The 72,089-nt window shown below is 33.4% G+C and overlaps 4 protein-coding genes and 1 long non-coding RNA gene across 5 annotated transcripts; 1 reads left to right on the top strand and 4 right to left on the bottom strand.

Annotated features, from left to right (window-relative positions):
- Positions 1-14,062: 14,062 nt before the first annotated feature.
- On the bottom strand, positions 14,063-14,875 carry LOC120579900 (uncharacterized mitochondrial protein AtMg00310-like). Its single transcript, XM_039832648.1, has one exon. The coding sequence runs from the start codon at positions 14,873-14,875 to the stop codon at positions 14,063-14,065; it is 813 nt and encodes a 270-aa protein (XP_039688582.1).
- An 8,064-nt stretch (positions 14,876-22,939) lies between these two features.
- Positions 22,940-26,386, top strand: LOC25491969 (cation/H(+) antiporter 28). Its single transcript, XM_024780475.2, has 4 exons — positions 22,940-23,098; positions 23,356-24,354; positions 24,905-25,498; positions 25,778-26,386. The coding sequence occupies exons 1-4, from the start codon at positions 22,940-22,942 to the stop codon at positions 26,384-26,386; spliced, it is 2,361 nt and encodes a 786-aa protein (XP_024636243.2).
- A 96-nt stretch (positions 26,387-26,482) lies between these two features.
- On the bottom strand, positions 26,483-29,493 carry LOC25491968 (DNA-directed RNA polymerases II, IV and V subunit 11). The gene is made up of 5 exons (XM_013600017.2): positions 29,333-29,493; positions 29,157-29,246; positions 28,974-29,052; positions 28,068-28,163; positions 26,483-26,872 (listed from the first exon to the last, which is right to left on the bottom strand). Exons 1-5 carry the CDS (start codon positions 29,383-29,385, stop codon positions 26,840-26,842), a joined length of 351 nt encoding a protein of 116 aa, XP_013455471.1. The 5' UTR covers positions 29,386-29,493; the 3' UTR covers positions 26,483-26,839.
- Positions 29,494-31,877: 2,384 nt separating this feature from the next.
- Positions 31,878-40,716, bottom strand: LOC25491967 (uncharacterized). Its single transcript, XM_013600016.3, has 13 exons — positions 40,465-40,716; positions 39,971-40,307; positions 38,595-38,772; positions 38,466-38,515; positions 37,573-37,665; positions 37,405-37,493; positions 36,736-36,814; positions 36,191-36,273; positions 34,977-35,055; positions 34,166-34,883; positions 33,648-33,734; positions 32,875-33,520; positions 31,878-32,472 (listed from the first exon to the last, which is right to left on the bottom strand). Exons 1-13 carry the CDS (start codon positions 40,494-40,496, stop codon positions 32,331-32,333), a joined length of 2,613 nt encoding a protein of 870 aa, XP_013455470.1. The 5' UTR covers positions 40,497-40,716; the 3' UTR covers positions 31,878-32,330.
- Positions 40,717-42,054: 1,338 nt separating this feature from the next.
- Positions 42,055-43,542, bottom strand: LOC120580211 (uncharacterized). The gene is made up of 4 exons (XR_005645916.1): positions 43,521-43,542; positions 42,581-43,020; positions 42,419-42,488; positions 42,055-42,311 (listed from the first exon to the last, which is right to left on the bottom strand). It is a non-coding gene; the product is annotated as an uncharacterized lncRNA (long non-coding RNA).
- Between the last annotated feature and the right edge of the window lie 28,547 nt (positions 43,543-72,089).

Here is a 72,089-nt window from a genome sequence, read left to right as displayed (position 1 = left end):
TTTTTCCCGAGAGTACCTGATTTTTACTCGCCTCGAGTTCGCCTTGAACTCGCCATGGCGAGCTAGTGTTTTTGTGAACTCGCCATGGCGAGCAGATGTGCTCGCGAGGCGAGCTACTCAGTTCCTGAATGTTGATTTTCGTGCATGAATGGTAGTACCTTAATGTTGTTGTGTTGAGCATAGTTTCATGTAATTATGCATTATTGTGGTTGATTTGATTGCTGAATTGATGTTTACTGATGATGAATGAAATGTATGCAAAGTAGTGAATCATACATGTTGTTTAAGTGGAGTCACATGGAGTTGCATTGCATGGTCAGTTGTATGTAGATATACACAAGTAGGTCCATTGCATATGCATAAAAACAGCGGTGAGGGCTTCGGTCCTGGAGTACTAGTTGCTCAACAGCGGTGAGGGCTTCGGTCCTGATGAATGCTTTAACCATTCAAAAGCGGTGAGGGCTCCGGTCCTGATTAGTACCACATGCATAATGCATTTCATTAAGAAGTCTAAGATGGTGTCTTAGCAGTGGTCATGTCATTTGCATGAGTCTTGGTTGTTGTTCGGTTTTATCTGATGTTGATGTTGGATATACATTTATTCATATATATTCATTGTGATCTTGATGTGTTGTTGATGTTATTGGTAATATGTACATTGTATACATACTTGCTAAATGAATTATTATGGTGATGTTGTTGTGACTTGTGAATTAAATATCGATATTTACAAGATTAATATGTTTGAAGTAATAGGGTGTTAGATTCATTTGATGATTTTAATATCTATATTTATTGTTGTGAATCTCACCCCTTCTGCTTGAAAACGTTGCCCTTCCTATGGGTAACTTGCAGGTGATCTTGAGTAGTAGGTGGTGGCTCAAAGTCGTGTCTAGGGCTCTGATACGTGGGATGGGAATTATCATTTTGTTATTGTTGCTTTTCCTTTCCATGTATCAAATTTTGGAACTTGTGGTGTGGAGCCTTTTATTGTCTTTTGAACAATGTTGACGAATGATGCTAAGGCCTTTAATGCCGTAGGGTGTTGTTGGATTGAAAACTATTCCGCTGTTATGTTTTCATATTTTATCAAGTGGTTTGATTAAATAGTTTTATTTTCTATTTAAGAATTTTGAAAATGACGTGTAACATGCCCGTTGTGGGATTACTCTGATGTTTATATGCTATTTTACTGTTTTTGGGTAACGGGGTGTTACACTAAAGCACAAGACATGCCAAAACGCCTAGGCACAATGGGTACACAAAACAATCCTGTACAAGCCAATAAGGCGAAGAAACAAAGTGAAACAAAGAAAACTAGCTAGAAAATAAAGTTTAAGCAAGTTAGAGGACTCCGCCGCCATTCTTGATAGTCAAAATCAAAATTAGTGTATTTCGATTTCAACCACCAAAAAGATTGAAGCTTTGCCCTTTCACCTAGCGTTAGCAAGTTATCCTCCTTTCCTTTGAAAATTCTGTTATTCCGTTCTTTCCAAATTGTCCAAGATACCGAAAGCCAAATAATCTGCATGGACTCAATCGATTTTTTAGAGAAGCCACACAGACCACTGAAATGATGAAAATGTTCAAAAAAGTGACAATGGAAAGTTGTTGAGTAACCAAGTCAAACCGCAATGATATGCCATACCCCGTCGAAAAAAACGCACGTGAGAAGTAAATGATCTTTGTCTTCATTAAAACCACAATTAGCAATACACCCCTGTTCTGATGCAAGCAAAACCTTTCGTTGAAAAAGTTTGTCTATAGTAGGAATCCGGTTGAGGAACAGGCGCCAAGTAAAAATTACTACTTTAAGAGGCACCGCTTTCAGCCATAAAAACTTGTAATTATTATTATGCTGATGATGCTCATCAACCTCCCTGTCTGTTAAATAATAATAAGCAGAACTAACAGTGTAACAATTAGAATCATGTAATGTCCAAATCCAACTATCTGCACGGTCACCCTAAAAAGAGAAATTAGATAGACGACTAATACAATCCCCAACAACTCCTCCTCCCACGCGAAAAGTCTCCTACGCCACTTCCACGCTTCCCCGTTAACCCCTACCCTCTCGCAAACAACTCAGCCACTGTGTCTAATTAGTTCTCCGCTAACTCATTCAGACGCGAAAAAGTAATACACAAAGGTTTCTCCTCCAGCCAAGGGTCGACCCAAAACAAAGTGGACAAACCATTCCCTACACTACGAGTAATATTTTCCAACATCCAACCTGAATCAATCTGACCCACACCATCCCTAACATCTAAAATAGTCTGCCACCACACTGATCCACCACCTCTATGAGAGCAACAAAGCCGCCCTCCCTCCTCTCCATAACAGGCACAAAGGACACAATACCAAAGGGTGCCACGCTCTTGTAAAATCCGCCACCACCACTTACCCAAAAGAGCTAAATTAAACTCCCTCAGTCTCTTCACCCCAATCCGCCTTCCTCCTTACGCGAACAAACTGTCTCCCATTTAATCCAAGTAATTTTCCTAATATCCTCACATCCCCCCTAAAAAAATGCATTAAATAAAGATTCAAGGGTAGAAATTATACCTGAGGGGGCTTTGAAGAATAATATAGTCAATTTATGTCAAATTAATAGTATAAATTGTCAACCAGACCATCTTTTTTTTTTGTTGCAAACTCGGTATCTGATCCAATAATCGACTAATTCGAGAGGACCAATCTCACCGCCCACTTGCGGGGTCCTGTTTAAAGCCAGAGCAAGTTCTGTATAGACTTAGCCCACCGAAATCGACACTGGAGGGAATGGAATATGAGACCTCTGGAGGAGCAAACTTCAAGATCTCAAGCCAACCACAAGGTCAACCCCAAATGAGTTCAACCAGACCATCTATTATAGGACGGAGAGAGTAGTATCAAATTTTTATTAAAAAAATCTTAATTTATAGTATCCCAATTTTTTTTCCTCTTTTCAGATTATATAACTTAAATGGAATTCGTAACGGTTAACTTGGACGATTATGAACATCTAGATGTAACAAAAAATCAGATTTTTTAATACATGTGACTAATCAATCCAAAATTGTAACATGCAATTTTCGAAATTTTCATAAAGATGTTTTTACGATACCAGATTAGGAATCTAGAGGTTAAATCCCACTCTTGGAATTTTTTACACAAGTTTTGGTCAATCCAAAATTCTATTTCTTTTTGTGTTGATTCAAACTTCAATGAATAAAATATGTTTTCTAGTGCTGAGAGGGTAGGGTGTGTGAGTGTGAGAGTTGCTGGAGAATATAAAAATAGAAAATTAATTTCAACTACATGAAAATATTGTTATTGGACAATTTTATTTGATCTATAGTATACAATGAAGGTTGAAAAGCAGCTACTTGTACAAATACTCACATATACTCCTAATTTAATCATTCAGATATTCACAACTAAGTTATCAACTATCTTAAGTGATAGATACTTAAGCATAATTTTCAGATCCCTTCGTATATGACAGCGTAAACCACCAAAGCGGTGAGGGCTCCGGTCCTGATTGGTACCACATGCATAATGCATTTCATTAAGAAGTCTAAGATGGTGTCTTAGCAGTGGTCATGTCATTTGCATGAGTCTTGGTTGTTGTTCGGTTTTATCTGATGTTGATGTTGGATATACATTTATTCATATATATTCATTGTGATCTTGATGTGTTGTTGATGTTATTGGTAATATGTACATTGTATACATACTTGCTAAATGAATTATTATGGTGATGTTGTTGTGACTTGTGAATTAAATATCGATATTTACAAGATTAATATGTTTGAAGTAATAGGGTGTTAGATTCATTTGATGATTTTAATATCTATATTTATTGTTGTGAATCTCACCCCTTCTGCTTGAAAACGTTGCCCTTCCTATGGGTAACTTGCAGGTGATCTTGAGTAGTAGGTGGTGGCTCAAAGTCGTGTCTAGGGCTCTGATACGTGGGATGGGAATTATCATTTTGTTATTGTTGCTTTTCCTTTCCATGTATCAAATTTTGGAACTTGTGGTGTGGAGCCTTTTATTGTCTTTTGAACAATGTTGACGAATGATGCTAAGGCCTTTAATGCCGTAGGGTGTTGTTGGATTGAAAACTATTCCGTTGTTATGTTTTCATATTTTATCAAGTGGTTTGATTAAATAGTTTTATTTTCTATTTAAGAATTTTGAAAATGACGTGTAACATGCCCGTTGTGGGATTACTCTGATGTTTATATGCTATTTTACTGTTTTTGGGTAACGGGGTGTTACAATTTGGTATCAGAGCAGGTTGGTCCGTCCGGCCAAGTAGTAGAGTCGTGTTGAGCCACCTAGGATAGAGTGTCAACTTTAATGTTGCTTTTTGTTGTTGTTCTGAGTTGTTGTTTGTCGTGTAGAATCTCGAGATGACTGGAAGTAGTGATGCTGCTCTTGTTGCTGCGCTTGAGGCTGTAGCTCAAGCTGTTCAACAGCAACCTAAGGTTGAGACGGGTGGTGATGGAACCAGGATGCTAGAGACTTTCCTGACGAATCATCCACCGACTTTCAAGGGTAGGTATGATCCTGACGGTGCTCAGAAGTGGCTGAAGGAAATTGAAAGGATATTCAGGGTCATGCAATGTTCCGAGGTTCAAAAGGTGCGGTTTGGGACGCACATGCTAGCTGAAGAGGCCGATGATTGGTGGATTAGTTTGTTGCCTGTTCTGGAGCAGGATGATGCTGTGGTAACCTGGGCCGTGTTCAGGAAAGAGTTTCTGGGCAGGTATTTTCCAGAGGATGTCAGAGGTAAGAAGGAGATTGAATTTCTGGAGTTGAAACAGGGTGACATGTCTGTCACAGAGTATGCTGCAAAGTTTGTGGAGCTTGCCACATTCTACCCTCATTACAGTGCGGAGACGGCTGAGTTCTCCAAGTGTATCAAGTTTGAGAATGGGCTGAGGGCTGACATCAAAAGAGCCATTGGGTATCAACAGATCAAGGTCTTTTCTGAGTTGGTTAACAGGTGTAGGATTTATGAAGAAGACACCAAAGCTCATTATAAGATTATGAGTGAGAGGAGGGGTAAGGGACAACAGAATCGTCCTAAGCCTTACAGTGCTCCTGCTGACAAAGGAAAGCAGAAGATGGGTGTTGATAGGAGGCCCAAGAGGAGAGATGCTCCTGTTGAGATTGTTTGCTACAAGTGTGGTGAGAAAGGCCACAAGAGTAATGTTTGTGGAAGAGATGATAGGAAGTGCTTCAGGTGTGGTCAGAAGGGTCACAGTTTAGCTGAATGCAAGCGTGGGGACATTGTCTGTTACAACTGCAATGGGGAAGGTCATATCAGCTCACAGTGTCCTGAGCCGAAGAAGACTAGAATTGGTGGAAAGGTGTTTGCTTTGACTGGTACGCAGATTCCTAATGAGGACCGACTTATCAGAGGTACTTGTTTCTTTAATAGTACTCCTTTAATTGCTATTATTGATACTGGTGCTACTCATTGTTTTATTGCTATTGAATGTGCATATAAGTTGGGTTTGGATGTGTCTGATATGAAAGGGGAAATGGTTGTTGAAACTCCAGCTAAGGGTTCAGTAACCACTTCTCTTGTTTGTCTGCGGTGTCCTATATCTATGTTTGGTAGAGATTTTGTGATTGATTTAGTTTGTCTACCGTTGACGGGTATGGATGTTATCTTTGGTATGAATTGGTTAGAATATAATCGAGTTCATATCAACTGCTTTAGTAAGACGGTACATTTCTCTTCTGCTGAAGAAGAAGGTGAGGTTGAGCTTCTGTCTACAAAACAGATGAAACAGTTTGAACGTGATGGTATCCTGATGTATTCTCTAATGGCACAATTGTCGTTAGAAAATCAAGCTGTGATTGATGGGTTACCGGTAGTGAATGAATTTCCAGAAGTATTCCCTGATGAGATTCCTGATGTGCCACCAGAGAGGGAGGTTGAATTTTCAATTGATCTTGTTCCAGGAACTAAGCCGGTGTCGATGGCACCGTACCGTATGTCAGCTCCTGAGTTAGCTGAGTTGAAGAAACAGTTGGAGGACCTGTTAGATAAAAAGTTTGTAAGACCCAGTGTTTCACCTTGGGGAGCACCGGTGTTGTTGGTAAAGAAGAAGGATGGTAGTATGAGACTGTGTATAGATTACCGTCAATTGAACAAAGTTACGATCAAGAACAGGTATCCGCTTCCTAGAATTGACGACTTGATGGATCAGTTGGTTGGTGCTAAGATATTTAGTAAGATTGATTTGAGGTCTGGTTATCATCAGATAAAAGTGAAGGATGAGGATATGCAGAAGACGGCCTTTAGGACACGTTATGGTCATTACGAGTACAAAGTGATGCCTTTCGGTGTTACTAATGCGCCTGGTGTTTTCATGGAGTACATGAACCGAATTTTCCATGCTTTTCTGGATAAGTTTGTTGTGGTGTTTATTGATGATATCTTAATCTATTCCAAGAATGAGGAGGAGCATGCAGAGCATCTGAGAATTGTATTGCAAGTGTTGAAGGAAAAGAGGTTGTATGCTAAGTTATCAAAATGTGAGTTCTGGTTAAATGAAGTAAGTTTTCTGGGTCACATTATTTCTGGTAGTGGTATTGCAGTGGATCCTTCAAAGGTTGATGCGGTATCACAATGGGAGACTCCGAAGTCGGTAACTGAGATCAGAAGTTTTCTGGGTTTGGCTGGTTATTACCGCAGGTTCATAGAAGGGTTTTCGAAGTTGGCTCTTCCGTTGACACAGTTGACCTGTAAGGGTAAATCTTTTGTGTGGGATGCTCAGTGTGAGAGTAGTTTCAATGAATTGAAGCGAAGATTGACAACTGCTCCTGTTTTGATTTTGCCTAAACCAGAAGAACCGTTTGTTGTGTACTGTGATGCATCTAAGCTGGGCTTAGGTGGTGTTCTGATGCAAGATGGTAAGGTGGTAGCGTATGCTTCTAGGCAGTTACGTGTTCATGAGAAGAATTATCCTACACATGACCTGGAGTTAGCTGCGGTGGTTTTTGTTTTGAAAATTTGGAGGCATTATTTGTACGGTTCCAGATTTGAGGTGTTCAGTGATCATAAAAGTTTGAAGTATTTATTTGACCAGAAGGAACTGAACATGAGGCAGAGGAGGTGGTTAGAGTTACTGAAGGATTTTGATTTTGGCTTGAATTACCATCCTGGTAAGGCCAATGTGGTTGCTGATGCTTTGAGTAGGAAAACGTTGCACATGTCAGCTTTGATGGTGAAAGAGTTTGAGTTGTTAGAACAGTTCAGAGATATGAGTCTTGTCTGTGAATTGTCACCTCAGAGTATACAGTTGGGAATGTTGAAAATTGATAGTGATTTCTTGAACAGTATCCGAGAAGCTCAGAAAGAAGATTTGAAGTTTGTTGATTTGATGACTTCTGGTAATGACACTGGGGATAGTGATTTCAAAGTTGATGATCAGGGTGTGCTGAGGTTCAGAGGTAGAGTTTGTATTCCTGACAATGAAGGGTTGAAGAAGTTGATTCTGGAGGAGAGTCACAAGAGTAGGTTGAGTATTCACCCAGGGGCTACAAAAATGTATCATGATTTGAAGAAACTGTTTTGGTGGTCCGGTTTGAAAAGGGATGTTGCTCAGTTTGTTTATGCCTGTTTGATTTGTCAGAAGTCCAAGGTTGAGCATCAGAAGCCTGCAGGGTTGTTGACACCGTTGGATGTACCGGAGTGGAAGTGGGACAGTATCTCTATGGATTTTGTGACGAGTTTGCCGAACACTCCGAGGGGGCATGACGCTATTTGGGTTGTTGTCGACCGGTTGACGAAGTCGGCACATTTCATTCCTATTAATATCAGTTATCCGGTAGCGCAGTTGGCAGAGATTTATATTCACAGTGTGGTGAAACTTCATGGTGTTCCGTCTAGCATTGTGTCGGATAGAGATCCGAGGTTCACTTCTAGGTTCTGGAAAAGTTTACAGGACGCCTTGGGTTCGAAAATGAAGTTGAGTTCGGCTTATCATCCTCAGACAGATGGTCAGTCGGAGAGGACAATTCAATCATTGGAAGATTTGTTGAGAGTGTGTGTGCTTGAGCAAGGTGGAGCTTGGGACAGTCACTTGCCTTTGATTGAGTTTACTTATAACAACAGCTATCACTCGAGTATTGGTATGGCACCGTTCGAAGCTTTGTATGGTCGGAGGTGTAGGACTCCTTTATGCTGGTTTGAGTCGGGTGAAAGTGTTGTGTTGGGACCGGATTTAGTTCATGAGACTACGGAGAAAGTCAGGTTGATAAGAGAAAAGATGAAAGCTTCGCAGAGTCGACAGAAGAGTTACCATGACAAGCGAAGGAAGGATCTTGAGTTTCAGGAGGGTGATCATGTTTTTCTGAGGGTCACTCCTTTGACGGGTGTTGGACGTGCTTTGAAGTCGAGGAAGTTGACTCCTAAGTTTATTGGTCCGTATCAGATTTCAGAGAGAGTTGGTACAGTGGCATATAGAGTTGGTTTGCCACCACATCTTTCGAACTTGCACGATGTGTTTCATGTTTCTCAGCTTCGGAAGTATGTTGCGGATCCTTCTCATGTGATTCCAAGGGATGATGTACAGGTTAGAGACAACCTGACAGTTGAGACTATGCCATTGAGGATTGATGACAGAAAGGTGAAGTCTTTGAGAGGTAAAGAGATTCCTCTTGTGAGAGTCGTTTGAGGTGGAGCGGCTGGTGAAAGTTTGACTTGGGAGCTGGAGAGTAAGATGCGGGAGTCGTATCCGGAGTTGTTTGCTTGAGGTAAGATTTCGAGGACGAAATTCTGTGATTTGGGGAGAGTTGTAACGCTCTAGTTATTTATTTAATTAATTTTAAATTATGTGGAGTATATATATATTATTATATATGATGTTGGGTGATTTATGTAGTGTATTATTTTATTATATGGTTTAGTTAATAATAATTAAAATAAGAATGAAATGGTAATTATTTTGGTGTTTGGGGAAATAATAGGAGTTATTAGAAGTTATGGGGAGTTAATGAAAATAGAAGGGAGTTACAAGTAATGGGAAGTTAGGAAAAGAGAGGTTAGAAAAGCTTTGTACGTAAAACTGACAAGTTGGGAGAAAAAGAGGAGAAGACCAAGTTAGAGCCAAGAGTGAATTTGTGCTGCATTTCTTCTGCAAAATTAAGGTAAGGGTGAGGTTTTCTTCAGTAATATAGTTATTGATTTCTGATTTTGTGTTTAACAGAGTTTTGGTGAGAATTTGGGAAATTGGGTTTTATGATGAAATTGTAGTTTTGAAGTTGTAAGCATGAATTTGATGTTAGAAATAGGTTCTGAGTGCATACAGAAAGTTAATTTGCATCTGTAAACTGATTTGGGGAGTGATTGGAAGAAAAATGGGATTTTTGGATAAAACCAGTTTTCTGCCCGTACAGAAGTTCATCGCTCGCCTCGCGAGTAGCTGTGCTCGCCATGGCGAGTGAGCAACTTCATAGCTCGCCTCGCGAGCAATCCAACTCGCCATGGCGAGTAGCCCAGATTAAAACTTGATTTTTGAAAAGTTGTTATAAGATGTTTTGGGGATGGTTTAAGGTACCTAGATGATTTTAATGATGAATGGTGGAAGTTTTAGGTTAAAAAGATGAATAGGGAACTTAGAATTGGAGTTTGAGTGAGAAAATGTCACTTTTTCCCGAGAGTACCTGATTTTTACTCGCCTCGAGTTCGCCTTGAACTCGCCATGGCGAGCTAGTGTTTTTGTGAACTCGCCATGGCGAGCAGATGTGCTCGCGAGGCGAGCTACTCAGTTCCTGAATGTTGATTTTCGTGCATGAATGGTAGTACCTTAAGGTTGTTGTGTTGAGTATAGTTTCATGTAATTATGCATTATTGTGGTTGATTTGATTGCTGAATTGATGTTTACTGATGATGAATGAAATGTATGCAAAGTAGTGAATCATACATGTTGTTTAAGTGGAGTCACATGGAGTTGCATTGCATGGTCAGTTGTATGTAGATATACACAAGTAGGTCCATTGCATATGCATAAAAACAGCGGTGAGGGCTTCGGTCCTGGAGTACTAGTTGCTCAACAGCGGTGAGGGCTTCGGTCCTGATGAATGCTTTAACCATTCAAAAGCGGTGAGGGCTCCGGTCCTGATTGGTACCACATGCATAATGCATTTCATTAAGAAGTCTAAGATGGTGTCTTAGCAGTGGTCATGTCATTTGCATGAGTCTTGGTTGTTGTTCGGTTTTATCTGATGTTGATGTTGGATATACATTTATTCATATATATTCATTGTGATCTTGATGTGTTGTTGATGTTATTGGTAATATGTACATTGTATACATACTTGCTAAATGAATTATTATGGTGATGTTGTTGTGACTTGTGAATTAAATATCGATATTTACAAGATTAATATGTTTGAAGTAATAGGGTGTTAGATTCATTTGATGATTTTAATATCTATATTTATTGTTGTGAATCTCACCCCTTCTGCTTGAAAACGTTGCCCTTCCTATGGGTAACTTGCAGGTGATCTTGAGTAGTAGGTGGTGGCTCAAAGTCGTGTCTAGGGCTCTGATACGTGGGATGGGAATTATCATTTTGTTATTGTTGCTTTTCCTTTCCATGTATCAAATTTTGGAACTTGTGGTGTGGAGCCTTTTATTGTCTTTTGAACAATGTTGACGAATGATGCTAAGGCCTTTAATGCCGTAGGGTGTTGTTGGATTGAAAACTATTCCGCTGTTATGTTTTCATATTTTATCAAGTGGTTTGATTAAATAGTTTTATTTTCTATTTAAGAATTTTGAAAATGACGTGTAACATGCCCGTTGTGGGATTACTCTGATGTTTATATGCTATTTTACTGTTTTTGGGTAACGGGGTGTTACACTAAAGCACAAGACATGCCAAAACGCCTAGGCACAATGGGTACACAAAACAATCCTGTACAAGCCAATAAGGCGAAGAAACAAAGTGAAACAAAGAAAACTAGCTAGAAAATAAAGTTTAAGCAAGTTAGAGGACTCCGCCGCCATTCTTGATAGTCAAAATCAAAATTAGTGTATTTCGATTTCAACCACCAAAAAGATTGAAGCTTTGCCCTTTCACCTAGCGTTAGCAAGTTATCCTCCTTTCCTTTGAAAATTCTGTTATTCCGTTCTTTCCAAATTGTCCAAGATACCGAAAGCCAAATAATCTGCATGGACTCAATCGATTTTTTAGAGAAGCCACACAGACCACTGAAATGATGAAAATGTTCAAAAAAGTGACAATGGAAAGTTGTTGAGTAACCAAGTCAAACCGCAATGATATGCCATACCCCGTCGAAAAAAACGCACGTGAGAAGTAAATGATCTTTGTCTTCATTAAAACCACAATTAGCAATACACCCCTGTTCTGATGCAAGCAAAACCTTTCGTTGAAAAAGTTTGTCTATAGTAGGAATCCGGTTGAGGAACAGGCGCCAAGTAAAAATTACTACTTTAAGAGGCACCGCTTTCAGCCATAAAAACTTGTAATTATTATTATGCTGATGATGCTCATCAACCTCCCTGTCTGTTAAATAATAATAAGCAGAACTAACAGTGTAACAATTAGAATCATGTAATGTCCAAATCCAACTATCTGCACGGTCACCCTAAAAAGAGAAATTAGATAGACGACTAATACAATCCCCCAACAACTCCTCCTCCCACGCGAAAAGTCTCCTACGCCACTTCCACGCTTCCCCGTTAACCCCTACCCTCTCGCAAACAACTCAGCCACTGTGTCTAATTAGTTCTCCGCTAACTCATTCAGACGCGAAAAAGTAATACACAAAGGTTTCTCCTCCAGCCAAGGGTCGACCCAAAACAAAGTGGACAAACCATTCCCTACACTACGAGTAATATTTTCCAACATCCAACCTGAATCAATCTGACCCACACCATCCCTAACATCTAAAATAGTCTGCCACCACACTGATCCACCACCTCTATGAGAGCAACAAAGCCGCCCTCCCTCCTCTCCATAACAGGCACAAAGGACACAATACCAAAGGGTGCCACGCTCTTGTAAAATCCGCCACCACCACTTACCCAAAAGAGCTAAATTAAACTCCCTCAGTCTCTTCACCCCAATCCGCCTTCCTCCTTACGCGAACAAACTGTCTCCCATTTAACCCAAGTAATTTTCCTAATATCCTCACATCCCCCCTAAAAAAATGCATTAAATAAAGATTCAAGGGTAGAAATTATACCTGAGGGGGCTTTGAAGAATAATATAGTCAATTTATGTCAAATTAATAGTATAAATTGTCAACCAGACCATCTTTTTTTTTTGTTGCAAACTCGGTATCTGATCCAATAATCGACTAATTCGAGAGGACCAATCTCACCGCCCACTTGCGGGGTCCTGTTTAAAGCCAGAGCAAGTTCTGTATAGACTTAGCCCACCGAAATCGACACTGGAGGGAATGGAATATGAGACCTCTGGAGGAGCAAACTTCAAGATCTCAAGCCAACCACAAGGTCAACCCCAAATGAGTTCAACCAGACCATCTATTATAGGACGGAGAGAGTAGTATCAAATTTTTATTAAAAAAATCTTAATTTATAGTATCCCAATTTTTTTTCCTCTTTTCAGATTATATAACTTAAATGGAATTCGTAACGGTTAACTTGGACGATTATGAACATGATTATGAACATCTAGATGTAACAAAAAATCAGATTTTTTAATACATGTGACTAATCAATCCAAAATTGTAACATGCAATTTTCGAAATTTTCATAAAGATGTTTTTACGATACCAGATTAGGAATCTAGAGGTTAAATCCCACTCTTGGAATTTTTTACACAAGTTTTGGTCAATCCAAAATTCTATTTCTTTTTGTGTTGATTCAAACTTCAATGAATAAAATATGTTTTCTAGTGCTGAGAGGGTAGGGTGTGTGAGTGTGAGAGTTGCTGGAGAATATAAAAATAGAAAATTAATTTCAACTACATGAAAATATTGTTATTGGACAATTTTATTTGATCTATAGTATACAATGAAGGTTGAAAAGCAGCTACTTGTACAAATACTCACATATACTCCTAATTTAATCATTCAGATATTCACAACTAAGTTATCAACTATCTTAAGTGATAGATACTTAAGCATAATTTTCAGATCCCTTCGTATATGACAGCGTAAACCACCAAATTTTTCTCTAACATTTTGTCGGGTGATTTTGAATAGGTCATTAATATTATATCTATTCTCTTAATTATGAAATTTTGCCGCATCTTAATCTTTTGACACCTCAACATATATTTACTCTTTAATATTATATCTACTTCAAGTCGTTCGGGGTAGAGGGATGTTGAGGGATGTGATGACGAATAGACTGAGCATTCCTCCAACCAGTAAAAAGAGATCATGCATGAGCACAAATAGCTTGAGTTGTTTCAGTAACATTGTTTCATACTTAATTGTTTCGATGCTTCCATATACTTCAGAGGATCACACTAAAAACTTGATGTTATTGCTGGTCCAGGTGTTGTAAGATAGCAAACACATTGGTTGGAAAACTTGCATCAATATCAAAAACATCCATCAAAAGACTTCATAATCCACTCTGCTGCCAACAAATCTTGCTTTTATCACACATAAAAAACAAATGGGTATTATCCTCACCAAAATCATCACACACTACACACCTATCAGTATAGTGAACTCCTTTTGATTGCAATTGGATTCTTGTGGCAAACAATTACGACAAGATCTTCATAGGAAATTCTTGACCTTCGGGTGCAATTTTAAACTCCAAATACAATTCCAGTTACCCGACAAACGGTGATGTACAACTGCCACGTCATGATTCATAAGAGCAACTCCAGCAGTAGTATATTGACCCAGTCCACTAGCATGTCACAACCCAAATATCAGTTTTTCATGGGTTCATTTGTTGGAGTCCGCCAAGTTGGAGTTGTATATTTAATAGTATTGTTGTTTTGAGGATATTGGAGAGAGGAAGTTAATTTTGTTTCTTGCTTTATCTTCCATTCATTTTTGCCTAGAGATGAAACTGAACGGTGACAAACTCCCAACCACTTTAGTATAAAATAGATGAGTTAAATTTGTGGGCCCAATATAATTTTTTAAGAGTTACATCATTGGAGTATAAAATAGATGAGTTACTTTGAAATGATGTGGCATTGTGGACCTCACCTATAATACTAATGTTGGGTTGCACCATTGGAGGTGCTCTAATATCCTTGTAAACACTTTTAACTAAATAGGCACCATCCCTCTCAAACTTCCAAGCAGGCACATCATGAGTTATCGATGGGAATAACGGAGTATTAAAAATATTTCTAGCAATAGCATTGTCAATAAAAGCATTAATTAGCTCCACATTCCATTGTTTTTGGGATATAACCAACAAGTTAGAAACAGTGATAGATGGCCACTCCAAATGAAGACGAGTCAACGGTAAAATTCGTGTAGCATTACTAAGCCATGGGTGATCCCAAACTGGAATGTACTCTCCTGTACCTATACTCCACTGAAAACCACGGCGAATCACGTCTTTGGCACTGCATATGCTACGCCAAACATAACTAGGATTATGGCCTATGCTAGCTCCAAAATAGTAACTTTGAGGGAAATAGTTAGCTTTGAGTAAACGAGTGATTAGAGACTCTAGAGAAGAAACCAACTTCCAAACCTTCTTGCCAACCATAGCCATATTGAAAGCCTTAAGGCCCTTAAAACCCATACCTCCAAACACCTTAGGAACTGAAAGGCGTTCCCAAGATAGCCAGTGTAATCCTTGATAATTCGCTGAATTATGACCCCACCAGAAAGAGTATAACATTTTCTCTATCTCATTAATGAGGGATCCCGGAAGAAGAAAAACATTCATCACGTAGGAAGGGATAGATTGCAAAACAGACTTAATGAGAACCTCCCTTCCAGCCTGCGAGAGACATCTACTACTCCAGGAGTTGATTTTATTCCATATATGATCCTTAATAAATTTAGAAGTTGCATGTTTACTACGTCCAATCATAGATGGTAGCCCAATATATTTACCTGTTCCCAACACTTGACGAACACCGAGAGTAGTAGCAATGAGATTCTTCAAATCATCTGGAGTATTGTGACTACAAAATAATTATGACTTCTGGAGATTAATGGCATGCCCTGAAGCTTCTTCATAAGTAGCCAAAATATTCTTCATACAAACAGCCTCACGTTCAAAAGCTTTAAAGAAAAGAAAGCAATTGTCTGCAAAAAGAAGATGATAAATAACTAGTGCATTTGTGCATATCATAGTACCTCTAATGTCATTACGACGTTCAACTTCACGAATAACGGAGGAAAGAACTTCAACACCAATGATGAACAAATAAGGTGAAAGGGGATCACCCTAACGAAGGCCGCGCCCTGGCACAATAGGACCCATTGATGCTCCATTAACCAAGACCGAGTGTTTTATCTAAACAATTGAAACTATTTTTTATAAAAATGATTTTATTGTGATAAACAAACACAAAATATTTTCTTTTTTAAAGAACAAAATAAATTCTTTTTTTTTTTTTTTGTAAAATCTCTAAAGAAAATCTATACATTATTCTTTAAATCCATGGTCAACAAAAAAATCTAAAAATTACTTCATATTATAAAATAACATAACATTAAGAAAATTACAAAATATTTTCCACTTACGGGATTAATATTTATTACAACCATACAACTATTTTTCATAAAATTTCACATTTTTAAGATTGATTGTTGAGTTTTTCTAATTACACCCTGTTTAATCCTAGTTGCACCCCAAAATGACAAAATTACCTTTCCATAAAATTAATTTTCAAAAAGCATCCTCCTTTTTTCTTGGTTACACCCTAAAATCCCTCTTCAGTTTAAGTAAGTCATGTAAACTTAGTTTCAGTAGGTCATGTAAACTGAGTTTAAATGTAGATACTTTAACTCAGTTTAAGTAGGTCATGTAAACCGAGTTTAGGTGTACATTTAAAAGTTCAACCTTGTTTAATGATTCTAAGTAATCTCAGTTTAAGTATGTACATGTAAACTTATTTTAAGTAGGTCATGTAAACTAAGTTTAAGTGTACATACTTAAACTCGGTTTAAGTAGATCATGTAAACTTAGTTTAAGTAGCTCATGTAAATTGAGTTTATGTATACATACTTAAACTCAGTTTAAGTAGGTCATGTAAACTCAGTTTAAGTATGTCATGTAAACTGAGCTTAAGTGTACATCTAAAAATTCAACCTTGTTCAATGATTATACGTAATATCAGTTTAAGTATGTACATGTAAACTTAGTTTAAGTATGTCATGTAAACTGAGTTTTAAGTGTACAAACTTAAACTCAGTTTAAGTAGGTTATGTAAACTAAGTTTAAGTAGATTATGTAAACTAAGTTTACATGAACCTACTTAAACTGAATTTAAGTTAACCTCAACAATGTAAAACTGAGACTGTCGTACAGTGCAATTGAACAAGAAGAAGAAAATTGAAACCAGCGTTATTGAAAAAGAAGAAAAAATTCATTTATTTATATGCAATCGAGTATGAATGAAAGATGTTTTGATTCACTCTTTAATCTTCCATAGAGATTAATTGAACATCAGGATTGTTTGATCGTTGGTGGGTGAAAGAGAGTGGAATTTTAGAGTGACAATAAATGAAATCAAGATTGTAAGAAAATTTATATAAAAGGACAATTTTGGTATTATCAAAACTTTTTAAAAAAATTGGGTGTAACCAGAAATATTTAGGGTGTGAATAGAAAAACTCTTAGATTGTTTTGTATAGATAATTTATCTTGCTTTTTGTTTATCTTAATATCATATTATAAAATAATATTTTTCATTGTACCAAAAAAAAAAAAACATTGTTGTTGATTGTTAATTATTATAGACTTTAGAAGTATAACTATAAAAAAATATTGGATAAATTATTAATGAGTCCATTAAATAATATAGTAGTACGATTCACCCCTTCTATTTTACTAATAAAACACCCGTCTCTCTTATTTAGTTATCAAAATGACAACCACTGCCGTTATAATTTAACATGGTTTAAGTTTTGTTAATTCCATTTTTTTTACCATTAACTTCTTTATACGAGTATGAACTCCTTTAATTTTCAACCATTTTTTATTCCCATTTTTTCTCAAAAAGGATGAGTAGCAAAGAGCTACAACCTCAAAATGTAACCTAGATAAGAGACTGAACAAAAAAAAGGAAGGGTACTAAGCCGAAACTTCCCCAAACTAGACAAAATCCACAATTAGGCAACCCCTTAAGTTTCCTCACAAAGGCTCTCTAATAAACGAGGGTAAATCTAACCAAACTATATAAGTGTTCCAAGCGAGTCCTATATTAGCCATTATGTCAGCACCATGGTTTCCTTTTCTATAGATATGAGTGATCATTATGTTCATTTGTCTAATTAGAATGTTGCAATTATCTCGTCTATTCTTTAAGGTACATAACATCAAAGAAGATTTATGTAGTGACTGTGACACAAAGTTTTCATCTCCACAAGCTTTAGCAGTGCATGCTATTGAACAACATTGTCCAAATTAAATATTAAAATCGAGTGCAAAACCTCGACCATCATCAATAATAAAATGCACAACCTCAGCCACAAAATGCACCACATCCACATGTGAAGCCATTTGACTTGAACTAGCCTCTTAATGTTTGAGCTTCCGACCTTAATCTCCCTTCTACGCCAATGAAAGCTTGAAAAAGAAAAATTAGAGAATTAAAAATTATTATTAACAATGATGGTGCAAATATAATGATTAGATCTATATTATTAAGAATATGATATTGGGTAGAACTCTAAGCATTCATAATTGTTTTTGGTTCTTAATTTTAAATAAAAGGGTTAATAGTGTTTTCCCTCCTGTAAAATAAGCCATTTTCGGCTTACCACCCTAAGAAATTTAAAGTTTGGAATTCGTCCTTGTAAATTTATTTTTTTTCGGAATACTCCCGTTATAGGAATTTTTAGAATTTTTTTTACCTGAATTTTTATTTTTAAATGACCTATTAGAGGATATTTTGGAAAAAAAATAAATTTACAAGGACGAATTTCAAACCGAAAACTTTTTAGGGAGGTAAATCGGAAATGATCTATTTTACAGGGGGGGAAAAGCACTATTAACCCTAAATAAAATATCTGAATTGTCTTTTGTCAATTCAACTTAAAATATACTTAAGATTATAATTTGTTGTTTGTAGGTTCATGTTATGATTGCTTAAACTTCAAAAAAAAATTTGATCAATAGTGAATAAGTATGTGTGTGAAGGTGTGTGTGCGCGCGCAATCGCTGGAAGTAAATGGTACTTTGATTTAATAATTAAAGTTATAATTTAAATTGAGAGTGTATGTCGCGCAATTGCTATAAGTTAAATGTGTTTCTTTTATATAAGTAAAATGTGTTGTCTACTTTGATTTGACAATAAATTTATAAATCAAATTGAGAGTGTGTGCACATAATTGCTTGAAGTTAAATGTGTTATGTGCTTTCTCAATTGAAGTTATAAATCAAATAGGAAGTGTTGAGTGTGTAGACATGTGTTGACTACATTTTGTTAAAACAATAGCTCTAGCAAGATGTCAGACAAGATGTCTTAATATGTTGGTACGAATCATAGCGTGCCTTGTTCCGCTTTCTTGGAGATCAAAATAAAACGTGAAGATTCCTGAATATTCTCTGAAGATTTACTTCGCGTGAAGAGTTGACCAAGAAGCGTGTTTCTATAAGCAAATATAGGCGGTTTATACTTAACTTAGTCCTTAAGAATGTTGTTGCAACATTTAAGGAAACATCGAATTTGCATTAGAATATCTTGTGCTGAAATCTCGTGATTCGGCTGATGATTAGCCGAACTTGCTCATCAAGTTCATTTCACAATCAGGCTATCTAAAGGAAGACTCAAGACCTAAATTACTCACTGAAGCCGTCATTTAGGGTTTTAGTCTGTTCTTCTTATTTGTAAGCCATTCTTGTATCATGTTGATACATTGAGCTGGACTTTGTAGTTGAGTTGTAATTCTTAGAGATCACTCAAAGCTTGTAAGAACGAGTTGATTCTTAGGATTAGGAGAGTGTCTCCATCTTGTTGTTTTTAAAAGGACGATCACTGGATCTGTGATTAAGAGGAAGTGGGCGGAGGTTCTCGTATCTAGGACTAGGGAGAGTCTTAGGTAGAAATTGCATGGGTAGTGATTAAGTGAGAAGCCGTAGATCGACGATTTTTATGTATGCTTTGATTTGATACTACTTAATGAATTTCCTTCCTGGCTTGGTAGCCCTAGTCGTAGGTGAAGTTCATTGAACCGGGTCAACAAACAACTTGTGTCTTTTACTTCTTGCCCTTTTATAATTATTTGTTTACTGTGTTATTACGAAGTCTTGACATCGTTCTTGACATTTCACTTATCACGACATCGTATAAAACATCTTTACTGCGTGTCAGAATTTCATGAAGTGTGCGCGCAATTGTTGCAAATTAAATACGTTGTCAACTTTGATTTAACAATTAAAGTTATAAATTAAATTAAGAGTGTGTGCGCATGCAATGTGAGAAGTTAAACGTGTTGTCTGCTTTGATTTAACAATTAAAGTTATAATTCAAATTGAGAGTGTGTGTGTGCGCGCGTGATTGTTAAAAGTTAAATTTATCGTCGAGTTTGATTTAACAATTAAGTTATCGAAAATGCTAGTTATAGCGAGTGGCTAAATCGTGATGGGTTCATAAATAATTTGGCATATTAATGTCCCTTAGATTTCCTCTTTCAAAAAAAATGTCCCTTAGATTTCCAATTTAATTCACTTTCGAATCATAAAAATAAATGTATAAAACCAGCAAACCGTAATTTCCGACCAGGCCAAATTTTTATTGGCTAACTTGCTTTCTGTTACCATTTTGTGATAAATTCTTTCTAGATATATATCAATACTCTTAAGTTATAGATCGAATTAAGAGTGAATGTGCACAATTGCGGAAAACTAAATGTATTGTCTATTTTGATTCAATAATTAAAGTTTTAAGTCAAATTTACTCCTTGTCTATTGTATGTATAGATGAACAAATATGAACTCATATGATATAAAGAAATTACTTTCTGCACCATGATTGTGTACTGTTATAGACCACAAAGGCGTATAAAGATGAACAAATATGAACTCTCATTACAGATCAATATTTCTTTAAACTATATAATGAATGAATTTTTTGTTATTTTATTTTTCTACTCGTTAATTTCATCTATTAATGTAGTCTTTATTCTTATGAGATTATCATATCCTATTATATGCATTTGTTGAAGCTTTTCAAAGGCAGTATGATAATTATATGGAAACTTTAATAATAGGGTCTTAGGCATAATATAATAAAAGGGTCCCTTATATAATACATCATACAATTTGTTAGCTTATTGTTATGATTTTTTTAAATCTCCATTTTATTTTTTTCCGCTTTCCACTACCAAATTAATGTTTTTTTAGGCAACATATGAAAATAAATCAAATACTCTAAAGACCAAAACAAAATAAAATATCGTAGAAGTATAGAACAATAGCACGTGCAAAGTAGACTGAAATTTGAGCACCTAAGAATAATAATACCAAAATAGTAAAAGTATATCAACACGTAATTAACTAAATTTTAAACTTTTGGATGCAAAATTCTTCAATGTTAAACTCATAACAATGATAATACATGATACAAAATTAGTGTTAGAGTTTTTAGATAAATCATAGATACAAGAAGTCATTTGTATACTAGAAGTACATCATTCCTCTTTTTATATGCTATAAGTATCTCTAACAAGTTCATTATGATGATACATGAATGTGTCTCGCATGATCTTGCATTATCAAATTCAAATATGCAATTCTTCCAATCAATTCAAGAAAGTTGACATTACTATATTGATGTAATTTATTTGAAAGACAAGATTAAGATTAGTTTCTCTAGTAGGTCTATTTTCAACTAAAATATAATTTGTTTTGTTACGAAAATTATCCCAATTTATTGGATAATAAATATCACTAATATTTTTCATATTAGTGAAGCACATTATTAGGAACAAAGGGCCCAAAAAATATCACTAATTTCTTCGATAATAATTTTTCTAGCACATTATTAAGAACAACCAATTTTTTTTAGGGATGGTGTATATAAAAATCTTTATACAATACGGGGGTAATAATAGCAAATTGCACCAAATGGGCTAAATACATTAGCAGACTTTAGCCCAGTCTTTTATTATGTCAATGTTTGGGACCTTTACGTAAACTTTGCTATATATACCTGCATAAACAAAATATTTTTATATACACCCTCTCCATAAAAAACAATTTGGGCCCCCTAACGGCAAGGGCCCTAGGCCTCCGCACCCCTGCCTATGGCGTAGAGCCGGCCTTGGGTAAAACCAACTTCTACCCCAACCACCTAAACACATGATACCACACCTGACTTAAAAAAAGGACATCTAACAAAAAGGTGACAAACTGACTATGGAATCATTACAGAAAACACAAGAAATACCACCAGGATCAACTATAATTCTCCTTGAAAAGAGATTCTGGCGAGTCGGAATCGTATCCTGAATCAGCTGGCAAGAGAAAACATTCACCTTGCGAGGAGACCACGACTCTCACACTCTTGCAAGAAGCTGCACAAATTCTTCTGACTTCACATCCCCCACACTAGCTCTTATATGAAGGAATTTATAAGTTGATATCACTAAATAAATGTTTGATGAATCATTGCTCCAGACCCAAAAATCTACACCTTCAAAGAAGGTCGGAATCTCTAAAGTTTGGTGCAGCTCTTCCAAAATCATAAGTTCCCATTCAAAAATATTCATCCTCCCCTTAAAATCCTACCCATAGAGACCCCTCTCTCGCAATCAAATCAATCACATTAGCTTTTTTCTGGATAGAAACTTGAAACAGCCTGGGGAAACGAATTCTCAAAGGAATAGCTCCCAACCAGGGATCTTTTAGTAAATTTGTAGATCGACCATCTCTAACATTTTTGAGTATACTATCAGAGAACCAATCAATAGACTGAGACTGACATGTTCCCAATAAGGAGATCTCCTTGCACCAGTTTGACACCTCTTAAACCCACCGTGTGCCCCCCATGATGATCTCACATAAGCCCTTTCAAATATCTTGCTCCAATAATATATTTTCATAAAGTCTACCCTCTTGTGATCAACCTCCAACGCCACTTCCTCAAAAGGGAAAGATTAACTAATCTTAAATCTCTGATACTCATTGCTCCGTCACTACAATGGATACCCTATTTTCTCTTCTAGGAATGTGATAATGAGGAGTATTATATATTTGTAAATAAATTGTGTTTAAAATATTTTTGAAAAATTGTATAAAATAAGTAAGAAATGTGTCATGCATAAAAAAAGTATGAAATTTATAAAATCATACACTCCAAAGGAAATCATACACACTTCAAAAAGTAAAGGGCACATAGTTTTTTTTTTTTTTTTTTTACGGCGGGTATATAGCTTATAAAACAATGGAGATATAAGATAGGGCCTCGTGGCATTTTCAAGTAATGCTGTATTGTATAGTATAGATACAAAAAGTGATTAGTGATGGATATTGCATACAACATTTGTGATTAATCCATATTTTACGGTTTATTACCTTCCTCTTGCTTTCTCTATTCTCCAATTCAAAAACTACATGTCTTATACTTATGACTATGTTCCTCCATTGTCTCCTTAAAGTAAGCTATGATTCACAACCACTAGCTTAATTCTTGCAAAAGATTCACCCAAAAATTGGTAACATTTGATCATCAAAACAAAAATGAGAAGAAAAAAATTGTGTACTTGGTGATATGACATTGTAAAGAGATAACAAAACCAAGATATTTTGTTATATCTAATCAAATTAATCTCTAGCATGGCAATAGCTTTAACACAATGCTCAGAAAAGCTAGGATACCTCATTGTTCAATTAGCAAAAAATTTCGTTGTGTTTATGGTGATGGTGATTGTATGCAATGGTTTACATTTTCTTCTAAAGCCTTATAAACAACCTCGCATTACTTCCGACATAATCGTAAGCTTCCTTCTCAAAATGAACCATAGTTGTATCATCTCAAAGAAACGTGTATTTGACTCCGTCATGTAATCTAGATCATCAAGGCAACCCATGTTTTGACTATAGTAAAATCGGCCCATATCATCTATAGTCAAAATATGAGTCGTCTGATCTTGATGGAATAGTCAAGATACCCATGAATGTAGGGTTTGGACTAAAAATTGAAAATGAATTTTTGAAATACAAGTTGTTATTCGTGTTTATTATTTATGCAGGTTGGATTAGTAATGGGAAATGCGCCATTTTTACGCGATTTATATGGACAATTCAACCATACATTTGGATTTATCATTGATTTTGGAATGATGTGTTACATGTTTGCTTTGGGTGTAGAAATGGATCCTTATGTACTCTTAAAGAAACCAAGTAGGGATGTTCAAGTTGCTTATGCAGGAATATTCACCACATTCATCATCGCATGTTTAACAACATCACTTATCCAATTCTTCCCAAACCAACAACATGTAATAGGATATACTCTCACCCTCGCAACACTTCTCTCTAGCACGGCATCACCCGTCCTAACTCGTCTCATAACCAGTCTCAACATAGGAAAGTCGGATATTGGGAAGCTCGTCATAACAGCCGGGATGTACTCCGATTTTATCTGCTCTTTGCTTCTTTCAGTCGGCTACATTTTAATGCCGCTGGACACATATTGCTCCGGTATCGAACAAAAAGGGCAAATTAAAAGGGCAATTGTAATGAATACTGTTGTTCTTGGCCAAGCATTGTTCACAGCAACGTTTGCACCGGTTTTCATGAAATGGGTTGACAATGAAAACCCTGAAGGGAAACCTATGAAAGGATCACATTTGGTATTATCACTTGCATTCATGGTTATGATTTGTGCTTCATCAATAGTATATAACTATAATCCAATTCTAAGTGCATTTATAACTGGAATATGTTTTCCTAGGGAAGGAAGAGTTTCAAAATGGGTTATTAGCAAAATCAACTACATGTTGACAATGATATTTTTTCCCATTTTTTTCTTGTGGATGGGTTATGCAGCTGATATTAGGCATTTTCATCCTGGAGCTTTAGAAACATGGTTAAAATTGTTTATATCTATCATAATAGCAATGGTTGGTAAAGTTGCTGGAACAGTTGTTTCTGGTGTAATTCTTGGCTTTCATTGGCCTGAATCAGTTGCTATTGGATTGCTACTTGCTACCAAGGGACATTTGCATATCTACATGGCTATCAAAGTGGCAAGTATTCTCCTAATTTCTCTCTTCACTATCTCAAATAGAAATGTTGTGTTCTGTGGGACACCGACACAAAACTGACATACGCATTAACATTCAAATATTTCAATTTTTCAAATTATTACCAGTGCCAACGAGTCACTACCAATGTCAATGTTTGGTGTTCGTATCAATATCAATGCTTCATAGGTCAAAACACAACTTAAAAAGTCGCTATTTTATGTGTGTGAATTGAAATATGAACATGCTTCTAATGACAGAATAAATGATAAGACAGTGATACAAAATGCAGCATTTGAATCTTGCTTGTGTATGTCAACAGAAAAATCCAAGATAAGAGCATTGTGCAGGCAAAAGGCCGAAGTTAGCCCCTGCAGAGTTTTGCTTTGAATCTATCACTATCTTTAAGAGACATTTCGATATCTTGAGAATCTATAAAGGGTTTATGATCAATCTAAATATGCATAGCTACACGTTTTCATTTATTAAAAAAAATTAACAGATATCATTTTTACCATTAAATGAATCTCATGGCTTATCCTTTTACAACCAGATGGGTTGCGGCTCCAATACTTCGACCGGCATTGCGTTGATAATTGCAATATTTTTCACAGTGGTGCACACCCCCGCAGTCGTTGCACATATCATAAAACGTGCAAAGCGAAAAGTACCTACTCGTCGCATGTCCCTCCAATTACTTGATCGAACAAGTGAGCTAAGGATTCTGCTGTGCCTTCATGGACCTGACAACATTTCTGCTTCCATCAACTTCATGGAGATCTCAAGAGGGAAATCAGATCCCGGCCTTCTGGTATACGTCACAGAAATGATTGAACTAACTGATCAAATAGCAGTCACAGTAGAAAGAGGCGAAGGAGTAGAAACAACAAATGTGAAAGATAAAGATGTCATGGCAATGAGAGATCAAATAACCAGATCTTTTCAAGCTTATATAGAAGATGATGATGATGGCGTCACACTCAAAAGAACAATGGCTGTGTCAACAATAAATAATATGGCACAAGATATTTGCACTTTGGCAGAGGATTTGATGACTGCCCTCATCATACTACCATTCCACAGGACTCAATTGAAGAATGGAAAATTGGATGGTGGCAATCAAGGATTCAGATATGTGAACCGAAAGGTAATGTCTGAAACTTCAATCATATATACCTTCTCCAAGTATATTCAACAATGTTATTTGATGTGAAAATACTGTTAAAATGGTAACTGCCAGAAGATGAAAAACACGTAACAATTTATGGCGAGGTCAAAAGAAAATGATTTAAAAGTAACTACACATCCACTCATTTAAATTCATTCAAATATGAAAACCTACTCATTTGTAATCAGTCGATCATTTTCATGTAAAAAAACTTTTCTGCTGAAATGTATTTTTCCTAATAGATAATTTGATACTCAGTTATTGAAGAGTGCTCCTTGTTCCGTGGGGATTCTAGTGAACAGAGGCTTGGGGTCCCTTGGAAAGATATCAAAGACTGAAGCATCACTCAATGTGGCAACATTGTTCATTGGTGGAAAAGACGATAGAGAAGCACTGGCCTACACTGGTAGAGTAGCAGGACATCCAGGAATAAAACTCACAGTTATAAGATTTTTAGTAGATACCAGTGCTGAATCCTCAAGAATAGCAGCATACAGGGTAAGCCTTCCAGAGAAAGGCGAAGAGATAGCGCTAGACGATGAATGCTTTGCCCACTTTTACGATAAACATATTTCCGGAGGAAAAATTTCTTATATGGAGAGGCATCTAACCAATGCTGCAGAGACTTTCTCTACTCTCAAATCGTTTGAAGGAAAGTACTCACTGGTCATTGTGGGAAGAGAAAGTGGATTGAACTCAATATTGACAAAGGGGATGAATGACTGGCAACAGTGTCCGGAAATGGGGCCAATAGGGGATGTTCTTTCAGGACCAGACTTTTCAACAACAGTGTCTGTATTAGTAATCCAACAACACAGACATAAAGGAGAAATAGATGGACTTGATGAGGAATTCAACATCATGTAGGTGTAGATGGATAGGTAGAGTAGAGATAGATGCTAGTTGTACAGCAAGGAAATAGAAAAATTGGTAGGAACAACCACTTTGTGAAAATTGTAAAGATAAATGTAAATGTGGCATCATCATAGATTAACACTGCTTTCATTACTAGTAGCCTGTGTTTGGTTCGGCTTTTTTAACGGGCAAACAAACACATGCATAACCAGTTACATACCACCAGATGCTCTTCACAGAGTTAACTTAACATGGTACGAAAGAGTAAGACATGAAATCCATGATCCACAAGATCCATGTGACACGACTAAACTAATATTTGGTAGTTTAAACTTAACATGGTACGAAAGAGTTAGACATTTTTGTTGATACAACTTTGAATTCCATACAAAATATTCTATTTAAATTCCATTTAACTGGAGTGATCTGCTTCTAACTCGCAATTTCCATCTTGACTGTTGCAAGTCAATAGTCCTTCGAAAACTTCAACAACTCCGCCTGCAATTAAAGTTTTTAATTTGTTAGTAATAGTACTAAAAAAATTAATTTAAATACTAATTAGAATCCATGAAGGATTTATCCCCTTCCACCAATCGATAAATAACCAGAATGTATGTACATTTCAAAAGAATTATATATAATCAAGAAAGAAAAGCCAACACAAAAATACAGTCATAGAAGAACATATGACAACAAAAGGCAAAGCGCGCTTCTTATTCTTTTGAAAAGGCAAAGAAGATTACTATTAATAAACAAGGGTCGAACGCACTAGTTGAGAGACTAGCCCAGACTGAGCATATATACTCGTCATGATTAGATAATAATTAACACCCACCCATACAAATGACACATAAGAACTGAACACAGTACATCACAGACTATATATACCAACATTGTCATTGATGCGTGTCCACTTACTACCTGGCTCCAATGTGGAGTATCAGATTAAAGCTCCAAAGAGAACACAACTCACAGATTCAGTGTCATCTCTCCTATTTCTCACATACTATCACAGCAATGAGAAACATTTCACTTCCACCTTAAAAAACTCGCTCCCCTCTTTCCTATCGAAGCTCAAGTTCTCAACTACTTCTTAGTTCTTACAAGTTACAGTACATTTCAAACTTTACCCATAACGACTTACTGCATTATACCAAAGCATGCCAATGGATTTATGCTCGTGTGAAATGGAGCAGTTAAATCCCTTTGATTTTACATTCAACCAATTCCTCCACAAATATTAACTTCTTACTTTGTAATATCCTTCTATTCCTCTCCTAAATCATCCAAACACATCCAATCCAAACTATCAACTTGATGTTCTAAACTACCTGTCCTCCACAAACTATTCCCAAATGCAGGCAAATAAGTGATAACGCTTCTAATCAATAAAATGAGTTATATAAGCTGAAACTTGGTCAACTCCAAATTTTTCTATGACCACTGGGTCAAATGACAAATCTAATAGTGAAGTTAAAATCTGCTACTACTTTCAAGGTTATGCAAGTAAAGATATTGAAAAGGGACAAGTGTAACCACTAGCGAGCCTAGCCTGGGTCTGGCAGTAATGGCGCTAATACTTTATTTAACATGTATAAGAATTGCTAAGGAGAGTAAATAAATATGGGCAATGTAAATAGAAGCGGCATTGTGGACGCATTGCACAAAGAACAAAAAAGCAGAAACACTGTACCTCAAAACCACTCTTCAAGGTATCAAGTTCCTTATCCAGATCATTAATAGACTGGTTATATGCTTGCATTGGTGAAGACTGGCTGGTTGTGTGTATCTGCAAAAATAACAACAGAACAGTTGGTGCTTAGCTCCCACTTCACATACAGATAAAAATAAATATTCACTTTAAACTCCTAGTTAGTTTAAGTTAAGAAAAGGAAAAAGAAAAAAGAAACATAAATAGGTCATGTTTGAATAAACAACTTAACTAAACGCTAAGAACATAGTCACATCATTTATGTGTTAATGTATGAACTAACTCTATAACAAGATAAAATAAAGTCAAATTGTTTTCATATAAGCTATAAGTTGTTTGTATAAGCTACTCTGGAGACCATATATAAACTGAAAACTTATGGACATGTGACAAGCACTCTTAAACATGTCACAAGTGCTTATGTAAGTAGATACACTCAAATAAATCCAATTTGCTATAAGAAAGTGCGCTAATGTCAGACGATAAAAAAGGACCCAGTTGGACTGAAACGAATTCCTTTCATTTGACATGATTTATCTGTCTTATCCAAGGATTAATAAGCTCAATGCAATCCATTTTTTCCAAATAAATATATTGCCTGTTTGGATTGACTTATTTGAGCACATATGCTCAAATAACAACTTGTGACACTGTTTGTAAGAACTTACGAAAATAGCTTATACCCTCTTCATAAGCTGTTTACAGTTTATTTCTATAAAGCTCTCTAAGATAAGTTATAAAAATGGCATACATTTTATACGAAAATAGTTGGCCTTTAGTCTCTATATTCGTTCAATTATACATGATTATAGTTAACTATGTCTTCTTTTTTTTTGTCGGCGTGTCAGTGTCTGTGTCGGGACTTCAAATGGGAAGTAACAAACTAACCCTGATGATAATTTTGTACTGAAGAGGATGAGGAAGTTTGTATCCAGCGAATAACACATTAGGGTCTTTGTGAAGCTGCCTGAAAAGTTTAAACATTAAACATTAAAAATTAAAAATTAAAAAACATAAAATAAAAAAAGTTAGGGTTTTGATTAAAATGAAAGTGGGTAGTACAGTACATACATGCGAAGGATGTTGCCGATAGTGTGATCTTCTCTTTCAATGGTGAAAGATGCTGCGTTGATGATCTTCGTGTCCCTCTCGTACGCAACCCTTTAAAAATATATAAAAAAAATGAGGAAAAAAGAGAATAGGGAGAGAAAGTGAAAGAAGAAGAAGAGTTGAAAGAATAGAGATACTTTTTGGTGCCTTCGGGAACGACGAAACGCTCGTAACGATCGGGTGCATTCATGGTTTCTTCTTCACTTTGCTCTCTGTTTTCTACCACTCTTCTTCAAACCAAATGACACAGTATCTGAGAGAAACTACAATAGAATCGTAGTTTTTATGTGCTTTTCTCTTTTCTTATTCCATGGTGAAATAATATATATTTTTTTTTATACAACATTTTTCTGTTATTCGAGATTAAATTAGATTATTAATAACCCAAGAACTCTTAGATGGGAATGAATAGGTCTCTTCTATATTAACCAAGGGTTCGAATCCAGCCTTGGGTATGCAGCAGTGTTAAAACTCTTAGGGAGAGTCTACCGTCCATTTGAATCTCACAATGCTCGAGGGATTAGTCTCTGCAGTTGCGCGCGGAATATCCAATTTACACCAAAAAAAAATTGATTATTAATACAGTTCACCCTAAATTTTTATTAAATTTTTTTTTTTTTAGGGAAGAAAAAAATATTAATATGGTTTAAATATGTTATTAATCAAAAGTGATGAAGTGAAATTCTGAATCAAGTGTATATTTTTTTTAAGGTCTGAACCGAGTATATTGTTCGCTTGATTTTTGTCCAAAGTGAAAAAAAAAAATTCTAAGTTCGTATTGGTTTGACAAGCTCACGGAGAGCAGGATTGCTCGTAACACATTGGTTCGTCCGCGAGGCACTTCTGTTCGCCATAGGAATGCTCGAGATGAATTTAGCAGCGAGTACTCGTCCAACTAGGTCGTTGGTGACATGATCATATGATTCCCCAATCAGATATTTGGTGTTTGTCCTCTCAACATTTAATGTGAATGTCTCGAGGACGAGACTGGGGGGACATGACCCTTAGTTGGTTTTCGAGGTTTCATCATCGTCGTTGAACTAATCTTGACATTTGGAAACCTTACAACTTCCCTGCAAGACGCTGGATGCACGACAATCTGAACCATTGCTTCATGCCACTTAAACAAATTCCATGTGAAACGCCATATTGGATTGCACTTCTGAATTTCGAAGCATTTTGAAGGGAAGTATAAGTAATCTCAAGTGTTTTTCGGAAACACTTTTTACTCTTCCTCCAAACTCTCAAGTTAAAAGTATAATTGATTTGTGTTCTGAAACACTTATTACTTTGGTGTAAAATTGATTTTGACATGTTTGGTTTCTCTAGAATATAATTGATTTTTGGTTCCAAAATTGATTTTACTTGAAGATAAAAATTGTATGTAATTCTAGAATTGATTTTTGCAATCAAAATGGACATGGTAAGTACTAAGGAGTTTGCTTTCAGAGAAGGTAGTCCCTAAGCCTTTGTTTTGCCAAAAGTGTTGAGTTGGTCAATCTGTGGACCGAATAGAAGTCCCACTTTTGAGGAGGCTTGGAGTTGAATCAAGACTATTGTGCATTATTTCATGGTATTGGAGAGTATTGCACCTGTTCAAGTACTTGGCAATCAGAAGAAGAAAAAAATTGGATGACGGAAGCATCAAGTGTTTCTAAAGTTATGTAGGTGCTATGACGGGGGAATCAAATGATCATTTGATTCCCCCGTCATATATTCCCCCGTCATATGTTACCACTAACTAGACATTTAGGCTCCAAAATATAGTATTCGGAGGAAGGCCACGGACAGGGATTCGAGTTATTGAAAAATGGAAACATGGGAGCTGACATCCCTTCGTAATGGGATTTAAAAATGCAGAAACACAAGGTTTTGCTTGCAGTTGCCATATATTCGTGTGCGGACCGGAAGTGCTTTTTGCACCCCTTTTTTTCTCTGTTTGCTCCCTCACCTCGACTGTTTATGTGAATGGTTAACGCAAAGAGAATCATTTCTCACAACATTGTTCAGCCAAGGATCATTTTGGTTTCCTTCTTTTCCCTTAGATCATAATTTGTCTTGCAGTTGGATATTCTTGGAGACAAAAAGAACATATTCTAATACCATGGTTATCGGTTATTGTAGATCATGTTCCTTGTACAAAATTCACCAAGAAAGAACATTTTCATGATGATTTTTTAAATACTAGCATTTTTCAGGCTAGAAACTTAATCAGAAAGTCTGGTTGATACTTCAAAAAAGAAGTGATCTAACTTGTTACCAATTATGTTATAACGACATCAACGATTCACTAACCTTCTCTACCAAAAAAATACTCCATGTGTTATTCTGCAAAAAATTTAAAATGCTATAACTCGATCATCAGGAACAAAGTTTATGACCCAATTAACATACGTTTAAAAATTAATAGTGTAATTTAACTTTGTAACTTAATAATTCTTTCAAATTAACCCTTCAAAGAACCACTACACTTACCCTGAGTACACACGATGTGGTCATAACTCATAACCATGGTAAAGGTGCAGAGTCACATGTGGCTAATTAAAAAATTTCTTCAATGCATTATCGTGCATTGGGACCACAGTTACCACAACCAAGCATTTTTTTCAATTGTGTTGGAAGGGAAGATTTGCAAGTATTGAGAGTGAGAGAAAAATAAACTATCATTTCCTTTTAACAAAATGACAATAATCAATAATGTCAACATTCAAGAAAATATCTCAACTCATAAAAACTGCAATTCACAAACAAACAAAAATAAACTGCTAGCAGCATTTAATCATACATCTAACACCTAGGGCACATCCCTCCCTATTCTACAGTAATGGTGACCTGTGCATCACAGGCAGAAATCTACTTTGTGAAATCGGATACATGTAGAAAAACAATAAAAGAAAAAAATATTCTAGTATGCAATAAAGATCCTGCAGTTCAGAAAAGGGCTTCGGTAGGATACAGTTAATCCTTCGAAGAAAACTGAAATTGCTCCAATAGAGAATGCTTACCCAAAAACCAGCAGCAATCTGGGTGGCTAAGAATATAAATTTCACTAAAGAGGCCTCAGATGAATAATCTTCAAGTCAATGAATAAAAAGACTCCACATAAAACGATCCCAAGGGTTGGATAACTTGAGTTCATGTTTTCGATCTCTTTTGCTTTTGAGGAACAAAACGAACTCCCTGCTTCCTGAGTTCCAAGATACTCACTTTTCCATCCTCGTAAGTAACATGTAGATTTGAGGTGCCTTCAACTACACCAGTCACCTCTCCCTTGTGCCTGGACAAAAATGTAAAAAAAAAATGTAAACTGTAATCCATTACAAGTCTATAATGATTTTGCAACAACAGCCTTTAAATTTATTGATCAAATAATTACCAATGCTGTAAAATAATTTTTTTTTTCTTCTTAAGATTCATGCATTCCAAACTTTATAAAGTTTTCAAGTTTGAAAATAAGTCTTGTAAAGAGTTTTAAAATAAGTAAACATAAAATGTAACATGCACTAATCCACCAGATTATTACTACGGAAATGGAGTATCTGGGGGAAACATAAAATGATGGACAAAACATATAATAAATTATTGGCTGGGTATAACGTTATTTATTATTTAATAATATTTAATGCTCAACGTTTTTCCATTGCCTAAAAAAAATTAATAAAAAGCTGAAGGCACTAACCAAGAATCATCGGATATCTGATGAACTTCAACTCTCTTTCCAATTGCATCACTTCCCAATTTCATCAAAATCCAGTTTGCATCCATGTTCTCATGATTTATATTCTCTCCAGGAGATTGACTTGCACCTTCAGAGTCATTAACCAATGATCTTTCTTTACCTTCAGAGTCATTAAACAATGATCTTTCTTTAAAAGGTGAAGGCCTCTTCCTTTTTGACCTCTGGCCCTTGATTGTGGTCTTCTCCTCTTCCTGATGAGAATTTTGACTTTCGATAGGCTTTTTTATTTTAAATTTCAGTAAAGGTTTAGAATCTTTTGGCAAAGAATGTGAAGGCATGTGATTATGGTCATGTGTCTCATCATATACATCAGAGCTACCTTCTGACTGCTTCGCCAAATATGTCCTTTCACCTCTTGACGTTGCACCTAATCCAACTTGGTTGATCATTCCATGAGTACTACGTTTTCCCCGCATGATGTGAGATCCCTCTAAAGGACCAACTTCACCCCCATCCGACATATTGCCTCTACCAGAGGTGAAGTTGAATTCAGAAACACTTGGCTTTACTTTTCCGAACTTGATTGTGTTTCCTTCTCTTCCGTAAACCTTTAAATGTTTTGATTGGCCTGAATCAACCCTACTTCCTGAAAATTAAATAAACCTATGTTACTTTTCAGAGACAACTCATATGGACATCAATAACTCATACTTAATGCTCAGAAAGGTGAAAAAAAGTCACAGATCCAAGAAAGGGAAAAATAACAACCCTACCTTTACCATCAATATGTCCAGCTGCTCCATCGTGTCTATCTAATGCAAACTTGTTTCCCTTCGTCAAATGGGCTGGATTTTCATTTCCTGATAAATTTGAATAGAAAAAGGTCACAAAAAAGAGAGATAGTAGAAAAAAAGCTATCAAACCATTCAAGATCATGTACACACATGCAAGATGAAGACACAGATTATACAATAACCGTATTTGTTGTTGCATAGTGATGATTATTTTAAATGCTATTTATTTTACCTAACATGTATAAAATATGCCACTGATTTGATGGGGACAAAACAAGCGATATTAACTGAAAAATAGTTGTAACCCATTTTCACATAATCAAATCCCACCCCGTTTCTCAAGCTAAAATATGGCAACATAGGAAACAAATAACCCACCCCGTTTCTCAAGCTAAAATATGGCAACATAGGAAACAAATAACCCACCCCATTTCTCAAGCTAAAATATGGCAACATAGGAAACAAAGAAATAAATGAAACTTAATGTAGACGCATACCATTGGCAGTAACCAGATCTTGATCTCTTTGGAAGCTTGCATTATCAGACAGCGGAGAACTAGCTACATTAATTTTCCGTGCTCCCAAATTTATAACCAACTTATTCTTTTTCACATTCTGAGACTTATCACCATGTTTTCCACTCTCTTCACTATCCAAAATATTTGCCTTATTCCTTTTAATTCGAACAACTCTGGGTTTCCTTTCTTCATCACTGACCATCACCTCATCAACAGACTTACGTTTCAAAATCCCTGTCTGATTGATAGGACAAGATACTTCAGTTTGAGTCAAGCTTCCAGTAGCAGGTGATGAATAAATATCAGGACCTTCATTTCTCTGGGATTGCATATCATCCAAGCTATGTAAAGATCTAATATCACTATGTCCTTCAAAACTATGGCGTGCATCAATTTTACCCGTCATGAATGACAGAGAGTCCTTTTTCTTAGCAGACTTTTTGTTCGAAGATTTCTTTCCATAATCATTCATCTTGGTAGGTGAATTATTGGGAAAATTCTTAAAAGAGAACTTAAAACCAGAATCACTCTTTAACTTCAAAGGCCCACTATCCTCATCGTCAGAATATGGTGAAATGGAAAATATTTCTTCTTGTGTTGGTAAACCAGCTGAAGCCCTCAAGCTGGTAATTAAATCTTTATCAGCAACATTCTTTCTCCTCCAAAGCTCTTGAACAGCATCCTCAAGATTCTTGACCTGGAACATACAGATAGATATAAAGTGGGTTCAGGAAATAACATTTCTTCCAATTGAGAAACAAGTAATTATATATTGAAGGCATGTGCATACCTGATAACATTCCCCACGACAAGTAGGACATGTATACTGCAGATTCCCATCCACTTGAAATTGGTGATATCTTTCATCACTGCAAAACATTGTTTCATAAAATAAGCATATCAAATTGGTCTAATAACTGCACAGCCAAAACAAACAGCATAGCATAATTTACAAGACAAGGTCAGGAATCAGCAAGCACGATCATTCAAGTAAAAAAAGATAGAAGCAGAAACATGTTGCAAGAAAATTATCTACCAACAGCAAGCATTATGTACCTCGAGAAAGAAAAAAGGTGCAGTTAACTATTTTAAAGCACTAATTTTCAATTTTTAATACTGTATACCGTAACAGGTAAAATTGACAATACCTTGAATCAGGATATACATTTGCAACTCACTAGACATTAAGAAATAGGACTGAGAAGTAAATAGCAAAATGTTATCAATGGTTCGTATTAAAATAATAACAGAGCATCCTTTACATATATGTTCTGGAGTTGCAAATGAAAGCAGTAAATATGGTACAGCAAAAGCAATGCATCTTCACCAGTGTTATTACTAGCCGATCACGGAAAAATAGCGGATCACCAAAAATCCGATGAGAAATAGTGGATAGCGTAGCGGGCAAATATTAGAAACCACAAAGCGGTTGAAATATATAATTCTATATTGTTATCCAAAAAAATAATGCTGCACATACATAAAAGCTACATAAACAGAAATTAAAAAAGTGACCGACAGAAATTAATAAAGCATGATGCATAGTTGCATGCATTGCTGCAGAAAGCCAGAAACATAAATTAAAAGTGACCTAAAACTCATTATAAATATGAAGTATGAAGTAAAGAGAGAAAATGGAGAGGCAGAGGCGGTTTAGTGATGAGACGTTACCTAGGTCGCGGGGTTTAGGGATTAAATAAAACCCCATCTCGTCACCCACTCAGCATTATTTTAGTTTGAATGTTTTTAAAAATGTCATGTGCAGCTTGCATGATATTTTCAATGTTATCAATAGGGAAATAAACATAAAACAATAACTTCCGATATGTAAACAATAACTGCTATCGCCGATGCAAAAAGCCACCATTATTTTAGTAGTAGCTGAATCGCAATAGCACATCAGCTTTTGTCGTGGTTGCTCCAAACTCGATATGTAATAGTGGTAAATCGGCACTATACCAGTTATTTAACAACACTGATCTACACAAATACAAGCAAACTAACCTAATATCATCACACTGGCAATGCACCCAGCGTTGGCAATGATCACAGCAAACCATTGGTGTTGACTCTGAATCTCTGTAAACCTGCAAAATAACCCAAAAACAGTATGATCAGTCAGAATTCCTTTCCTGACACACATTGTGTATGTGTGAGCACAAGTGTATAACATAGTATTTAGGCTGCACAAAGCAAGATGCATGTGAAGCCAAAATGAAATTAAGTGACGGTAATATAGTATTTGCACAACAACTACAGTATATTATTTCAGATGCTGTCTGAATGTTAATGGGACCTAATTCAAACCTGTCATACTTCTAGACAATATTTCATAAAACATGCACATGTTTCATCTCCTACATTTAGACTCACAGACCAAAAGGATAATATACAGAATATAAGGAATAAATTCCTTCCAAAATTAGAAAATATATCAAAGAAATTCCTTTGATATTGTTCTATGTACTTCCCCAAAAGAGAGCTGATAGTGATTTATTAACAACATGCTAAAAGAAAATTAAGAAGAGATCTAGAGAAAAAACCAGTACCTTCAGACAAACAGGACAGTAATTCCCTTTCACAAACAATCTTCCACATGCATCACAGCACGTGTATCCCAGAAACCACCTGTGAATTTCAATAAAAGAGAAGAGTCATAAGTTAATCTGCAGAATCCGCAAAGTGAGAAAGAATCAACTGCCATGGTGGCTCATAAAAACTAAAGACGGAAAATTTCAAAATGATACTGGGAAGATACTGCAGAAAGAATCAACTGCCATGGTGGCTCGAAGATGATACTGCAGTACTGCTGGTCATAAACAGAAATTCATTTACATGCTTCAAAATTGCGAAAAGATAAACTATTCTGAAGTGTTAATAATTAAAAAATAACCTGCCTGTTCAAAACAACATTAATAAATTAGTTTACCATTTCCAAAATCCTCAGTAGCAGGCAGTAAAGTCGAGTAAAAGCTAAAAAATAAAAAATAAACATGGGTGATAATTGAATACACATTCAGCAAAAGAATTTGGCTTTCTTCCAACTGGGAAGATAAACTTCAACTATAAAACTAACATAGCTTTCATCTTCCAATCATGTGGCCATAAAGACAATTATAAGGGGCATAACATAATGTATCATGGGAATGGAAAAAACATTCAGGATACCAAAACCACACATCTGAGTAAAAAAAACACAAATTATTCTGGATTCATACCTCACACTTAGTCCATTCCCAGGGACATTGGATGCGCAACTGTGACACTTTGTGTGTTTCGGGCACAAATAGGGCCCAGTACTAACATTCTGCATTATACATAATCATATATGAAATGGTGTGTATGAAATCAATACTAAGCACACTAGTAAGGGATACAGACTCTACCTTATGAGGAGGTTGCAGACAGTAACAATGGTAAGCACCATCACATCTTTTACAGAACATGAACTTACTGGGATCACCAGTCCTTCTGCAAGCCTAGATGAAGCAAACAAAACATAAGCCAAACAGTACTCTAATGAAACAATAGCTGGTATAAGCAACTTCTATAACAACAACCAGACATTCAATTTATGTGTAAAAGTTGTCTATGAATAATATATATATATATATATATATATATATATATATATATATATGGGTGTGTATCGGTAAGACGGTGACTGCATCAACGCCAATGGCACCTAAATGAAGCACATGAGAAGAAACTACACGTCACAAGGAAATAAGTGGAATGAGATATTTTGAACGCAATGTAAAAAGGAGATTACGAAATCCCCAAAGCCACTAAAACCAACTGGTTTCCCCCCAATAACACGGCATGGAAGGTTATTACTTATTACCAGTTCGTAAATAAACGGTTAATAAATGGTTTAATCATATTGCCATGTAGGATACAAAATAAATTTAGTTTCCAAATAAAAATAAACAGCGCATAGGAAACCGAATGACAGCATGACACCGGAATATGATATATAATACGACTTTTGTGAAAATTTTAAAAGACAGACAGAGAAAAGGATTAAAACATAAATAAATTTGGTTCATGCAAATAACATGAAATATCCCCAGTGTTAGAACACTTTCATTATTTAAGCGCGGGCAATATGAAGATAATTTTGCAAAATAGACGAGCAACATTGACATTACAACTATAATCGGTTACAAATGCAGCAAGTAACCGTTGTAACATTAATATTTAGAAAGAATAGAACCTTAAAACAGACAATACATGAAAAAACACTAGCTCGCTAGCACTGTACATCACCCGTTATTACCTCACAAATTCGGCAAGCACGGCAGGTCCACGAACTCCAATGAAATAAATCTGCCAAAAAGTCGACACAGAATGAAAACACATGGCATTTAGAACATAATAGTATATATGGAAAAATATACCTTCTCACCTCTATTATTAGACCAACTTTTCAAGCAGCTCCTATGGTACTTCTTACTACAACTTTTACAGGACAGCATCTTTTTCGCTTTCTCACTTCCTTCGTTCTCGACACGATTGCACATTCGACAAAAGACCTTTACATTGGATTGCCCCTGTTCTTCTCCATTAAGATTGCCCGATGTATCCTGCTCATAAAACCACCGGTCAGTAATAAAAAAACAAAAATCAGCATCTTGTAAACCTAATTCCCAAAAAATACAAGAAATCCACAAGACAAAAAAAATTACTCACACATCAAATTGCGCACCACGCACACACAAACATAACAATGATAATAACAAAAAATACAAAATGAATGCTAAATAACAATTTCATACCAAATCAATCAGTGTTGTTAAATAACGGCTATATGAGATTCGAACATATCGCGATACGCTATTCAATGTTGTCGATGGCGGACCACGGCGAAAGGCCAAAAAACCAACATACCGGTCTACATATGGCGCCGTGGCACCAGCATCCTTCACAAATCTTGCATATCAATTTTAAAAAAATCTGCACCGATATCTGCTTGGCACCGCCATGGCCAATATTTGACAACACTGACACTATTTACTACAAAATATTGTGAAACACCAGCGTTATAGCACTGTTGCATAGCGGAATTAGAACAATTTTCTATTTTCCGCAATCCGCAATTGACAATACTGAAGTCAACAAACAATATTAAACCATAACTCCAGCTCAATTTTCACAAATTTTGCATATCGGTTTTCAAATTCGTCGTGGCACCACCTTGACCAATACTCCTTCCGGTCTCAAATGTAAGAAACAAAAAAATAAAATTGGTGGTCTCAAATATAAGAAAAAGTATAGTAAAATGAACCTATTAAATGCCACTATCCCAAGTTTACCCTCATTAAACCCACTTCATCGTTAATGTCTCTACTACTACAAGACAAGGGTAAAATTGGAAAAATATCACTTTATAATTACTTAAATGTGGTCAATCCATTTTCTTATTACGTGTGCTTTTGTTTTTTTGTTTCTTACATATGAGACTGGGGAGAGTATCTGACAATACTGACACTATTTAGTACAGTTTTGTAAAACACCGGCGTTATAGCGGAATTAAACAAACTTCTATTTTCCGCAATTCGCAACTGACAAAACTGAAATCAACAACATTAATCCATGACTCCACAGCTCAATTTTCAAACACAAATACATCTATTCCACCAACACACATCACAATTTCACCATTGCACAGAGAAATTAGAACAAACTGCCGCAATTGACAACACTAAAATCAACAACAACATTAAGCATAACTCAACAAATCACACATCAAAAATTTCACAAAACTAGGGTTCCAAAACTAACCACAACATCGCCAGATTCAAGCCTCCTAGCATACTCCTCAGCAGCAATCATAGCAGCAGCACCTTTTCTCTGAAGAGCATCACGCTTAGCTTTCATGGATGCAGATTCATCAACCACATCACCACCACCACCACCACCACCGCTAACAGCAACAATTTCCTGCGGCGGCGGTGGCACCACTTTCGGCACCGCAACTTGAATCGTTCCACCATCTTCCTTCCGTGAATCACCGAGAAAATCACTCAGCAAATTTACCTCATCGAGAAAATCCTTCGTTGCGTTCTTCGTTCCGTTCAGAGAACGCGGAAACCCTAACGAACAGAAACAGATTCTTCGACTGAACCAAAAAATGAAAATAATAATAAGAGAAATAATCACATATAGCGTATATATAACAATAAGATTAGAATAATTGAAATTGAAAAGAAGAGGGTAAAAGAAGAGAAAGAAAAGAGAGGGAAAGAAAAGATAAGAGTAAGAAAATGAAGCATTACCATGTAATTGGACAAGCAACGTGAAATGCCATAAGTTGTTTTGAGATTTAGATTTCAATTTTTTTTTTGGTGTAGTTTAGGGGATCGTTGTTCCCTCTTCTTTTCTCTAAAATTATTAGTGTGCTAATAAGTTTTATTTTTATTTTACATAATATATAAAAAGGGGAATTGAATTTTAATATATATGGGAATTAAAAAAAAAGGGGTAGAGATGAGGGAAAGTGCTGTAAGTAGTCGTCGAGATGAGGAAGGAGGAAATAGAAGCGATAGAGAGGATTTTGTATTGTAACGCTCAAACGAACGGGCCTCTATTATTCGACCCGCTTTTCATGTGGTTAAGGCCCATTACTAAATATTCTCTCTTTTTTTTGTTTAGTGTTGGGGTGTGCCACTTTACTTTACAAAAAAAACTTGTATATATTTACCGGGTGTTGTCTGTGTTAGACATATAATTAAGGATGATCAAAATTTTGTGTGCACGGTATTGACAAATAAAATTCACTACTGACCGATATAGGACGAATATCTTAATGGATACATATAAATATAATAAAAGAAATCATATTTTAAATACTCGTAAATTAATAAATACATATGCAAATGAAATTGATTGTATTTAGTAAAATTATTAACACATATAGAATAAAATAAATATATTTTAAGTACACCTTCTTCCATTGATTTTTGCTCACTCTTATAGGATCAGCCTAAAATGTCCCTGCGTGACTTTAGTCACGTTGAGGTATAACCTGCGTGACTTAAGTCATATTGCGTGATGTTATAGAACAACAAAGTCATAAACATAAACCATTCACTTTCAAAACTTCTCAAATACGATGTTGGTGAATTCATGATTATATGTCGTGAATGTTGTTGGGTATATGTGGGTGGTGATAATTCATGCATTGGGTGTTGATAAATGTGTTGCTGTGGTTAAGTTGTTGTGTTTTTATCATTTTTGTGAAAGTGGGCTAAAATTGGAGAAGTTTGATTTTGATGAATTTGAATGGATTAATGGGATTGTTATGATGAATTAGGATGATTAGAATTTCTGTTTTTGATCAAAGGTTTTGGGTGAGAAGTGGTTTAGGAGAAAATCGAGTTTTTGTGTCAAAAGTTGTTTTAAGCACTTTTGCGAAATAAGCCATTTTGGGGTGAATTGAATAAGTTGTTTTGAGTTTTAAAATAATGTTTTCAAGTATAGTTTGAATTAGGGGTGGACAGTCGGTCGGTTAGGTTCGAAATCGGTTTCAAAACTTGAAACCGTTTAAACCAGCGGTTGCATATTCGTAAACCATTTCCGACCAACTTAGGCATCGGTTTAGTCGGTTCGGTGTAAACGGTTAAGCCGGTCAAATGTGCGGCTTAGTTCGGTTAATTCGGTTTTGTATATATCAATCCCTCCTTAATATATTTTAAAAGTTTAACATAACCAAATTATAAGCTGAAATTTGGGTTTTCAATAAAACCAAAAATAATAATTTGGCTATTCATATTAATCTTTATGGCCTGTCAGTTTTCAATTTAAGTAAACATCAAGAGCAATTTTTATGCCATAATATATTAGATAGAACTTGTTTGCACCAACACCATTTGTAAACTTGTTCCAAATATAAATTATATAACTTGTTTGCATTGACTAACAACAAACATGCACAACACAGCAAATATTAGTAAATATTACAGTTGTCCAACAGTATCAACAGCATAAGTATTATAATATATTACAGTCATCCAATATTTGAGTAAAAGATGAAATAAATTCCACTAGCTTTAAAAGCACAGGCTGCTTGCAATTGCCGATGCTACAACATGGCGAATCATGGAGAATGATGTTGTAGTTGATGCTGCACAACAAAGGAATGAATATAACTGTTTAAAAAAAAAATCTAAACAACAATATGTTTAATGTTCTAAATTTACAAATATGCATGAATGATATTTGAAAACAAACCTGAACTGGAGCCCTAGAAGTCTATAACATCTAGTATCCCACTTAAATTGCAGCAACCATTTATGATAAACTGTAAATTACAATCAGTTAGTAAATCATAATAATTTCACTAGATTAAAGAAAATTTCATTATAACAAAGAAAACAAGTTTTATCAGATTACCTGCAAAGGGACATGCCATAGATAATACTTCATAACTCTGCATTCTCTACTTCTCTAATGGCATGGGCATGTTCGTCAAGGATAACAAAGTTGGTTACGACATCACTATAATCTTTTGCATTGTACCTTTGGCTAGCTGAAACTAGAAAACCACCCTTCCCATTTATAAGATTTGTTTGCCTAGGGTCATTTAGCATGTTCTCTGGTTTCTTAAGGCAGACTCTAGAGTGTGCTAACATGTTGGACGTTCCATTTAATTTAGAATCACAATGGTATCTTTTATGGCAGTGTTTACACGCGGCTGTAGGTTCTGGTTCATTGGGTAATGGATTAAAATCAAGCCAAACGGGAGAGGTTCTCCTATTACCATTGGCATTAGGTCTCCTACACCCAGTAGTGGGTAAGGGGGAGCTCAGCAGCTGCTTGGTGAGTAGATTCAGCTGAAAAGATTAGTAAAGTAATTCAGATATGCATTTAGCTAAGTTTTTTGCATTATGAAATATTAAGTGTTTCAATAATTATAAAGTATTAAGCTTTAAATAAAAGCATCTCTAATCGCCAATCATTAATTAACCAAAAATATATTTAAACCAGTAGGCAATAGAACATATTTTGCACATATATGGATAACTTATACACAGTGCACAAATACCATATATTTTCGTGAAATAATTATAGCTACAATTAGCCTTTTTCATTCATAGAAATATAATTACTAAACACAACAAATTATATTCATAGAAATATAATTATTAACACACACAAAAAAAACAGCACATTTACAAGTTTCAACTCACTAAGAGCCAATGAACCCTAAGCAGAAACAAGTAAAAAAAAATAAAGATTTAATTAGAAACAATTATGTTATCTTAAGGGTGAAAAATATATAAAAAACAAAAAAGTATAAAAGTATGAACAAATGTGATTAGATCTTACAAACCTTTCAGAGATCTTATAAATTTTATCGAGATTCAGATTTATGTAATAAAAAAAGAAAGAAAGGTTGAAAATCTTGATTAACATAGTTGATTTGTGATTTTTGTTTCAAGTTTTTTTGTGAAAAATGGAAGAAAATGAACGATTTTGTGATCTATGATATGTGATTTGTGGGTTTTTTTTTATGATGTTTTGATATGAAGGAAAAAACGAATCTGGTGTATGTGGAAGGAAAGCGGCCGCAGACGCAAATGAGAGAACTAGGTTTCAATGTTCTCACACTAACTATATATATGTGGGCTTATTGGGATGGATCTTATTATGGGCTGTATAATGGTTCGAAACGGTTTATCGTGGGTTGTAATATACAAACTGTGACCGACCATGTATAGCCATAGCAAACCATTGAAGCTGAACCGAACTAACCATTTAACTGACCGACCCGACCAGTTACGCTTCGGCCCACTCGGTTCGGCCGGTTTTTAAAATCATGTCCAGCGCTAGTTTGAATGGTCTAAGTGTTTGGGACGCGTTGGTGAGAACAAAACTGAAAACGGATCGAAAATCGCAATTTTAAGCGCGAAAACAAAAAAAATTCACTTCCCCACCTGTCACGGAAGCACGACCGTGCACTCTCTTGGCACGGGTCGTGCGTGAGGTTCTGCCTAGGGTGGCACGACCGTGCCACTTGTTGGCGCGACTGTGCCAACCACCCTGTGCACGAAAACGTCGATATTCCACTTTTTGTAGGGTTTTTAAGCATGCTAACGGATCCCAAACACCTAAACCTAGTCAAATGAAGTTTAATTGGACTTTTAAGTGTGATTAAACATAGGTTTATATTAGGATTGAATGGTTTTTGAAACGTGAAGAAAAAGAGACGAACTTTGCAATTTTTGAGAACTAGTTGAACTTTGTGAAGTGAATTTGTTATGATTGATTAACTAATATTTAGATGATATGTAGGGGTGTTTTTGATGAAGTGCAAGAACATGGAACTCTTATTTTGTTGAGAAAATTGAAAATAGACGTTTTTGTGAAAATAGACGAACTTTGTCGAAAGAGGTTTTATGATCGGATAACTTGCAAATGGCTTTGTAAACATGATAATATGATGAAATAAGAATGAAACCATGATTGTTGGGTGTTTGATATGTCGGTTATCATGATGTGATTGTTTGTCGTCTTTTATGCGGATTGTGCTTTGTGAAACGATGTTGTTTCCCTGTGATGATAATTATTGATATTGAATATGATGATGACTCTTTGTTGATTATGACTTGTTGATTGTGTGAATGTAAATACTTGATAATGCAAATGGTGGTGTTCAGTGAATATATTATATGATGGTGTAAATTGTATAATATAGTTGGTGATTTGTGCATTGCTGAGTCTTTGCTTGTAAGTCCATGCATTCATAGTCATGTTGAGTCTTTGGTGAAGAACGTAATTGGTGGTGTTTGTTACGTTAGTGGATTCAATACGGTAAAATTATCTTTGGAATCCAATTAGTATCACATGCATGTAGAAGTGTCTGGAACATTGCATGCATTTGAAGTTAGTGAAATGTGTCATACTTGAATATGTGACTTCGTGAATATGTGTATTTATGAAATTCGATGAATGTTGTGATGATGTGAATTTTGTGGACTTGCGTATGTTGCTTGATATACTATGATGGTGGTGTGATAATATTTATGTGGAGTTAACATTCTAGGAATGTTGAATATGTACATGTGTATTTATTTGAAAATCCTTGAATATTTTATTTGATTATGTTTATTATGTGAAATATTATCTAACCCCCAGTGGTCGTTTGGTTGACCGCCTGCCTATTTGTATGAATAAGTAAATAGCTTGCAGGATTTGGTTGTTTTCCTTTGCTTTGATTAGTGAGTTGCTTGAGGATAGTGTGGAGCTACCACCTTTCTCTTTTGCTCACGTCTAGTTAGGCTATAACTAGGGTGTCAGACATTTATGTTTATCGACTTTATCTAATGTTGAAGCCGAAGTATGGTGTTGAGATTTTATTACTCATGTGTTGAGGATTAATTCATGTTGTGGTGATGTTATGTTAATTGTCTTCCGTTGTGAGTTTTGAAACTGAAATTATGCATGTTTTAAGAAAACGAAGTTGTAGCATCTTTATCTCTATTTTGATTTATTTGAATTTATTGCATGATTATTGCATATGGGGTTTAGGGTGTTACAGACGCCACTCAAGTTGACAAAGATGCATTAATAATGAGTCAATTCCAAACGAAGTGTAGAAAAATATAGAGGTTTTGAACATACAGAACACAAAAGACTTATTGAACAAGTCATGGGGAAAATGGAAAAATTAGATTATAATGCAATTGAAAAACAAAGTATCAAGAACAATATGTCTCAACAGTTAATATGGTAGACAACCAAGTTAATGATTGTTTTCAATTAGTAACTTCTAGGTCAAAGAAGAAGGCCAAAATATATAAATCGGCATCAAGAAGTAACCATGCCACAACGTCAGAGAGTGGTTACACAAAACACTTCATCATGAAGTGCATATTTTGGAATGTAAGGGGTTTATACAACTCCCCAAGATTGGCTCAAAAGAGGCTCATTAATTAGCATAAACCTAATATAATGTTAATTGTTGTGCTTTGGATGTCATATGATTCATTTCCTTCAATGTGGCTTTCTAAGTTAAATCTTAAAGTATTTTCTGTCAATAATAGAAATGACATTCTCCCTAATCTTTGGCGAATTCTCTCTCTTAGCATAGATCATGTTGTCATATAAATGGAAAATCAACAAAGGTCTTTTTATCATTATCGAAAATGGTAAATAGTTGGGTATAACCTTTGTTTATGCCTCAACCAATTACATTTTTAGAAAGTAGTTGTTGCAAGCTCTTACTTTGATCCAAAGTCATAATAGTTACCTTAGTGTTTTATTGGTTACTACAACACAATCATTAGTGCTCAATAGCATAAGAAAACTAATCAACCTGCTAGGGTCCCCATGCACGTCTTTCTTGACTTGTCTGTGACTAACTAGATGTACTTTACTTACTTGGTTAAATTGGAGGATAGACTTTAGATTTACTGATACGAATTAGATAGGTCTATAAGTAATCAAGATTTGATTGATATGTTCTCTTCAATATCTTATTCAACTTTAATCAGAAAATGGATCTGATCATTACCCCTTAATTTTAGATTTTCAATTTCTATATGTTAGACCTGTTTTCTAGTTTAGGATGATGCAGATATGAACCGTTCATCCTAAATGCAAAGATTTGATTGCTAATTGTTGGAGCACGAGAGTGATTGTGTTCATTCTTATTAAGAAATTAGAGATTTTGAATTAGCACCTTATAATTTGGAATAAATAGAAGTTTTGCAATGTTTGTGATCAAGTTAGGCTTAGATAAAACATTTTGTTTCTTATTCAGCAACAAATTGTCAACACTAACTATGATGATGCTTTGATGACTCGAGAAAAAAAAAAGCTTAGAATACTTTTGATGAAGCCTTTAGAATATATGAAGTGTTTTGGTTGGAAAATGCTATAATCAGTTGGGATAGTGAAGGTGACAGGCACACAAGATATTTTTCACAGAGTGGAAAAAATAATAAAAAAAATAAAACTAAGCTTATTTCATCCTTAAGACATTAGGATATAACATCATCACTAACTATATGGAGTTTTTTAACAGTGTAGTGAATCACCAGACATATTTATTTTACATTTTTTGTTGTTTTCAACGTAACGGTCATGTTCAACATGTCATATCGAACTCTACTAATGACGAGGTTATTGGTATGCTAACAATGATCATTTCTTTTGAGGAAATTCACAATGTTGTTCTTACTTTCAAAAAAAAAAAAAATGCACCGGTCCATAATGGCTTTGGTGCTCTAATTTTTGTATTCATCACTAATAAAAAAGAAGTAGATGCAAAGATATTAAAAAGATAATGAACACCTTAAAGTTGATGTACCGCTTGAAAGAATAAAAAAAAATTGTATACGTTCTTTTCTATTGTTGATTTACTTCCTGCAATTCTCATCCAATAGAAATAACAAAATGCAAATGCTTACTTTGTAATGAAAATGATCTTTCTCATTTGTGGATTTGACTCTTATTGTTTTTTTATTCAAATCTAAATTGGCCTTATAATTATTTCTTACGAGTTTATAATTATGGTAATAGTTATTATATATTGCATTTGTCATGTAAAAAATGTTAAGTTTGACATGCTCATATGGTGTGAATTGACAACATTGTTACTATTTATTATAATTTCAACCTAAATTGATAATGTTGCTCGAGGGATATAATGGATTATTTTATCATTTCATTTACATCGGTATCTGAACTAGAGTTGTGTAGGTGAATAAGTGGAATAAGAGTTCCAAATGGTACAGTCAGATTCTATCTTATCATCAAACATGTTAACCCAACTTTTTCATGAATTTCCTTTTCTTAAAGTGTCTTAAAAACTCATAATCTCAAACCATCAATTAAAGTAGCTTTATTAATGAGACTGTAAATTGAATATGCAATTATTAATGAAGGCACTTTACATTTTCAGTTGAATATCAAGATAGCTGATTGGTAAAATAGTCATCAATAACATCACAACTTTTCATTCCTTTGTCAAGCTACTTCTAATACCACATTCAAACTTTCTCTTGCCATAATAATGCACATATGTTATGATGTGTGTTTGATAATGCAACATATTAATTATATTTGGACTTATCATCATACTTTTAGAGTAATTTTTGATATAAAATGGTCACATGCACTGATACATTCTAATAAATATAAAAGAGTTAAATGTTTGTTAGAACGATATTGAAGTACTTAATGTAATTTTTAGAAAACAATGTATTCAAGAATAAACCAACAAGTGTATGTGTTCCCTACAATTAGTAATAGTGAGTGTTGTTTTACACATAATCATTTCATGTTCTCCATTGTTGTTTTTGTTTGTAGCAAATATGAAAGTGAGAAAAACACAAGAAGGGGGTTGAATTGTGTTAACTTTTTAAAAACTTTTCTAAGTGTTATAAAACTAGAACATATTCTGATTAGAAGCTATGATCAGAGTTTGGACTAAAACAGAGTGTGCAACAAAATTGAGATAAACACGAATAAAGGTAGAAGAGAAAAAAGACAACACAAACAAATTATTTTGGTTCCCCTCATAATCCGAAGTAAGTGCACCCTTGCACTTCCAAGAGATTTTTCACTATAACCACATAAGATTACAACTTGCTCAAACACACAAGTAAGAGACTTCATTTCCTTGCAAAAGAGGACTTCTACAATTAGTGTGTATCAAATAAAAAGATTGTGTTTATACTTGATATACAATCAGAGGTGTAAGTAACTTAAAGAGAAAGCGACTTCTGAACACTTAAGAAATTCTAAGATTGAAAAACTGCAAGAACTTTTCCAAGTGTTTATGCGCTAGAGAATTTGATAAAGTATTGCCGCTAGTAAAATAATAAAATTCTCATTTATTTCTTCAATTGCGCATGTCCTTATTTAAGAGAGAATAAAAGAGCCATTGTTGAAGATTTGCCAACTCATCAAATTCGTCCTTGAGAAACTTGATCAGAGTCGTTAACACTTTGCTTCTTATGGATAACGTTGTTGAATAGTCATTCAAAAATGTTTTGTTTCTAATAGAGATTTGTTACATTCTGTTTGTCCTTGAATTTCCTTGTTTGTTTTTGCACGTGGTTTGAAGAAGACAAACTCTACTATTCAGAGTATGATAGTGACATTCCATCAGAAGACAACAAACCAAGCCAGAGTATGATAGTGAATTGCTGATGTCACCTTCATAAGCTTATTTCTTTCTTTTATAATCTGATTCCATTAATAGCTTCTAAGCAAAAATTCTTTTTCTGATCAGAACTTTAACTCTAAGGCTAACCTTTCTTCCGATCCTATTTGAAGATAAAACAATTTCTCTTTTGTAACATATGTTTTCCTATGTGTTTAGAGTCTTGGTACTTCAGAACCAAAACTTAACTTAGAGAGTCATAATTTAATTATATTGTCCTGCATATTTGAACACACGTTATCATATCCAATTGTTATTTTTACATTGTTATTATCAAAACTTCAGAGACATTGTTTAAAAACCTATTTTTGTTTAACGAAATGATGGTCATAAAATCATTGCATTTTTCTTTTCTATAAAGGCACCGATTTAGGTTGGTTGTGTTTCCTCCTTCATGAGTTAATGATACAATGTCCTTAACTTTTAAGCCTATGTTGCGAACAACTTCATCCAAACCAGTTTCTGACCAAACATAGTTGTTCACAATGACCCATTCAATAGACCAACAACTTCGTATTGAGACAAAAATCTTTTTGATGAATGTTCATGAATGTTTAAGAAAATCACTGTTTAACATAAAGTACATATGTCAAAAAGACAAGAACTCATGAAAATCATGAAGTTCATACACATGAACTCAAAAAAAACATTATGAAGTTCAACTAGATTTGAATGAAACAAAAACAACTTTCATAAGGTTCAGAATGTTCAACAAAAATGCAGATGTAAAAAAGGCATGAACCTAGAAAAATATTGTGAAGTTCACATGCAAGAACCCAAAAACATTCTGAAGTTCAAGAAGATTTGAATGAAACTCATAACGATCATCCGGATTTTCATACAAAAATCACTTTGCACAAAACGAGCACTCTGCATAAGGAAAATTGATAAAACATTTTTCATATCTACAAATCTTGTAAAGTATGAATAAGATGTATTCACAAAAGTGAAAAGACAAAAAGACAAAAAGACAAAATAACATTAATAACTCTCCATAAAGGGAAAAGCAATAAACATTGTTCAATGTCATATACTCTTTCAACATGTCAACATACATGAAAGAATATGACAAGACCAGTTTCTATTTTTTTGCACAAAAAAGCAAACGCAAAACCCATGAATATTTTGAAGTCATGCAATTTTATCTAAAACTCATAATATTCATCAAGTCTTCAAGTAAATATGTAGTTTAAGATTACCATGCCTTGGGGAACGCGCCCAACAATCATATTGACCTGAAGAGACGTACAAGTCTCACTCTCATTTATTAAAGTTGAAGTGAAACCACATACCAACATTCATAAGTCATCCAAAATTTTCTGAAGTTATGAATATTGCAGAATAAATTCAAAGGAGGATTTCCCAACATAATTTATGCAGTGGGACATGTGCTCAACAACCATACGAGTCTTCATACACCATTATCAAGTCAAGAACATCTACAAATAAAATGGACATCACAACCTTGATGGTCAAGAGAAAGAGCTCAGAAGAAAATATAAACATCTTATTAAAAGTGTTTACCGTTCACTCTTCAATTTAGTGAATACACTTTAGCATAAATGATTCATTAAATCTTATAGTGTGTATGATTCTTTACTCATCATTAAGAAAAATTTATAAACTCTCAATTCTCTTTATCATTGTAAACATTCTCGTCTCCCTTTTAAGAATGTAAAAGTAAGGTTGAGTAAGATTAATTATTGTAAAGTCGTTGAGGCTATATGATACATTTTTGTCCGACGATGTTAGATAATACAATTTTTTAAGGCTAATGATGCTAAAATAATACAAGAGGTAAAATCCCTAGTGACAGAATCGTTCTATGCAGAAGTTGAGAAGGTTGTTTCAAGCATAATAGTGAAAAATCTCACAATTGTGAGGACTGGACTAGCCCAGATTGGATGAACCAGTATGATTCTCGTCTTTTGAATTCTCCACCCTTACTCATTATCTTCAACATTATAGTTTAAATTCACTTCACACACTATTGTCATTTTATTTGTTATTATCACATTAACACTTCAGAACGTTTATAACTTGTTTTTATTTCTTCCAAGTATCGACTTGAAAATCATTTACCACAAATGAATGTTAATTTTAAAAGGGTCACAATTCAAACCCCATTTCTTGTGAATATCATTTCCACTTCACTTTCATCATTAGTAAGTATCTTCATTGAGTTCAGAATGCGAGTTCGATATATTTGAGTCATTTGGTTGGGTAATTTATATCGATATGTAGGTAAATAAGGCATCATGTATATGATTAAAGTTGTATATAATATATAAATAATTTATTCATTTAGATTTGGTATTAAATTAAATGTTTAAACATTTGTGAAATTATAATATAACATACCAAATTCTCTAGCATTATTTCATTTGAAGTTGATTTTATGAATCCAACGAGTAGATATTTTCTAGATGTTTACGGAAACATTGTCCACATCATTGGAAAATCGTATTGAAATATATTGTAGACATTCTCTTTGTGTTTGTAAAATATAAGATCAAAAGTATTAGAAGATAAGTACTTCGATCTTATTCTCCTCTATCTAAACCCAAATCATATGGCATCGTTGTCTGCTTCGACCCTTACATTGTATTCGATGTTGATTCAAATTTTGATTGTGAGATGTCACATTTGAAATGTCCATGTTTAGATGTTGAACGTTGATTCAATTATTGCTTATAAGAATAATCTTTTTGTGTATACAAATTGGTTGACACTCATCAAATTTGTACTCATATTAATCAAACTATTGAGGTTATCATAACTAACATTAGCAGATTATTACATGTTTATTTTTTTTATTCCACATTATCATGTTCGAAAGCTGAAATTGGCTCATCATATCCTTATTTATAAAGTTCATATTAATACCGGTGTTTAGTTTTAGAGACAAATGAGTGAAATTCTATTTCAAAAGATTTATTATAAACGATTAAATATCAAACATTATAAGAAGTTTCATGTATATATTGTGTTACCTATTTTAATAAAATGGATTGTTTATGAATCTATAAGATCCATTGGTAATATTTAGTACTACATGTACTTATAGTTTTGCATTTTACATAATAAGAACATATTTAAAATATTTTGAATAAGAAATAAGAAATATATTGATTTATGATTGATCGGTTCTCTTTTGAAAGAAATATCATCGTTAATCTCTTGACATTCTGGTATATTTTTCTTCAAAGTGGTTTTTTTGTCTTCTTTAATAAGTTTTCTTTAGTTAGGTGTCTAATAGAAATTATTGAAAATGGATTCTGTGTTGAGTTACCATAACTTATATATACATATAAAGGTGGATTCTAAAGTGAGGGATCAACTAAGTCCCTCACCGGTGGACCACAAAGAAATTACGGTTAGATCTAATCAATGGATCATATTCATTTAGAATAAAATTGAAAGCATTTTTACTTTTTCACACACAATCTCTCCCACCTCTTCTCTTCTTCTTCCTCCTACGTTCCATTACCCCAGTCTTCATTATTTTTTTCTCAATTCTCACCATCTTATGTTTTAAATAACTTCCAAAATCATACCACACTTGGTATACCAATTTATCATTATAGATCAAATCTTTGAAGCATGCCTTAGTTTTATAACTATGAAAATAACCAGACTTCATCGAATTACAATTACATCCATTGCTTGAGGTATGATTCAATCTTCAAGGAAATAAAGTCCACTTTGGCCAACACCTTTTTAATCTCTAAAACGTACCATAATTAAATTCATGGAATAAAACATGTTTGGGTTTTCCTGTTTTGCCTTCTTTTAATAATTTTTTTTTTCCTTTTGGTTGGATCATACGTGCTTAAACTTTTGGTTGAGTTTAGCATCACCATGAAATTTGATCCTATAATAATAACCCTAATTTGTGATTTTCAAAACGATGCAAATTATAGGAAGAATCATTGTACAGTAGAACTATAAGAAATATAATGGAGGATAAATGGTGAGTGAGAAGAACATGTCAAACTTGGAGGAGAAGAGCGTGGATACAAGAGAAATGAAGGGTGGGTGTTGAAACTAACAACATGGATAGGAGAAAAGATGAGACATGTGACAAAATTGTATTTGGAAACATGTAGATGTTCCTAATTTTGTTTCCAACAAATATGATGCATTGATTAAATTCAACCGTACTTTTTTCGTGGTCCACCGGTGAGGGATTTAATTGAGCCCTCACCCTAGAATCCACCACATATAAATAAGTTTTTTTTATCAAATACATATATATTATAAATTTTGGATTTTTTTTTTGTCAAACTAAACCATGTGATTTAAAATTTCATACTGATTTAGATGGTGTTACAATACTATTGTATCATTTTAATGCCATAATTTAATCTCTATCTTTATCTTTATTATATATATTTGCACTATTTTTTTTAAAAGTACACTTGGCATACTATTAGTGAAAGAATTAGTGAAAGAATCATAATTGCATTTAATATTTTCTTTCATCTACACACCAACATTTTAAGGAATATTTTTATAATATTTGATAATCGCAATGATTCATTTTAAGGAATATTTTTTATTTTGAAGGAAGAATTATTTGCCTTAACTATGCATTGAAAAAGAGATAATTAACAATTATTTAGAATTATTTTCCTTAACGTATATTTGCACTATTTTTTTTTTATGGAAACCAAAGGTTTTTTTTATGGTTTTCTTATGATTCTTTTGAGGTTATTAACAATCATGGTTTTTTTTGTGGTTTTTTTTTTCTTTTTAGGGAATATACACACCCTGTGTACGAATCATAAGTTAAGGTTTTCTTATTTTTTTAATAAACATTATGACCTTATTGTGACTATCAATTAAAAAATTTATTGATAATTATAATCAACTTTAAGGATGCATTGAAAAGAAATCAAAAACTTATTTAGAAATCATTGACATGTTTTCTTTGCATTAACTTCGGTGAAAATATATGCCTCAATTCGTGGAAGAAAAAAAAAAATAGCACAATTGTATGGATTCATAAACAGAAAGGACAAAAAGAATAGCATAATTCATTGTTTTTTAAACAGATAAAGTTGGACAGAATTGTCGTAAATAATTAAAATTAATTAATGTCATTTGTAAATATTCGGATGATTATTACGATTAAACCATGATTGCAACTAAAAAAGTTATGGTTTTTTTTTTTTTAGGGAATATACACACACCCTATGTACGAAACATAAGTTAAGGTTTTTTTTTTTAATAAACATTATGACCTTATTGTGACTATCAATTAAAAAATTTATTGACAATTATAATCAACTTTAAGGATGCATTGAAAAGAAATCAAAAACTTATTTAAAAATCATTGATATGTTTTCTTTGCCTTTAACTTCGGTGGAAATATATGCCTCAATTCGTGGAAGAAAAAAAAATTAGCACAATTGTATGGATTCATAAATTCATAAATAAGAAAAAAAAAACATTACAATAATATTTTTTAATTTCAGAAAAAAAAAATATACCATAACTTCGGTCATATTTTTTAATTTCAGATTTCATATTGCTTCCAATAATATTTTATATTCATAAATAAGAAAGCAAAAAAACATTACAATAATATTTTTCAATTTCAGAAAAAATCAATATGCCTTAACATCAGTCATATTTTTTAATTTCATATTTCAGATTGCTTCCTTTATTTATACAATATGACTCATTTGTTTTTCATGAGCCAATCAAAATGGATCATGACTCATTTGTAAATTAATACATGTTTTTTTTTTTCCTATATATAGACAATTTGTTTTTCATCATTTTCATCATTCTCCCATAAAAAATGTATTGTGTATTTTTATTTTCATGGTAATAGATTATGGGGTTGATTTTTTTTATATTTATATTTGTATATTAGTTTCCATTGGAGAAATATGGCTCTATATTCTGAAAATTTATTCAATTTCTCATATAAATCCATTATATATTGTACATCTCCATGTATGTTTTCCAAATACGCAAGATCGTCATATGAAACTCAAGTTCTATATATTGTACATCTCAATGTATGTTGTCCAAATACGCAAGATCGTCATATGAAACTCAAGTTCTAACGAGTTATCGCATAGATCTAATCATGTAATGTAACTTGAAGAAGGTTTATGTACCAAGAGAAAAATTAAGAATGTTTATTTGATAAGTTTATTGTTGGCGTTTTTACATTTAAGCTGATTGTATCGAAGAATTTTATATTCTATTGTAGTTTAAGATTTTTGATCATTCCTCTTTGCATATTCTTTTATGATTTTGCGATGTTTGTGCGTTTTATTCCCGTTTTCACTCATTCTATGAAAAATTTGACTTTTTGTGCTATTGTTTCGTATATATATATATATATATATATATATATATATATATATATATATATATATATGAAGCATGATCCGTTGACACCAGATCTAAGTCTAATGACTTACACCAAATCTCAACCATTAATTTAAATTAATCTAATGGCTCTCATATATCAAATTAAGTGAATCATGTGCAACTCCTCTTATTTTTCTTTCCCGATTCTCTTTATTTGTTTTGGTGTCAATGAAACCTAATTGTCAAAGTAAAGATCTATACAACCTTACCACATACACGAGAGGATTCTTAAAATTGATATGATCTAATTGAGATGTTGTAGCCACAAATTTGCTAGCTTTACTCATCAATTTCCACTAATTGTCTAATTCAATATCATTGATTATAGGGTAAACCAACCAGAATTAATTTAATTTGACTCCAATATATGCATCGTAAAAGCTCATGTGATGTCTAATGGCAGCACTTTAATTTGGATAAATAAGGATTTCAAGAAACAATAAATCGATTCCTTCAAAAAAAAAAAAAAGAACAAAAATTGATGATTATGGCCCATTTGTTAAGGTAAGATATGAAACAGATTTTTGTCTAATTTTGAATTACAAGAGCAATTGACAAGAAGATTACTTAAATCTGCAATTACGGGAGAAGAAAGGAAATGATGCAGACAAAGTTTATGCAAATTTGTGAAGCTTTGAGAGAACAGAAGAACATGGTCAGACACGTAATCACATGTAACTCACTTTTGGTTTCCTTTAATTTGACATATGAGAGCCATTAGATTAATTTAAATTAATGGTTGAGATTTGGTGTATGTCATTAGACTTACATCTGGTGTCAACGGATCCTATATATATATATATATATATAAGTATTGAAGATTATATTTTTTATGGATTTTTTTATGAATTTTGGGGTTTTTAATACATTTTATTGTGTCATTCATGTATTTTTTTGAACATGAGTGGCATTCATGTATTCCTTAACCTGGATATGAAAATGAGATTTATTTTGTTACGAACTATTCTTAGGATCATTATTGTGTAGCTTAGTAATAGCATCCAAATGAAATTTTTATTTTTACAGGATTCACAAGGATTAATAATTATATTATTGAATATTACTTTATTTATGAATCTCTAAATCAACATATGAACTTTTTTTTGTTGCCAACAAACGTATGTAAAATTCTATTTATTCGGCCAAATTATTAACATAAATTACAATAAACTTTTATACATTTGGTAACATGATAAATATGATTAATAACATATAATTAAAAATATTAATTGTCACTTTTGGACAACTAAAGTTTACTCAAATATGCATAAATTATGGAAATTTATACTAAGCAACTAAATAATAAGAAAGTTCAGCCAAATTTGCACTAATCATATGAAAGAATATATTCTTTCAAAAAAAAAATGAAAGAATATATTAAGAAACTTTTATATTGCAAAGAAAGTTAAAAAAATAAGAAAGTTCAACCAAATTTCCCTTAAATAAACGAAATCAAAAATATTAAATTATATTGCAAAGAAAAAACGATTTGCTCTCGAGATTTAAATAATTAATGTTACTTAGAAAAAACTATTGAATATTTTTTTTAAATAAACTAAAAAAAATATATTTTAAGTTTTCTAATATTGTTTCACATCCATTTTTTAAAATGGAATATTTCATGTACTTAAAAAAATTATCGCTAAATTTTCAAAAAAAATATCATTAAATTTCGAATACTTCAATTTGAATAATTTAATATTTTTCTTATTTTTGTGATTTTTTTCATGTTATTATAATCATGATAAAATAAATTAAAAGTCATTAATGTGACCATTTAAATTAAAATGATTCAATTAAATGTCTCATCTATTAGGTCAGATGAAAAAAAATGTTATTTAAATGATGCCATTGTATGATATCATGTTTTGACTCACTATTTTTGCTATTAATACTAATAATAACATTCCTAATCAAGGTTGGCTCGGCTAATAATGAGTTGACTCAACCTCAAGGGCGTGGATACAATCCTTACTATTAGCTTGAGGATCTCTTTGACAGGGAGTAACTTTGTAAGTGCTCATTGAATCATCAGACATATCTTGATCTTGATCTGTCCTCCAGAGTGTAACTCATCTAAAAAAATTATAATAAAAAAAAACAATATTTTTTAAAATTGTAAATTGTAGATTATGATAGCAGTATTTGGAAAGCCTCAATTTTATTTATGAAAAATTAATGGTGTGTTTGTTTTAAGGCAAGAAATTACATTCCTTGAAAGGACATTCATACCCATTTGTTTGGCAAAAATTTAGATTTCCTAAAATATTTTAGAAATTAATTAAATAAAAAAATTAAAATGGAAATAAATGTTAATGGTAGTGAGAAATTATAGCAAGTTGAGTTTTAATTATTACCATGGAAATTTTATATATACATCCTTTAAGCATGAAAATAACAATAGAAGAAACAATGGAAGAAAACATGTGTAAATAACATTTTTGAGAATATAACATTCATGGTAACAAATTTTCAAAACTTGAAACAAACATGAGAATGTTGCATTTCTAATCTCACATTCCTACAAATCATATTACAAATCTTCAAATAAACACACCCTAAAGTCTCTTTGACATATTCTAAAGGAACCTTTTTTAAAAAAAAAAAAAAAAGAAATAATAATAACAAACACAATTTAAAAGGAGAATTGAATGATATCCAAAATTAATTTTTTGCAATAACTCAGTGATTTTGTAAATTTCAATTTTACGAATTTTGAACAATTTTTTTTTTATACAATTTATTTTCTCCACAATGGGGTGTTTATTTATTATGGTGCTAAATAGGTTAAACATCCACCATTGTGGATAGTCTTAGAGATAAAAGAGCACTCACAAATATATTTATGTTTACTTATCTCCAAGGATATTAGCTTGGTTCGAAACTCATAATCTTGAAATTCAAAGTTTGTCCTTCTACTACTAGATTAAACCCTTAAGTTGGAAAATCGCAATGAACAAAGAAAATGAATTTTTAGTTCAAATTAATAATATGACAAATGAAATATCCCTTATACCCAAACCATCTCTCATCTTGATTTTTTAATAAAAAAGTTTGTTGGTTTAATTATTCATGCTAATTGGAATTGCTCGGTCAAACATATTGTCCAAAAGTTGTTGGTAATTTCGTGGATTTTTTGAAGGAGTTGAAAAAATGACACCACATAATGAACCAAAATTTTAAGTCATCAGGTATATTGGTCATCTAACTTATATGTAACATCTACTTTAGCATCCAATATAGAACTTTAATTCACACTTGACACATTGACATCTCTCCGTTAAGTTTGAGACTCATTGTGACCGGGATATAGAGACAAAATAAAATAAAGTTAGACGGATGCACGTCATGCTAAAAAACATGGGTTGATGGCGGCTTTATAAAAAGAGTTTTTATCCCTTTCTTTCATGATAAATAAAGGATTAAGCAAATGAAATCCAAAATCGAAGAAAACAGTTCATCATAATGTTAGGACTTTCGCAGGAGTGTAAACTAGGTTGGATAATCACATTAGACTAAGAGAAACTACTCAAGTGAGATTAACATCACATCTTCATCCAAATCTTAAAGGCATTGGATTTATGGGTCATCTCACTTATATGGTTTAATTGTTAACATCTCTCCTTTTAAGTGTGAGACTCTCCGCATTTTTGATTTGGTAACAAAGCCAAATAAAATTAGACGAAGACATATCATGGTAAAAATGGTGAGTTGGTGGTGATTTAATGGAGGGAGATTTATGTTCCTTTCTTTCATGAGAAGTTACGAAATAATTTAGAAAAGGAAAAAAAATAAAAAAATAATTTGAACATGAGAGAAATGATAAGGAAAAAAGAGTGTGTGCTTTTATGGGAGCGTATAAGGAATAGAGTGAATTGCCGATAACTTTACTGATTCGATTAAGGAGTTTGACATTTTTTAGTAATTATTTAACCAAAATATTAGACTAACTAAAAAATGCCATGTTATTTTAAAAGTTCTAATAAGTATTTATTTTGTCAAATCAACAATACCCATATGCTTTTTTTCATTGTCAAATTTCACCAAAGATTAAAAGTGAAGGAGTTTAAATAACAAAAGAAATATAGCATGAAAGAGAATGACATCCAATAACTAAAGTTTAAGATAAAAAAAATAAACAATTGACAACTGAAAACTAACAAAATAAATTATCATAATTTTAGGATTTTCGGGCGAGCCTTCACCAGGTTGGATGATCGTATTACGTCAGTAACAACCATACAAGTGGATTGACACCACATCTTTACATAAAACCTTAAGACATTATGTATTTCGGTCATCTCAATTATATGTTGTTGAAAATCTACTCTTCCATCCAATGTATAACGTTAACTCACATTTGACACATTAACATATCCTAATGAATTGTGTGACTATCTGCGTCCATAATTATATAACGTAGTCAAATAAGGTCAAAATTAGGTACAACATATTCAACAAGGTTGATTTGTGGTGATTTAATGACGAGAGGTTTATATTCCTTTCATCCATGAGAATAGAGAAAGGAAACTAGATAGAAAAATAAAACAAATATGAAGAAGAAAAAAATTGAACATAGAAGAAACATTAAGGTGAAAAATATGTAGTGTGTGTTTTGTCCATGAGAGTATAAAAAATAGATTGAATTATCGGTAATTATGTGGTTTTGTTGAAGGAGTTGAAGATTTTTGGGTAATTGTTAAAAAAAAAGACTTAATTAAAAACACGTATCATTTTAAAATGTCTAATAAACATGTATTTTGTTAATTCATCATAACACATGTACATTTTCCATTGTCACACCCCATCATGTTACATATGCGAAAGAGTTTGAAAAAATAGAGTTTGAATACAAATATAGAATGAAAGTGAATGACATCCAAAAACTAAGATTTACGGTAAAAAAAAAAGGTTAATTAAGTAAATGTTCCCTATAATTATTAAGAATTTATTTTCAGTCTGTTGAAAAAAAATTGTATATTTGGATTTTGTGCAAATCATAAAGATCTTGGATTTTTTCCAAGAGCGGGGGATACTTTCTCCCACACTGGACGCAGATGAGCACGTAAACGAATTCCTTCTATCATTGGTTCCAGGAGACGAAAAGGAATATATCAGTTTTGATTCGGTTTGCAAATGAGACGATAATAGTGAGGTACAAAGTGTCAAGTTGTGGATTTGATAAAGAGAGCGACAAAACTGTTATGTTCAAAAAAGCAAAATTAATAATATGGGATGAGGTAGAGATAATGCATCGTTATTGTTTTGAGGCGTTTGACCGAACCATGCACGATATAATGTCTTATGATGGTCTCGATAATATAGACAAACCATTTGGGAGTGTTTATGTTGTTTTGGGCGGTGATTTCGGATTTTTTTTGTCAGTCATAAGAAAAGGATGCATACAAGATATACTTGCCATCAAATTTTGGAGTCATTGTAAGGTTCTCACACTTACAACAAATATGTGTTTATGGGCTTCAACCGTTCGTGCCGAGCAAGATGAGATAGAAAGTTTGTCAATTGAATGTTTTCAATTGGAGATTGAATAGGATCCACCGACGAGGGTAGATAAATTAATGTACCCATTTTTGATGAGTTGCTGATAAAAGATTCCTCTGATCCGTTGCATTCTCTGGTTGATTTTGTATATCCGAATGTTTTGCAAAACATGAATATCTCAGATTTTTCCAAGAGCGGGGGATACTTTGCTCCCACACTGGACGTAGTAGAGCATGTAAACAAATTCCTTCTATCATTGGTTCAGAGAGACGAAAAGGAATATAGCAGTTCTGATTCGGTTTGCAAATCAGACGAGCATAGTGAGGTACAAAGCGAATGGTTTACAACAAAATTCTTAAACAATATCATGTTTTTCGGTATTCCAACCACAAGTTTAGATTTAAAGTTGGATGTCCAGTTATGTTGACGAGGAACATTGACCAAGCAACTGAATTGTGCAACGAGACTAAGTTGATTGTAGACAATCTTGGGAAGAACTTTATCGGTGCAACTATTATTACCGAAAAAATGCTGGTGAAAAAATAATTATTCCAAGAATGAACTTAGTTCTGAGTGATCCTGAACTTCCTTTCAAATTTACTACGAGACAGTTTCGGTCGGCTTCGTGTTTTTGCAATGACAATAAATAAAAGTCAGGGTCAGTCGTTGTCTCATGTTGGAATCTATCTTTCCAAACCGGTTTTTACTCCTGGACAGTTGTACGTCACTGTGTCGAGAGTCACTTCCAAAAAGGGATTGAAAATGCTTATACTGGATGAAGAAAATCGTGTGTGTACTGAGACCATTAATGTTGTGTACCGTGATGTTTTTCGGAATGTTTAACTGGTCGTTCCTAATGACGCAGGTGGGTATGATTTTTTTCTCTCTCTTTTAAACTTCCTACTTGAAATCATTCTAATAGTTGCGTAAAGAAAGATTAATGGATTGGTCATGTAGATAAACTACAATTCTGCAACTAACAATTGAGATCACACTTCTTATTTCATTGTATAAAATCTAATGACATTTATTGTTGTGCAAAGAATAGGCTGAGTGATCAATTTGTTATAGGGGCTAATATGTTATATGAAGTAATATTTTTTATCCCTTATTGACAATATTTTTGGTCTCATGTACCTTCAGGTGGTGGTTTTGTGCCTCAGGTGACGTGATATCATTCATATGTACACAGGCTGACGTTAATGGAATTTCTATGGCATTGAAATATCATTGACCAATTGCAATAGGTGCAATACCTTCTCTTAGGCTCTGAAATTAACATTGTTTGATAATAAGGTGTTTATCTACTGAGACTTCAGATTTTCTATTATCTCATAGAGCAACTCCAATATTCTCATACTATGTTTAATTTTATTTATAATGCCAGTATTCATCTGATCTTTCTCATTTTTCCTAATGTAAGCCGTACTCTTTCAGAGACCATATTATCAACTAAATGTTCTGCTTCAGTTTTTATACAATCTGCTATATATCTGTTTTTTTTTTTTATGTTCTTTGGAGTACCTATGTCTATGTCTATGAACAAGACAATTTTGTAGTCCCTTTTTTAAGCCTTTTCTGTTGTTTTTGTTGATGGGTTATTTTATAATATGCTTAGTTAAAAATTAAGCCTTTTCTATTGTGTTTTTGTTGATGGATTATTTTATAATATGCTTAGTTAAAAAAATGTGATAGATAGTTGGTTTCTTTGTCGGTGTTTGTTATATTATTTGCTACATTGATTGAATACTTATTTTATAAGATGAATCAAATGAATGCACGATATTAACTTTGTATATATAAGGGTATCAGCTATATAAATCATGGAATTTGAAAGAAACCATATATAAGGGTATATGGTAGAGACAATTCATTGGATAGGGACAATTAATTGTATATGTAGTGGCAGACCTCGAGACTCCAACACCCCCAATTATATGCAGAACATAAAAAAAAAAGACTCATGTCTCCGTGATTAATTTTAGTCATCCGTGTAAAATATTTCATCATTAAATACTAATATTTCGATATTACATCCATTAAATCATTCCTGTTTAACGATACGAAAATCCAAATAACTATATAAACGTTGATATTTGTATATAATATACAATCGAAAATACGATAATGATGCGTTCTATTTATATAGTGTATAAAATAATGAATTTGTTGTTTAATTAGATTTTATAAAATAAAAAATATAGTCGTAGTTCTAGCCCGTGCTTGGCACGGGTTTCCAAGCTAGTTATAAACATTTGACTTAATTTTTTTGAAAAGTACACATGGCATCTTCAAATTTATCTTCTCATTTAATGCTTTTTCATCAACCAATCAAAATAGATCATGACTCATTTATTTTTTATTAGCCAATCAAAATTGATCATTACATGATTTTTTTTCCTATATATAGACAAATTGTTTTTCATTATTTTCATCTACCTCTTCCTCCCATAAAAAAAACCACTTTCAACCACATTATCTTTTCTTTTATTTGTTTATTTTCTATTTTTTATTGTTTTACTGTTTGATTAACATTTCTTATTCTTATATTACTTTTTATTGTGATTTTGTGTGTGTGTGAAGAATATTGTGATTTCTTATATTGTTGTTTTCTTATTTAAAATTGGTGTTTATATGTTCTTTGTCTTTGATCGGATTCTTATTTTGGACATGGAAGTCTATCAAGAGAAAAGAAGAAATGCATCACATATCAATTAAAATATATATGAAGTATTTATTTTTATGTAGTATTTGTTTTTAGAAATGATGTTTATCAATTTTATTGATTATTGATATTTTGTTGTTATAGAGCTATGATCAAGGTCATGTATAACATAATGTTTTTGCCTTTTTTCCAAACTTCACGCCTTGAACTTGAGGAATCCATGCTTCGTCTATCAATATATGTATGCTTGAACATAGTACCTAAAAAACTAAGCAAGTAGCAAATCTATAACCTTCATTTTTTTTAGATAACTGAGGAGATGAGAGGTCAAATCGAAAACACACTAACTCATGGAGATAGGAGCAAATGAGAAAAAGAGGACCAAAACTTAGACTTGACGGCAGCATGGTCATCACGTGACCACCTTAACTTAATCAATATCATCATTTGATTAAAATCAATCAATGGCTAGAATTTGACATCAAATTAACTTTGACATTTTAATGTCATTTAATCCTAGCTCATTTTTATATATTGATTGAGGGTATTTCCATGTTAAAAAAATTATGTCACTATTCCCTACTTTAAAAAAAAAAAACATGCCACTATTCCCTCAAAAAAAATAAAATTGAACATGCAAGAAATTTGGTTAAGAAATGTCCATTTAATCTTACATTATCATTGCATGAATTTTGTTTTGAATGAAAATGATATGCATTGATTTTAGTTTTTTTTTTTTGAAGAAATGCATTGATTTTAGTTGATTACGTAATATGCATGGTCAAAGATAATTCATAACACATTTACATTCAATTCCTTAATGGTGATCATCATTTACCTTCAATTCCGTTTCCTCTAAAAAATAATTCGTTCAATTCCTTCAACATGATAAATGGATGATTTGCGTTTTTAATACTATGTTTAATGTTCAATAATCTGCTAGCCTTTTTCCTATATATAGTCGATCCATCTTATATCATTTTCACTTGCTTATTCATTTCGTACAATCTTATTACCTTTAAAAAAATTGCAATGGTACCGTACACATGTTCCATTTCCGTTGTTTCTAAATATGAATCAACCATTAACATTAGAAAAAAATTAATCAACAACATGTTTGACTTCTCTGGCTTGAAACGAAAATTTTATAACATCAAATAAAATATTTAATTAAATTAAATGAAGGATTAAATGATAATGAAAATTCATGAATGAGTTTGAATGAAAAATAACCGTTAAAATAAAGCTTATAAAAAATATTCAAATAAGAACATTTACATTGGACAAATCCTTTTTCTTAGTAATATTTGTTTTTTGGTACATTTTAATTAGTATTTTAATCTCAACAAGAGTGCACCAAAAATCTTATGCAAATCTTCTTTCATTTTTAATTTCACTAAGATAATAAAATAAAATAGAAGATAGTTAACCCTTTACCTCCGATTAAGGATCCATTTCCTAAAAAAAAAAAATACCCATTTATTACCAAAAAAAATGGTGAAGAAAGAATCTTTATGAGTTGATTACTGTTAGTACAATATTACTAAGTTCACTCCCAAAAAAGCAAAAATTTACCAAAAATGATAACAATCACATTTGGATTGAATCAGAGTGAGATGCACAAAAAAATAAAGATATTTTTAGATGTTTTTCCTTAAAAAGATTGTAAACAAATAAAAAAAAAATTGCTTCATTTTTTTTCAATTAAATTTTTATATTAAATTGGGAAAGTGTCTTAATGATTTTTTTTTTAAAACTAGGTAACCGACTCAATGACCGATTAATTTCGGTAGCCATTCCATATCCACTAGAGGGGGCCATTTAAAGGCAAAGCAAACTCTTTACACGCTAGCCTACTCAAATTTGCATAAGAGGATTCGAATTTGATACCTTGACATGATCGCATTTCAAGGTGTAAAGCATACACCACTGGTTTAACAAAATTGTTTACAAATTATATTTAGAAAGGAATATACTAGAACATGTCATTGTAAGAATAATATTCTTGCTAAATTGTGCCGTAAAGACATAAGTTAAAAAGGTAAAATTATAATCAAACAAATTAACTTTGTATTGAAAAATAAAATTTTGAACTTTCAAACTAAAAAATAGACAACTTCCAAGATTTCAATTCTATATTTAATTTCTTTATTTGTACTATAAAGACATCTCTATCTCTATTATATACAAATCTCTTCCTAAAAATCAAATGTAGACATTGCATCTTCATATTCTAAGACCATTAAAGTCTAATTCACCTCATAAATTTTTTACAGATGGGATTTATTTGGCAAGGCAATGTGTCTATGTAAACATGCATTAATATTTTTATTAGTTACCTTATTTATAAACGGAAAGTTGTAAAAGTCTTATAATGACAAAAAACTAATTGAATTTATTATCACTTATTAATCATGTTTCAAAGGCAACCATCAAATTATCATCATTGTTTGATTTCTCAACCAATCAAATGGAGCCATGTACTCTTTGCCTTGATTTTCTACCAATTAGAGTAACTAAATCATCATAGGTTTCAATCATACACATATTTGTTAACAAGTAAGTCAAGTATATATATATATATTGGTACAACTAATACAACTTTTTAACAAGCAAAATCTTAAATGTTTTTCCGCTCAACTTTCAACTAGCATGTTGACGTGACATTTTTTCTTGAGCTTTAATTTTTATTTTTTCGTTTCTCAAATATGAAACGTACCATTGATGTCATTACAAGGACTATTGAATTGCTTCTAAAATGCAAGGACCATTGAGTACGAGTATATGATATAACATAATAAGCATGTGTAACATCCCAATTTGAGTATTAAGATTTTAAAACTTTTTCAACCCAAATGGAGTTTTACTTTAAGATTTCAACTTAAAACTTCATATAAATGACTTTTAATAACTTTATTTATAAGATTTACAAAATATTTATATTTACATAAAAGACACCTTTAAAAATACAGCGGATAATGAGACCTTAAACTAGACTCTACTGTGATCTGTCCTCTGATCATACTTTGAAAATAACTTATACCTGAAAAATAGAAATAAACATGTGGTGAGAGTATGAGTATATGTCATTGAAAGGACCGTTGAACTGCTTCTAAAATTGAATTAATTCAAATTATTTCTGGTCAATTTGTTTTGATAAAAGAAAATAGATTCTAAAAATATGTCAGATTATATAGTTGATTTCATTATAATGCTATGAACAATATCATTTTATTTTTCTACAAAAGATGCAAAATCATCTTAGAATTTAATGAAATATCAATTGTCTAATTCAATGTATTTATTGGTTTTCTTTGATTGTGTTTTTCGCATGATGTTAAATGTTCTTGGTACAAACTCGGATGAAGAAGAAAAAAAATTAATTTTGTTTTGAGAAAGAAAGAAAAACTAATCTAACAACTAAGTACTAAAATTTTATATTAAAAAAGCCTTTGTTTAATAGATATCTTTTTTCTTAATTAAATACATTAAATATATAACTTTTAACCTATGATGATCAATAAAATCTCATGTCTTTCATTTTAGGGTTAATGGTGCTTTACCCCCCTGTAATATAGGTCATTTTTGGTTTTCTCCCCTGTAAAATATTTTTTTTGATTTACCCCCCTGTAAAATATTTTTGTTTTTGGATTACCCCCCTAATAGGTCATAAAAAAACGAAAAATTCTGCAAAAAAAAAAAAATTTTTTTTTTACAAATATTAGGGGGGTATTCCAAAAACAAATATTTTACAAGGGGTAAATCAAAAATATTTTACAGGGGGAAAACCAAAAATGACCTATATTACAAGGGGGTAAAACACCATTAACCCTTCATTTTAAATAGTATTCTAGACATTTTTTAAATTAAAAATAGAAAATAATTGATATTTTAAGGATCTTTTCTAACAAGTTTTCTTAAGATAAAAATTTATAGAGAAAAAACAAAAAAAAAAAAAAACTAGGAGACGTAAACCTAATATGATAAAAAATTTATAGGGACATAAATCGAATCCAAGAAAAGAGCTAACATGAACTAAGTTGTATAATCACAGTAGGTTAAGAACAACCACATTATTTGATACGACATCTTTGTTAAAATCCCTAAGATATCGAATCCAAGAAAAGAGCTAACATGAACTAAGTTGTATAATCACAGTAGGTTAAGAACAACCACATTATTTGACACTACATCTTCGTCCAAATCCTTAAGACATTAGATATATGGATCATCTCATTTATATGTTTCTCTTCGTCTACTGATGCATTCAATATGGAACTTTAACTCACATATGACACATTAACATCACTCTATTTAGTGTGATTTAATGGATGAAGGTTTATGTTCATTTCTTTCATGAGAAAATAGAAGTAAATTAGGAAATGAAAGATGATAAAAAAAATAAAACATGAGAGAAATGATAATGGATACCTCCACAATCAAACCAACCAATACATCATAGAGTTCAGAGCTATGAGAAAACCTACAATGAGTTGGATCATTACATTTGTCTAAGAGAAACCCCACAAATGAGATTGACACCACATCTTCATTCAAAATCTTAAGACATCAGGTATATTGGACATCTCACTTATATGTTGCTCAATATTTATTTTTGCGTCAAATGTAAAAGGTTAACTCACACATGTCACATTAACTTTTTCTCTCTAAGGGTGAGAAACTTGATGTCTATGATTTTACGAAATATCCAAATAAGGTTGAAGACACAACTTGCAAAAAAGATGGGTTGGTGGCACTTTTATAGAGGGACATTTTTACTCATTTCTTTCATGAATAGAGCGTAAGTAAAATAGAAAAAGAAAGAAGATGAAAAATAAATTTAAACGTGAGAAAAATGATAAAGGAAAATAACGAGTTTTTGATAATTTATGAGTTTGTTGACGGAGTTAGAAATTATTGGGTAATTTTTCTACCTAATATTAGAATCATTAAAAAAATGTCACACAAATTTAAAATGTCTAATAAACATGTAGAACTACTATGAGCGTAGAGAGGGTGTGCTATGAGTGTCCTAAGATTCATAGATTGGCTGAACAAAGGGAACATTGGCCTTCAGTACCTTGGGAAACACTGGAATGTCGATTTAAGTCTACGTTTCAATTACCTTTGAATTAACAAGACCCCGCACGTAAGGATCATTATGTGGTCAGCAAGTGCAATTAGACATTGGAGGGATATACCTAAATCAACGGAGACAGTATAGACCCCACACTTAAGGATCACCGTGCGATCAACAGGTGCAACTTGAAAACCGACTAGGTTAGAACGTCCCAACGGCCTTATCACTTGTATAATCTACCTAATATAAATAAACATGACATATATGTTATTTAATATCCAACAATATAAACAAGGGGGATTCAAAGAATCCTAACCGCTGCTTACTTTTTTGCAACCAAAAACAGGTAAACTTGCTCTGTTGCAAACAGATAAAAATTGCAAGACTTTCTAACCTTTACTTTTATATCGTCAAAATTACAAAAATAAGTAACACGAATTGTTTGGACGAAACGACAATCCTTGTGGATACGATACTCTACTTATCACTTTATTACTTGGTAAACGATTTGGTACACTTGCTATATTCGACCATCATCCACAAATTCACATAATCATAACATTCACCAATTTTCACCAATGTATATATTCACTGAGTTACGTATTCAAGTATGACACGTTTCACCAATATTCAAATGCATGTAATGTTCTAGACACCTCTACCTGCATGTGGTACCAATTGGATTTCGGAGATAATTTTACCGTATGAATCCACTAACGTAATTTCTCTCTGATTATGTTCTTCACCAAATAACGCAATTTCTCTCCAACTAGACTCTTCACCAAAGACTCGACATGCCTACAAATGCATGGACTTTCAAGTAAAGACTCGACAATGCATAAATCATCGATTCTATATTATACAATTCACTCCATCATATAATATCTTCAACAAAATTCACCATTGCAGTATCAAGCATTTACATCCATACAATTAACAAGTCATAATCAACCAAGGAGTCATCATCATATTCATCAATCAACAATTATCACCTTAAGGAAACAACATCGTTTCACAAAGCAAAAATTGCATAAAAGAAGCATAATTCATCACACCATGATAACCAACATATAATACACCAATCATTCATTGATTAATTCTTATTTCACCATGTTATCATGTATACAAATTCATTTGAAAGTTATCACAATTTATTCTACCATTTTACCAAAGTTCGTCTATTTTCACCAAAATTCATATAATTTAACAAAATTGTCTATTTCCAATTATATCCAAGATAAGACATCAAGCTTATACACATTAACAAATAACTCCTAGTTACTACCTAACATAACATTAGGTCAAGAATGTCATTACCATTTCACAGGGTCTGGCTATTTCTAAAAAATTACAAAGTTCGTCTCCTTTTTCGTTATGTTTCAAAGCCAATTCATTCCTAATATAAAACCATGTTAAACAACTCTTAGAAGTTCAATTACACTTCATCTAGTTAGATTTAGGTGTTTGGGATCCATTGATATACTTAAAGTACCCTTAAAAAGTGAAAAATCGATGTTTCCGTGCACAGGGAGGCTGGCACGGTCGTGCCTCCCTAACAGAAGCTCACACACGATCCATGCCAAGGGGCGCACGGTCGTGCCATTTACAGTAAGGCGGAAACGCATTTTCGCGCGTAAAAGTTTGTTTTCAAATCAGTTTTTGATCCCGTTTTCACCAAACTCGTCCTAAACAGTTAGACCATTGATACACACACAAAAACATAGTTTTACAACCCAATAAACTTAATTCAACTCACCCCAAAATAACTTATTTCACAAAAGTGCTTAAAACGACTTTTGACACAAAACCCCAATTTTCTCCCAAACGATTCCTCACCAAAACACATTGATTGAAAACATAAATTCTAATCATCATAACTCAACACGAAAACTTCATCACTTCACTCAAATTCATAAAAATCATACTTCTCCACTTTTAACCCATTTGAATTTGCAACAACACTGAAGTAGTCTCTCATTTACTTTTCGCCGACAACTGTTCTTCAAAGCAGATGAGAATCAGACAATGGTGATGAAGAAAATCTTGTTGCAGTATGAGGAAGCTTTAGGGAAAACGATTATTCTTCCCAAATAAGAGATCTTTTATAATAAGAATGTTAAGCAGCCACTCTAATAAGCCATCACAAGTATTCTAGGGGTGTGTGCGGTCTTAGGAACTGGGAAGTACCTTGGTTTTCCAGCAATGGTGAGGCGTAGCAAAAAAAAGCAACTTTTAGCTTCATTAAGGATATAGTGTGGCAGAAAATTAGTAGTTGGAGTAACAAGTGATTCTCCAAAGTAGGCAGGCAAGTCATGATCAAGTCTGTCTTTCACGCTATTCCTTCTTATGTTATGAGTATTTTCAGATTGCCAAACACACTCCTGGATGAGATTGAAAAAAAGATGAATGCTTTTTGGCGGGGGCATGAGGGTGCATGGAATAAAGGTTTTCATTGGTTATCTTGGGAAAAGTTATCGGTGCACAAAAATTATGAAGGTATGGGTTTCAAAGACTTGGTAACCTTTAATGTTGCAATGCTTGGGAAACAGGGTTGGAAACTACAAACTGGTTCAAACAATTAAGTTTCAAGAATCTTCAAAGCCTGGTATTATCCGAATAGCAGCTTCTTGGAATTGAAATTGGGCCATAACCCAAGTTTTGTTTGGCGTAGTATTTTCAGTGCTAAGGTAGTTGTCAGGCAAGGTGCCAATTGGAAAATTGGATATGGGTTTAATATTTCTATTATTGGTGAGCCATGGATAGGGACAAGGAGAAGCATCCCTCTTGTTGGCCCTGATGCATTCGCCCTCCAATCTTATTATGGGGGCATTTGATTGATCAAAGTACTAAGGTCTGGAATGAACAACTAGTTCGACAATCGTTTCTAACATAAACAACTCAGATTATTTTAAATACTCCCCTATATCAACAAGTACATTCAGATATATCGGTTTGGAAGGCAGAAAAAAATGGATGTTACTCTGTTAGAAGTGCCTACCGCATTTGTATATTGAAGACATCACCAATAACACTCATTTGCGAAATCCCAGACACTGGAGTGGTATATGGAGGCTGAAAGTACCCCAAA

This window comes from Medicago truncatula, chromosome 4, assembly GCF_003473485.1.
Source record: "Medicago truncatula cultivar Jemalong A17 chromosome 4, MtrunA17r5.0-ANR, whole genome shotgun sequence".
In the NCBI taxonomy this organism is placed as follows: domain Eukaryota; kingdom Viridiplantae; phylum Streptophyta; class Magnoliopsida; order Fabales; family Fabaceae; genus Medicago; species Medicago truncatula.
This window is presented reverse-complemented; position numbering and strand designations above follow the sequence as displayed.

Coding starts and splice junctions, on each gene's coding strand:
- LOC25491969 (XM_024780475.2), top strand. CDS start 22,940: ATGGCAATAGCTTTAACACAATGCTCAGAAAAGCTAGGATACCTCATT. Junction 23,099..23,355: donor GCATTACTTCCGACATAATC/GTAAGCTTCCTT, acceptor TTATTTATGCAG/GTTGGATTAGTAATGGGAAA. Junction 24,355..24,904: donor TCTACATGGCTATCAAAGTG/GCAAGTATTCTC, acceptor TTTTACAACCAG/ATGGGTTGCGGCTCCAATAC.
- LOC120579900 (XM_039832648.1), bottom strand. CDS start 14,875: ATGAATGTTTTTCTTCTTCCGGGATCCCTCATTAATGAGATAGAGAAA.
- LOC25491967 (XM_013600016.3), bottom strand. CDS start 40,496: ATGGCATTTCACGTTGCTTGTCCAATTACATG. Junction 38,773..39,970: donor TTGAATCTGGCGATGTTGTG/GTTAGTTTTGGA, acceptor TTTTATGAGCAG/GATACATCGGGCAATCTTAA. Junction 36,274..36,735: donor ACTGTCCTGTTTGTCTGAAG/GTACTGGTTTTT, acceptor GTTATTTTGCAG/GTTTACAGAGATTCAGAGTC.
- LOC25491968 (XM_013600017.2), bottom strand. CDS start 29,385: ATGAATGCACCCGATCGTTACGAGCGTTTCGTCGTTCCCGAAGGCACC. Junction 29,053..29,156: donor ATCGGCAACATCCTTCGCAT/GTATGTACTGTA, acceptor TAAACTTTTCAG/GCAGCTTCACAAAGACCCTA. Junction 26,873..28,067: donor CCTTGAAGAGTGGTTTTGAG/GTACAGTGTTTC, acceptor CTTTAATTGCAG/GCGGAGTTGTTGAAGTTTTC.